This window comes from Eretmochelys imbricata, chromosome 1, assembly GCF_965152235.1.
Source record: "Eretmochelys imbricata isolate rEreImb1 chromosome 1, rEreImb1.hap1, whole genome shotgun sequence".
Taxonomy (NCBI): domain Eukaryota; kingdom Metazoa; phylum Chordata; order Testudines; family Cheloniidae; genus Eretmochelys; species Eretmochelys imbricata.
The window spans coordinates 265822652-265883599 of NC_135572.1; the positions used below are offsets into that span (position 1 = coordinate 265822652).

General features: G+C 51.5%; 3 protein-coding genes across 10 annotated transcripts; all 3 read right to left on the minus strand.

Moving 5' to 3' along the window:
• Window positions 1-1217: 1217 nt before the first annotated feature.
• Window positions 1218-8474, minus strand: SLC16A8 (solute carrier family 16 member 8). The gene is made up of 4 exons (XM_077829618.1): window positions 8246-8474; window positions 7442-7585; window positions 5176-6045; window positions 1218-1600 (listed from the first exon to the last, which is right to left on the minus strand). Exons 1-4 carry the CDS (start codon window positions 8472-8474, stop codon window positions 1218-1220), a joined length of 1626 nt encoding a protein of 541 aa, XP_077685744.1.
• A 7417-nt stretch (window positions 8475-15891) lies between these two features.
• Window positions 15892-29530, minus strand: BAIAP2L2 (BAR/IMD domain containing adaptor protein 2 like 2). Its single transcript, XM_077829652.1, has 13 exons — window positions 29123-29530; window positions 28767-28853; window positions 27281-27342; window positions 25624-25695; window positions 25043-25159; window positions 24437-24583; window positions 23359-23511; window positions 22856-22997; window positions 22253-22463; window positions 21345-21416; window positions 20746-20920; window positions 17957-17997; window positions 15892-16691 (listed from the first exon to the last, which is right to left on the minus strand). The coding sequence occupies exons 2-13, from the start codon at window positions 28771-28773 to the stop codon at window positions 16616-16618; spliced, it is 1275 nt and encodes a 424-aa protein (XP_077685778.1). The 5' UTR covers window positions 28774-28853; window positions 29123-29530; the 3' UTR covers window positions 15892-16615.
• A 3687-nt stretch (window positions 29531-33217) lies between these two features.
• On the minus strand, window positions 33218-59682 carry PLA2G6 (phospholipase A2 group VI). Of its 8 annotated transcripts, none has more exons than XM_077829705.1 (17): window positions 59633-59682; window positions 54719-54962; window positions 54205-54420; window positions 52078-52258; window positions 49738-49925; window positions 48646-48742; window positions 47209-47391; window positions 46735-46843; window positions 46188-46349; window positions 44052-44142; window positions 41774-41937; window positions 41048-41198; window positions 40714-40850; window positions 38895-39049; window positions 38009-38176; window positions 35144-35217; window positions 33218-34930 (listed from the first exon to the last, which is right to left on the minus strand). In XM_077829705.1, exons 2-17 carry the CDS (start codon window positions 54925-54927, stop codon window positions 34786-34788), a joined length of 2430 nt encoding a protein of 809 aa, XP_077685831.1. In that variant the 5' UTR covers window positions 54928-54962; window positions 59633-59682; the 3' UTR covers window positions 33218-34785. The 8 variants fall into 8 exon arrangements, 7 of the variants coding, with proteins under 7 accessions (XP_077685831.1, XP_077685840.1, XP_077685821.1 ...); XM_077829714.1 differs by lacking the exon at window positions 59633-59682 and adding an exon at window positions 59145-59453; XM_077829695.1 differs by lacking the exon at window positions 59633-59682 and adding an exon at window positions 58804-59101.
• Window positions 59683-60948: the final 1266 nt, after the last annotated feature.

Sequence of the window (60948 nt, forward strand, 5' to 3'; positions counted from 1 at the left end):
TTTGTGAGTTTTTTAGATACATTTTAATGTGAATACAGTGCTGGTTACAAGCTGAGTCTCCTACACAGACAGAGGGGGTAGCTACAGTGCTCTTTGTGTCATCGTCGTCCCTGAGTCTGTCTCAGCTGAGTCCTGGATGGAGGGGCCCAATCGTGGTTGCAAGCCCCCTGGCTCATTCAGGTCTTGTCTCTCTTTGAAAACTCCTTATTGCAACAAATCAATACTGCTTGTGTAGTAGCAGCTGGAGTGTGACCTTCTCTCTCTCTCCCCACCAAATTTGGTTTAGCTGGGCTATCGGCTGGTAATGTCTCTACCCCCTAGTTCATATTTGAGCCAGTGACCTGAAGCGAAATGCCTGTTTTGCAGCCCTTGAGATCCCTGCCATACAACCCTCTGGCTTCTGATCCCTTGGTGTTGTAATAGGTCCCTTGAGGTGCTGCCATGGGGTGTTTGAGGTGAAGTAATTCAGGAAACTGGAAGGAAGGGCTTTGGCTAGGAGTGTCATAGTAGACCCAATTCTAAAGCAGATTAAGTGTGGTTTAAGCATGGAAGGGAAGGTTGTTCTCTTAGAATCCAGAAATCCATCTCTTAATCCTGATTTACTATTTGCTCAAACACCCTCATTCATTGCATCCTCTGGTTGCTGCTTGTTCTTCTGCCTGAACATTGATTCCTTTATATAAGGAGTTTTCTTTTAGTTAAACACACTCCCCCAACCCTCTTGTAACCATTGCTGCCACATGGATCATCCCTTGGGACATGGTGTGTTTTTACCTGGCCCCGAAGAGAAACTCTTCCTGCTCCGTGTTGTTCCCTCACATGTCATCTACTCTCGCCTTGCAGATTCAGCCTATGGGGAAGAGTCATAAAGAGCCCCTAATGCTTAGGGTGATAGTGCAGAGGAAAAAGTAAAGTTCTCTGGCTACCTCTGCTGCTGTTTAAAAATATTTCCCGTAGACAGTTTGTAGGGGAGGCTGGTTTTCAGGGTCTCTGGGCCTGTGTCGAATACATCAGTGTATTTGCAGTATACCGTGACACGGACATTATATATATATAAAAATTCTGTCTCTTGTTCCTTGCAGCTCCCCCACCCCAGCACAGCTTCTTCCCCAGCACAATCTCCCCCTCCAACCCATCTTCCGTCCCCCATTTACTTGTCTCCAAACCAGGCCAGTCATACACTTTAGCATTATCTCTTAGTCCTGGTTTTTCTCTTGCTAAAAACTCTCTCTCTCCACTGTCGGGCCAGAGTTGCATTCACCTGGGACTGGTACTGCCCCCTCACCCGCAGGCTGCTCAACCCCATCTGCACTACGGTCCTCTGCTACATGGTTCACCGCATCGCTGTCCATGACGACAGCAGTGTTGGTGCTGTGGGACAGATGGTGGTTGTCACCAGCATGGTCCTCCACATCTGACTCTGCCTCTTCAGTATCACTGCCACCCCCTACCGAAGGGGTCTTCTCTGGCTGGGGTGTCTTCTTCCCCTGATTCAGGCAGCAGTAGGTGGCCATGCCCAGGAAGAGGGAGGAGAGTACAACCTCTGAGCCAGCCAAGTAGAAGATGATTGCGTAGTTCTTGAATGCATCCACCAAGTGTCCTGATAGTCAAATGAGAAATAATTAGGGTTAGACTGTCAGCAAGTCTTTTCCAATGATATGGAAGTCGCTGAGATCAGCACCTCAATGAGCTGTGCTGGCTGAGAAAAACAGAAGGGATGTGATCCAAGAGGTTAATCTGTGACACTGCTTGTAGCTACAAATTTGCCTTTGTAATCATGACACCGTGCTGATGTGGTCTGACACTACTCCATTCCATCTTCCCAACATCACAGTGTGACGACTCAGAAGAGGCAATGGAATCACATGCAATGCTGCAGCATAATGCTTGAAACCCTTTGGGGGCCCTTTGAATTGTCCCACAAATTAGGGCTTATGGAATAACTCTGTGAAAGTCAGGATTGTCCTGTGTGTGTGGTGGGACCCTATATGTGACTCCAGGCCGGGTAAACAGTAGGGAATAGTAGGGGGCAAATCTTAACACACAGCAAGCCCTGTCATCCCCTCGAACCTGCAGACCAAGCAGCAGCTAAGTAGGGTTATGCCAAGCAAAGTGACACTGTTACTTTCTTCCCATTCAGTTTCTGCTCCCTTAAGTCAGATCAACTGCGTTTACCAACAGACTCAAGCTTCCCCCACCATCAGGCCCCTACAGCTGCCAGGCACTATGGGCTAGCTTCTGTTCGGCTTGGCATAGGCTGAACACATAAGCTTAGCCACAGTTCCATTGTGCCAAGGTTATGGTGACAGCTATTCCCTTGTTATCCTATTTTACAAACAAACTGCTCTCAATGTATAAAGATGGTCCCAGCTTCATTGCTGCAGCACCCTAAGTCCCTCTCTCATCCCACTATTGTCCTTGTCCCTCTCCACCATTCTGTATTGACTTACCCAAATAACCATAACCCTCTTTGAATCACAACTGGATGCCTTCCCAGAAGATGTTTGACTAAAGCATACGTTATTGCTCTCAGTGCAGGGGTAACTGGGTGAGGATAGCAGGCCAGTGTTATACAGGTCAGATTAGACCTGTCCCTTCTGGCGTTAAACTCTGTGCATAAATGGAGAGAAGATAAAGCATCTCTCCCTCTCCAGACTGTTCAGATCCCCTCATGGTCTCCTCCTTCCCTTTTCTTTCTATTGCCATTTCTTCCGTGTTCCTTCCTTGAAAGGAGATGCTCTGGTGCTGCACGCAATATTCAATAAAGGCCTGTTTCTCCACCCTTTGCATTTTTGGCTGTTGTCACCAAGCTCTGGACACTGACAGGCCCACCAGCAATGCTGAGCTAATGTCCCCTTCCCCTGCCACCACAGCTGCTTCATTAAGCCCCATGAATCATTACCTCTGTCTCACAATGTATTTCAGAAATCTCCCTGAAGTGGGCCAGTGTCAGCCTGTTTGGGCCTGCTACCCACCCTGGGAACTAAGCGTGTTCCTGTTTGGATCAGAGAAGAAAAGCCTCTCTGAAAACAGAAGAAAAACTGTTGTTGTTAGTGAGGGTTCTCACAGTGACCCAAATTAAGCCATAGGTCTGGTCCTCTCCTCCCCACAATCATAGATATCATAGAAGCGTAGGACTGGAAGGAACCACAAGAGGTCTTCTAGTCCAGTCCCTTGCTCTGAGGCAGGACTAAGTATTATCTAGACCATCCCTGACAGGTGTTTGTCCAATCTGCTCTTAAAAACCTCCCGTGACAGAGATTCCACAACCTCCCTAGGTAATTTGATTCAGTGCTTAACCACCCTGACAGAAAGTTTTTCCTAATGTCTAACCTAAATCTCTCCTTGCTTTTGCCTTCAGAGGCTCTAGTGCAGTGGTTCTGAAACGACCCCTTTGGCATCTTACTTAGTGTCCCGGACCCCTATCGTTTCTGGTATGACTGGAACACCCCTGCCAGTGTGAACTCTCATACATGGTGTGTGAGAGGCCACACTGTGCGGAGGATGCCATCTGGAGAACAAAATGGTATCCTCCATGCAGCAAAAATGCTGGAATGCTGTTCCGGCATTTTTCTGACCCTGGCTCAAGGGATGGACCCCCCCCTCATGTAACCCACAGAGGCTGGAGACCCCACTTTGGGAGCCTCTGTGCTAGTGGAGGGTTTGATTTAACATGGCAATGGGATGGTTGGCACAGCAGGGGGAAGAGCTCAATCACGCTGTGTTTCATGCACTGTCATGTCATGGCTAGAAATTGGGTTCAAATTTTGGCTTAAGGAAAGGAGCAGAGGGGTGTCAATCTGGGTCCTGGTAGGCATTTGCCTACAATACAGCAGAAAAACCTCAGTGAATAATGTATTCAGTAAATTTGTCCTTGTTTTCCTGTTTGCAAGTTATCCACTAATAGACTCTGACAAGGACTGGTCACGTTCATCGAACACTTTATGCAAGCTACTCCCTCCCAAGGGAACAAACTATTCACTATTAGTTACAAAGAGTGAGTGATGAACTCACCTTAGTCACAGGCATATTATTGCCATTCCATAGGTGCTGGAACTAGGGGTGCTGCCGCACCCCCTGGCTTGAAGTGGTTTCCACCATATACACGGTTTACCATTTAGCTTTCAGCACCCACACTGTACAAATTGTTCTAGCACCCCTGTGCCAGTCCCTTATTGATTGAAAGACTTAAAATCTTTTTTTAGAGAGAAGATTCAGAGATGGCCCTGTGCACAATTCTGGCAGGGATGCATTGCTACAAACATTCATGAGACTTGTGCTGTCCGCAAACAAAAATAGTCACGCTCATGAATATGCACAGCAACAAAGCAGAAGGGCTGTGAATACTAATGAGAAGTTGCTGGTTTTTAGACACATTAATGTTCACAAATGCTTTTTGCAGTATTTGCCAGGCTTTAGCAACAACATAACCTTCTCTTCTTACCCACGCAAAGCAATAGCAGGGGGTGCTGTTGGTCAGGATTAAGGAACACTGGGGGTAGATCCCACTGTAGGTAGCCCTAACTAAATGCTCCTAGTTTCTAATTTTTTATGAGCAAAATAATAGAATTCACAAAAAGAATCTCTCAGCACACCGGTTATATCAATTTTGTTGTGCATTGGGTTGGACTCAGATTCTTCATTTCAGATGGTCTTTTTTTATAGGGACAATTGAAATGAAAAACCAGGTAAGTATTTTACTGTTAAAGTATACTTTATGAAAAATTGATTAAAAAAAGAGAAGTGTATGTACTCGCATACACACATCATAAAGCAGGGGCACCTTTTTCCCCCGCTTGTGCAAACAGAGGCAATGAAATAGTCCTTCATTCATTCCTCTCTAAAGATAGGAGTTGAACTATTCAACTCCCTTCAGTAATCTGCTTAGATGTCCTCTCCCTCAAGGAATTAAAGAGGGTGCAGCCTCATGAACCCTTCAGATGCCAGGTACTGAAGCCACCCCACCCTGCTCTGATATCTAGGATGCCATTGGATGACTATGGATACCATTCCACCAATCAAAAATTAGGGCTAGAAATATGCTGTTAAAATGCCTGGATGCTTCCAAATTCTTGAGAGAACTTAACCATTAGTGTTACCCTGTTGGTCAAGAGTCCCAGTGTCAGGCCGGGAGGGCAGTTGGGTGACCGACAGCTCTCTCAAGCACAAACATACCTGCTGAGGGTGGCCCAATGAGCACAGCAAAGGCTTCAATGAGCAGGACCAGCCCAATGGCACTGGAGAACTTCTGGGATCCAACAATGGCCATGAGCACCTCAAACTGCAATGCACCCACCATGCCGTAGGAGATGCCAAAGAAGACACAGAAGATGACCAGCGCCGTGTACGTGTTAGCCCTGGCACTGCAGATGTCTGTCAGGCCATTGAAGAGCATAGCAAAGCTGAATAAGTAGGCGACATGGGGACGTATCCACTTCAGCCCGGCCAGCATCCCACAGGAAGGGCGGGCAAAGATGTCTATGAAGCCAATGATGGACAGCAGGAAGGCAGCTTCTGTGTCTGGCACTCCTATGTCTTTGGCATAGTTGACCAGCAATATGGGGGGCACAAAGAGACCCAAGACCATGATGAACTTAGCAATGGAGTAAATGACAAACCCCCGGTTGGAGAAGATAGAAAAATCCAATAGCTTCTTCCCTTTCCTGGGCTGCTGCTTCTTCTTGGTTTTCTTTGACTTTTTGACTCCATCAATGGTGCTTATGGCCTCCTCTGCCCTTTCCCCAATGGGCAGCATCTCCTTGGCTTCATATTTGTCCTGAACTCTCTCCATCTTCCGCTTCATCCCTGCCTCGAGGGGTCTCATGACTGCTCCACAGGTGCAGCAATTGAGCAGCAAACCCCCCATGATGAGGAATCCCCCTCGCCAGCCAAACTTCTCGAGCAAGACCTGCCCCAATGGAGAGAGGGCAGAGAGGAAGACAGGGCTCCCAGCTGCAGCAAGCCCATTGGCCAGAGGTCTACGTTTGTCAAAGTAGGTGCCAAGCATGATCAGGGAGGGCTGGAAGTTCAGAGCCATACCTAGACCTGTGTGCAGGGGTAGGGGAAGGAGGAGATGGAGAGAGTAATGGGTGAGAGACCACAGAGACAACAGGACCATAACAAATGCAAACCTCTCAGAGATTCTGCATGCACACACCTAGCCCAAAGACCCTGTCATGTAGTTTAATTCTCTTCCCAAGTCTTAGATTCTCCCACATGACTTACTGTATGAAACTCATAGGCAGAGGCAGGACCAGATCCCAAAGAGCTTATATTGCACTGGGACCCACCCACTGTCACCTGCCTTTGCTACCCCGTTCTAACTGGCAGGCCTTCCCTGAGGGCCTGTATCACCATCACCACCTTACTTGGGCTATTATCCGTTAAACTCTTGATCAGTCCCACTGTGACCCCACCTCAGGCTGTTCCATTGTCAGATTGCATCCAGAAGAGAAAATATTAATGGACCAGCGTTTGGGGTTTTTTTTCCTGTTACTATGGGTTCTTCTTCCTCCTGGTGCTTGTGTCTCTTCCCACGCGCCCCTCAGAACTCAGTGGTTTCCCCCCACTCCATACCCTAGTGACTCTGCCTCTGTATGAAGACAGCTGTGTGGAGTTCCTTCTCTAGCCCATCCAATCTTGCTAAATCAATTGATGAGCCAGACTTAAGGTGTTTCTCCTGCCAGCCCCTGAGTGCTGAGCCGATCGTCCTCACAGTGTTCTCAGCCTTTGCCAGCCAGAGAACAAGGGTCTTGGACACTGAGGTCCTTCGGCCAGGTCTGATTCCATCTATGCAGCTCCAGATGGAGGCAGGCAGGAGTCTCAGTCACAGCCCAGACCCCTCCTCTTGCCTCCTCCAGCCTCAAGAGCCAGTGCCATAAAGCTGCTGCCATGGCAGGCTGTCCTCCCAACAGCCACGTCAGCTCCCTGAGCACATCCACAGTAAGGAGAAAATCCTTTTCCCTCAGCAACCAAACTTTGTTTCTCCAGAGCAAAGGGGGGAAAAAAAACAATGTCATGAAGCTGTGTGTTTCTCGCTCAGTCTCCACTTCTCTCCCCTATGGCCATGTAATCCTTCCATTGACTTAGACCCCTTTATTTCTCCATCATCCCTGCCAGTGTTCCTCACAAGTCCTCACTCTGCCTTGTCTCCCTCAGGTAGCAGCTTGCCAGCCTGAACTGCATTTAAGCATGTGTCTTGCTCACACAGATCCAGTGGAAGCACAGACAGGGCCTCTCTATCATCCCCTGCCCATTTCTCCCTCCCCTCTCTGCCTTCACATATTTATACATCTCCAGTCACCATGGTAGTTAGACATCATCTATGTCCCTTCTGTCTCTATCCCTGCCTATGTCATTCTCCCACCCCCGGCCCCAAGCTGCTGGGATCCGACAGGTGCACTCCCCCAGCTGCAGCGCTCCCCCTCCATAGGGCTCTCACCTGTCAGCATGCCAGCCGTCAGGTACAGCTCAATAATGTTGGTCGTGAAGGAGGCTAGGATCATACCAGAAGATGCCAGGAGCCCACCGACAAGCATCACAGGCCGGCACCCAAACTGGTTCACCATGATGCTGCTCACAGGCCCTGAATGGAAGCAGAGAAGCCAGAGTGAGAACCAGAGAAAACAAGGAGTTAGGGCAGCTATGACCAAGTGACTTCTCCACACGCCTGCAACATGTGAATGCAGAATGCTCAGACCAAAGGAAATCTCCCTCCCTCACCGTCAGCTCTGCTCTGGAGGTAGAGCGTCAGCTCTAGGGTCCACACAGAGTAGCCCTGGCTCCACACTGCCACAAGGGTGACCTGGCTTTGATTCCTTCTTTCCATGGCGCAAGAAGAGACTTGGTGTAACATGGAGACAGCTATACTCTGCTTCAGTGAGGGCAGCAAAAGGGAAGAGAGGGACCTCCTCCGGCTGACCAAGGAATGGAGCTGATGAGCAGGCAAAGAGAACTTCAGGGTGCCAATGGAGACATAGGGGATGTCTGAGGCATGGGGGACGAGGGGGCATAGATCAGGACATTGCATGCTTATCCCCCTTTTGGGAGGGGTGTTGGGGACAGAGGTCTCTCACCCTGCCCCAACTCCCATTTGGTTTTAGTGCAGAGGCGGGTTGGGAAGCATAAAGAGAAGGTTAAAGACCCAAAGGAGACGTCCGCTCTGTGCCGTGTCCGTGTCTGAGTGGGGGAGGGCTAAAGTGGGGGTTTGTTGGAAGGGGGACGGGGCTCACACTAGCGTTTTCACCTGTGCCATACAGCATGGCCAGCATGATGGACGAGATCCAAGCTGTGTCGCTGTAGCCCACATGGAAGTCGTGCATCAGCTCCTTGAAGTAGACGCTCACTGCCTTAGGGAAGGCGTAGGAGAAGCCGGTGATCACAAAGCAGCCCAGCAGCACTATCCAGCCCCAGCCACCATCTGGGGGCTTCACCGAAGCTGGCAGCTGGCCCTCCTCTGGGTCAGACCTCCCCATTTTCTAATTTGGGGGAGGGGACCCAATGCCAAGCGGGGGAGAGCGTGCTTTAGACACGGATCTCTAAGAGCTGCAGGATGAGAAGAGCATGCAGGACACACGGTTACAATGGCAGCTCCAGCCTTCCGCCCGGCAGTCCACCACTGCCTGTTGAAGTGCTTACATTCACTTGTGCCAGTATTTGTTCCCACCTTCTCTGACCTCTGCCCCCTCATCACATGGAGCTGCAGCATGGTCTAATGGCTAGGGCACTGGAGTGGGAGTCAGGAGACCTGGTGCTATTCTGAACTCTTTGCCACTGACCTGCTGTGTGGCCTTGGGCATGTCCCCTCACCTCGCCTCCTTGTGCCTGGTTCTCCTCCCATGCTTTGGCTGCCTTGTCTAGTTAGGCTGGAAGCTCTTCAGGGGCTGTTTCTCAAGCAGTGTTTGCACAGCGCCTAGCACAACAGGACTCTGGTTTGGGTTGGGGCCTAAACATGCTATAAACCACCACTTGTGCTCCCTGCAAGCACACTACAGACAGCCCCCCCACACACACACCCTCTTTCTGAGCTGCCGAGGAGACAGATTTTTGAAAGGGGAGGCAAGCTAGAGCTGTAGGGTATTTACATGCCAGAGGGATTAGGGCTCTGTACCTATATAACTTACTTTGCCAGAACAAAGGCAGGGTGAGTTGGGGGTGGGGGGTTGTCTTGTGAGTTTCTCTCAGAAGCCTTAAGCTGGACAAGAATTTTGCTCCCACTGGCCAGTCTGGGTTTGTTTTTCTCACTTCCACAGTCCGTGCCAGGGCGCCCGTTGGGCCCTTCCCAATGCTGAGCATGGTGGACCCTGGGAGCACACAACAGCAATACAGGGAGGCCACAGCCTCTCTCCTTGTCACCCAATAGCTTTCCCATGTCTCTGCAGGAACACACCCTATGCTTTGGCTATAACTGCTAACACACAGCACTTTCTCACTGCTGGTCAGAGCGTGGATTGCACATGGTATGACAGGTTCCAGAGAATCCAGGTGGATTTCCCCAGGCTTAGCTCACAGCTTGCCATGACACTTTCCTCTCCTGGCAACGCAGGTTTCCCCTCTCCTTCCGAAACGCCTCTCCCCACCCCATTGCCACTAGCTGCAGTACTTTGAGCGGACAGGTCACTCTTTGATGATGTCTCCATTCCCTGCCTCAGCCAGTCCTGGGAAGTCCCAGCCTTCACTCTGATCTGGGACTGCCATGAGCCAAGGAGGCTCTCGTAGACAAGGCACAGGATGGGGAAGCAGGAGATCTAAGCTCTATCCCCAGCTCTGCTGCAGACTCTGCGTGTGTGACCTCGAGATAGTCATCTCCCCTCTCTGTACCACCTGCATAACAGAGAGTCTATTTCAGCCCCCTCACCACAGAGGTGCTCATGTTTATAAAGTGCTTTGAGATCCTCAGATGGCAGGGCAGAGTAGCATTATTCAGGGTAAACAACCTTCATGGGGCAAGAGTCAAATTTGGAGAGCAGCCCCTTCTTCCCCAGCACCAGCCAGCCTCAGTAGTTTTGTGAGATTGTTAACTCCTCGCAGGGGGTGAAGGGCTGGTGTTTCACAACCAAACTGGTTATGGTGTAGGCTGTTGGCAGGTCAATATGGCACAACTAAAAATAAAAATAGGGCTGGGTGTTTCCAGGGGGTGTCTGCAAGGGGGTGAGCAAGGACTATGTAGCACTGCACCAGCTGAAATGGGGAGATTGCCTGTGGGCCTACAGTAAGGGACGCTGTTATACCCACAATGCACTGCAGGGCTGATTTGCATGAGAAGGCGCCATTGGCTTTGGGCCAGTTGTCACTAATCAGGTTTCTGAGCCAGGCTCAGCACATAGAGGTAGGCACAGGGCTGGTGACCCCAGATGCCCTCAGCAGAGTCTCCCTTCCCCGCACCAGGAGGAACCTTCTTCTGGAAAAACGTGGTCAGTTGTCCAACCACAACACACTGCTATGGGCAAGTGCCGTGGGCCAAGCTCCATTGAAGCGAAGCTGGAAAGGCTATTTCTGGCATTTCTCCCACAAGGCCTAGTCCAGTGCCGCCTAGTCAACAGTCGCTGGGAACCTGTCCCACAGGAAACCAATGGCCAGAGGGATCTTGCTGTGAGGGTGGATTTAAGCTGTCTTTCCTTTGGACGGTTCTAGCCAAATGCTCCTCACATGCAGAACCAGCATGTGCTGCGAGCTTCCGAAATCAGGCAGGCAAGGGGCCAGCAAGCTCTGCCCGGTGTTTCAGCCCATTTATAAAGGGCTCCAGCTCCCCCCACACACACACCGGCTCGAGCATTCTCTACCTGCAGCCAAGCAGCACCAAGAAACTCATTCCAGACATAAGACTTGGCGCTCGTACAGCACCTTAAGCGTTCAAAGTGCTGCATGTACATTACCCCATTAATATTCATACACACACACACACACACGTGTTACAGATGGGGAAACTCAGGCACAGAGATGATAAATTACTCGCCCAAGGCCACCCAGGGAGCCAGCAGCAGAGTCAGGATTAGAACTCAGGAGCTATGACTCCCCCCATGCTGTGTTTATTTATCTAGCCCCTACTGCCAAAAAGAATCTGAGCCTCACAACCAAGTCTCCCTGATTCAGTGCAAATGAGTGACAGCAGTAGGAACGGGCTGTGGGAAAGGCATTTCCACGCTAAGTATTCACCGGTCGGGGTGAGGATAAACCCAGATTCTGCTGTCAACCACCAACAGTTCTAACTTTTTACTGCTCCAAATGATCACGTCAAACAGTGGCACCCCAGCAGGTTGATTTAGCAACACTCCACTCTCCGCTCCGCCCAAAACCCCTCTCCAGCTTACTAGCAAGCAAGTTACTATTGTATTACAGAGCACGTGCTCTAAGGGAACAAAGATTCCCAGATCAGTCTTGGACCTGGACCACTGGCATCATCTGATGCATGCAGCTGTGCTGGAAGAGCGTCTGCTGCCAAACGCACGCACCCAGGCAGACACATGGACACCTGCCCCAGATTCTTGCTGTTCATTCCTCTGCTCATCCTTACGTTTGTCAAGCCGGTTGAAACCTCTGTGCTCAGCACCATGATCAGAGGTTTATTGGGAAGTGGAGAGGCATAAGCAACATGTGTCCTAGCTTGAAATGTTCAATAGCTTCTAGGCAAGGGCATTGATTTGACCCTCTGGCACACACCTCCTCATTTGCAAAACATGGTCTGATGTGCCATTTACTCCAGGCTCTGAAAAACAACATGGGGAGCGTAGGTTTCCCGCTCAGAAGTTCACAACAAATGCACTGGCTGTTCTGATCATTGCTACGGGGGTTGTATGCACTGATGTACACTGTGTCTGGTCCTTGCACACCACTGCTCACTACTATTTTCTCCAGTGCTGGGAAGGTTTGTTTGGATATTTAAAAAACTCAATTCGCAGTTTAAATACACACTAAAGTAGATGGATCATTGGCACACAGAGGCGCCTCCCCGAACGCTAATACCCAACGCATCACACCTGCATTCTCAGCGGTCTCCATAGCACCCGTCACCTTTGTAGCTCAGTGTGCTGATGCCTCTGTTATGGCAGGGCGAGATTTACCACCAGTGCTAGAAAACCCACGTGCAAGGGCAGCGCACTAATGGTGAGAGTCAGACCCTCAGCCTTTGTGTGCGGGGTGGGCTACACCCCGGGAGCTAGCACTGAGAATCGTCCTCCATGCGCAGCAGGATCCCACCACTAGGGAGCTGTCCCAGACCCAACCGCTGAACAAAGTGGGATTCACAACTCGAGCACGCTGGCACTGGGAGTCAATGGGATCCACTCACTAGTGCCAGCATTCTCCTCCAGTGTCCCAGCTCAGTGGGGTCCCTGCTCCGGGTGATGGGCCAGGGCTCACACTCCCAGCCTCCAAGGGCAGCGGATCCACGTCACAGAGGGTGCATGGAGAGCGCATCCAGAGAGAATTAGATAAGCTTTCCCTGGCACAGGCTGACCTATTAATAGGCTATGCCCTGAGACCAGCATTAGCCTGGGCGGCAACCAGGAGAACAGCCTGCACACACCACTAACCTACCAAATGAATCAACGGTCGTCAAAGTGCATCTGGATACAAACCTCGCAGGACGGCGGCTGCCTGTTCACCCTCCGAGTTCCGGGGGGCCGATCTGCGTGGCGCTTCTTGGCTCCAGGAGGAGCACGTTAGCTTAGATGGTGTCTTTCGGGGTTAGCTCCATGGCAGATGCCTGGCAGCAGCCTGCTTTGTTCTCCTGAACAGCAAAGTCCCCCCTTCAATCTGGATTGCAGAAAATCCTGCACTGCTTCCTGTCCTCTCCTGAACCACCTGCTGCTGGCGGGGTCATGCAGTGATCTCCAACTGCTGCAGAGACCCCCCCCCACTCCCGCCAAGTCCTGTCCGCTGGGAGTCCCTGGGTGCAGCACAGCTTGCAGCTTGAGCCCCAAGGTGTTTACACTGTGGATGTGGGTCAGCAGCTGCTTATGTTTTAAAGTCGGCAAAGCATCAGAGGTGCTGATCTAGCAGAAACCACCTCTCCATTTTTAAGAAGCTTTTCCAGCCAATGGGAAGGAGCAGCCTGCATGCCTGGGCCAGAATTCCCCGGTAATCCCATGGCTCAGCACAGAGAGACAGCTGGGAGCCTGGCCAAAGATTCCTTATGGCTTCCCCTCTGCACTCACTTTCCTTAGCAGGGAGACTCTTAACATTTGTCTCTTGGCTTATCAGGATGGAGCAGCCTAAGCAACAACATCAAGGAGCTTTACAAAGCTGGAGCGTGAATGCACAGTTCAATCAGTGGGACGTGCTGAAGAGACGGGACAGGGAAGGTGCAGTCCTGGAGCAGGGGGAGCAGAAGGATGGGGCAGGGGGTGCAGTGGTTAAGGAGGGGGATAGGGTGTGGTGAGGGAGCAGGGAATGCAGTGACAGGATGCAGGTGTTTACAGTGAATGGTGCAGAGGATGCAGGGACAGAGCAGGGCATGGGGTGGAGGTGCAGTGACAGGACAAGGGTGCAGTGCTGGAGTATGGAGGTGCTGCAGTGGAGACAGGGTGCAATGATGGAGCAAAGGAAGCAGAGCCGAGAGTGGGCCCTGCAGGGAATGCTCTGAAGTAGCAAGCAGGTGCTTGGATTCAGTGCTGATGAGGGCCATATATGCTAGATAGACAGGGAAGGAACATGGAGGCCTTCCTGAACAGCCTCCTTACCACTTGCCTGGGGTAAATTCTCCTTTTAAGGAGTGTGGAAAATCTCATGAGTTATTCCCGTCTCCTCGTGGCGTAAAGCTGGAGGGCTGGTAAGAGTTCACCATGGTTTGACCAGGGTTCCCTTCTGTTGCAGGCTCCACAAAAAAGCCAAGTGAATGGAGGGCAGGGCTGGCGGTCTAGCACACTCCAAACGGCACTCACCCAGAGCAGGCAGAGCCGTTGGCGTTAGGGTGGTGGGGCTACTCTGGGGCGATCAGTGCGCATAGAGCGCCAGGAGGAATGCTACCAGGAGGAACACAGTCACCAACCATAAAAAAAGCAAACCCGTGGGGGTGGGGTGCAGAATTCAGGCAGCCTCTGCAGCTGACTGGAGGGGGAGTGAGGGCGGGTTAAGTCACCATAATAAAACCAGAAGTCTGCTTTCCACCTGAGACCGGCAAGACTCATTCCAGGTGTGGCCAAAGGATTTAAGACATGCACACCCTGGTCCCCAGAAGTGAAAGGCTTGCTGTTTAATCCATTAAGCTTCTTAGCTTCCTTCCCCCTCCTCCATCTCTAAATTCCTGCAGGGGGGCAGGGGTAACAGAGCAGGGAGGGAAGGGAGCCGGAGGGGCTTTGGGGAGCTGCGGGGGGGTGGTGGTGGTGGTGGTGAATGTCTATTAATAAGGCTAATTGGCTAAAGCAGCTGCAGCAGGTCTCTCCCCACCCTCCCCCCAGGAGAGCTCGAAACAACAATGCTGGGTTTGTGTGCAGGCCTCGTGAAGCACCGAGTGCGGGGAAGAACCCCCCCCACGTCCCCCCCCACACACACACACTGCAGTGACCCAGCCGGAGACAGGGAGGCCAGGCGTATCTTCATTAAAGCCGGTTTAAAAGGTGACTCTCAAACTCAACACCAGAGCAAGGGGCTGGCGCCACCGATTCTCCCGGGGAACCACACTCTGTGCAGGGGTAACGGGGGGAAGCGAGGGGGGTGCCACATTCCAGTGCGGAGAGGTGGATGGGGAGAGGGTTAGTAGGACCCCTGTTCCTGCAGCTCTAGATATCCCCCGGTGCCAATGGTCTGTATGGGGAGAGCTCACGCCTCCTTGCCATTCTCTGGGCACCACTCACTCAACTCTCCAGACACATCACCCTCCTCAGTACTCTGACTGGCTTCTCTAGGAACACCCACCACCCTGCCTCCCAGAGACCCCCAGGCCTTCTCTCAGCAGGGCGGCGCCCTGCACTCAGCAAGGAAAAGGGAACACAGGACTTCGCTGCCCCCTAATGGCCGGAAATTACAGGTACTCAGTGTGAGGTTAGAAGATCACCCACCTCTTACTCTACTCTTGAGGGCCAACTTGCATGGAAGGAGCAGAATGTCCAGGGTGAGTGGGCAAGGAGGATGTACAAGTTAAAACCACAGCTCTAATACAGCTGCAGGCCTGCCTGTCTGTCTGTCTCTCTCTCTCTCTTACACACACACACTCTACAGCTTTCCTCCGGGCAGTGGCTTTCACAAGAACTCTGGCTCAAAACACACCACAGTGTTCGGTGCTGCTGTGAAGCTGAATTCAAATGAAGGAAAGGAGACATTAGTGAGGCTGCAGCACAGGAGAAGCGAGATTGTAAACGAGATGGAGAGTTGGTGAGGCCAAGAGAAGCAGACAGGTGGCTCCCGATAGCAAGAGCATTGGAGACCCTTTCCTCCGTTTTACCCAGCACCAAGGGGCCACAGCAAGGCTGAGGAGCAAACCCCCGGTCCCTTAGGCAGGTGGAGGCAGAAGACTCAGAGATTTGTCGAGGTGGTTTAACCACTCGAGCCACACGTATTAGCAAGGCTTAGGCACCATAGGGTATGTCTACACAGCCTGCAGCAGCGAGATTCAGAGCCTAGGTCAACAGCCTGGGGCTCTCGCCATGGCGCTAAAAACAGCCAGGTTGCTCTTGCGCCTCGGGCTCTGAAGCCAACCCACCTGCCTGGGCGTCCACACCAAGCCCGAAGGTCTACAGAGCTATTTTTAGAGCCCCACAAGCCCAAGGCTGTAGATGCAGGTTCTGAGACTGCCACAAGCTGCCGCTTACTGTGTGGACCTACCCAAGGCTAAGCTTTCCCAAATCTTAGTTTTCCTGGTGGACACCTGCCCCTGGCATCCCCCCGGGGAGGCAGACAGGAAGGACGGTCAGAGGAACCAGGACACACAGGGAGGTTGTGTTTTCCATTTTATTTAAAAAATATATTATTGTTATTATGTACAGAATCAAACAAGGCTGCGCAGCTGGGTTTCCCCTCCCATCTTAATCCAACCCTGGGGCTACCAAGCAAGAGGGTGGAGGAGAGGGCACTGCGAACGGGCAGGCAGCCTCCCCACAAAGCTCTTGGAAACGCAGTGGCCAGTTGCCCAAGGCCCTGGGACGAGGGGCCGAGAGGAGAAGACCCCTGCCATGCAGTTATCCGCTGATCCATCGAGCAGGGACCTAACCCCAAACGTAGGTCAGGAATCTGCTCAGTGGCCAAATAACCGTCAGTGCTTTACAACAAAGAGAGTAGGGGCTGGGTAGGGTTCTCCTTTTCCCCTGCCAATAGCACCCCTTGCAGCGCAGGTGCACAGACCAATGAGAGACGTGCCCTCCTCCAGTTCCCAGTGCTTAGGTATAAGCAACCCCCTGCCCATGCTACCAGCACCGGTATCCCAGGGACGCCTTCCACTCAGCATGACCAGCATCACACACATCACTCCAAAGAAAACCAGGGAATCTATTTACTGCTGGAGAGCGCCAGACACAGGGGGCAAGACAGAGACGCTCCACCACTGGGGCCGTGCCCTGAGAAACTGCACTAGGTTAGTGCCAACCCGAGGTCACGGTGGCCCAGGAATGGGAAAGGACTGTGTGTTTCTAGCACTTCTGCTTCTGTCAACCCCCCAGAATCTGCTGCTCTCCGCCACCTCCTTTCACTGGATGATGGGTGCAGACCGGTCGTTGGTGACGGTGGGGCGCAGCTTTACTGTGGCAAATGGATTGGTGCCGCTGTAAGGAGAAAGGCAAGAGGAGAAATAAAGGCTCAGGAAAGCCTGTTTCAGTACCGCCCGGCCATGGGGCCCTGGCAGAGGCCCCGTCACAGAGAATGTTATGGGGACCCGCTACAGGGACAGTGGAAAGCTTCCCTGCTGAGAGTGAGAAACAGTCTCATTCGGATGGGGGCCCACTAGGTGCAAGTTACCAATGCCATTAATTATAATACATCCCCGTACTCTCTCCTGGTAACCTTCCTCCTCATGCCCCCTGACAGGTCCATTCCCCTTCCTTCCCTGCATGGGACTGCCCCCCCAACCTCCTACTGACAGGACCATTCCCTCCCTCTCCTCTTCACCCCCTCCTGGTAGAGCCACTCCCCTCCCTCTCCCTGGACAGGAACCCCTCCTCCACCCTGGCATGGCCATTCCCCCCTAGCCTTGGCACAGTTCACAAGATGAGCAATTAGACAGTGAAGGAGGAGGAGTTGGGAGAGGGAGCAATGGTTCAAATAAGAGAGAATAGGAAGGTGACTTGGGCATGTGGCTCCTCCTCTCCCCCTGCCCTTTGGCTGGGGCAAGCAAGAGGTCCCCCTGCTCTTTCAATCCGCCTTGACCATTGGACAGCATTTCCAAGAGTCGCCTCCTGCCCTGCCAGTCGCCCATCCCATCCCCCACTAGAGAGCTCACCCCACTTTGTATTCTCAGAAAGGTTCAGAGGACGGAGAGGAGATGGCGAAAGCCTGTCAGATCCACCTTGTCATCTCCCTGGGGCTGGTGCAGCTTGCTAATGGGACGGGGCACTAACATTTGTTAGTGCCCGTCCAGAATAGTTTTAGTGTCCCTCATGATGGGGCTTCCATACCACTTCCCTTGGGAGACTAAGTGATGATCCAGCAGCTTTCACTGGCCTGACTTTCCTGTCCTAATTTGCTCTTAGTTACTCCCTCCCTTTGGACCCTTCCAAATGGGCAGTTCTGAGGGACCCAATTCATCATCTCCTCAACCTGAGAGCTCTTATTCCAGTTCCTCCAGGAGAGGACAGAGAGGAGCCTGGGGGGCCTTTCTAGAGCCTGAGTGTTTTTTCCTTCCTCTCATTCATTGTTCTATGATTTTAACAGCGATAGGAGTTAGTCAACAGGGCAGTAATTGTCATGATCATCCTTCCTTCCTTTTTTGGAAGACTGGTACCACACTTGCTTTTCCCCAGGCACCTCCCCAGTTCTCCAGGACTTTCCAAACAATAAGATAAAACCACCAGGGATCCCAGACTTCACTTACCGGGGGAAGAGCTCTGGGGGCTGCTCCTGCACAGCTGACTTCTGCAACAAAACGAGATAAAGGGTCAAAATCTGAGAGCAAGCACATTGTGCAGGTTAGAGAGAGGCACAAAGGCTGGAGGAGGGAAAGACACACACACACACACAAACACACAGTGGGATTTTCAAAAGCACCTAAACAATTACAAAGCCCAAGTCCCACTAACGGGATGATAGACTCCATATCCCAGTCTCCAATTCCCATTTATTGGACTTGGGCTCCTAAATAGCTTAGGTGCTTTTGAAAAATCCCACTAAAGCAGAATTGCAGAGAACAAATATCCCCCTTTCTGTGCAGGGGGAAGAGGGGATTTTGTCCCTCCACACACAGGCTCCCAGGCCCCCCTCTCTTTCTCAGGGAGGAGGGTGCATTTCTGATCATGGGAGTTCAGGATCCGCAGAGCACAGCAAAGAGCAAACAAATGAAACTGGCACTAGAATTCACAGGCCAGCATGGCCAGAGATGCCTCCTCTGATCACAGGAGGGCCTGGGATACCATCTCCTGCCCCCTGCATGCTTCCTACAGCCTCATATATAGGGCCCTACCAAATTCACGGCCATGAAAAACAGGTCACAGACTGTGAAATCTGGTCTCCCCACCTGTGAAATCTGGTCTTTTATGTGCTTTTACCCAATAGTATACAGATTTCACAGGGGAGACCAGCGTATCTCAAACTGGGGGTCCTGACCCAAAAGGGAGTTGCAGGGGGGTCATGATATTGCCACCCTTATGTCTGCACTGGCTTCGGAGCTGGTCAGCCAGAGAGCAGTGGCTGTTGGCCAGGCACCCAGCTCTGAAGGCAGCACCCTGCCAACAGCAGCACAGAAGTACAGGTGGCAATGCCATAGCATGTCACCCTCCACCACCAGCAGGGCAGAAGGAAGGATGGCAAGGTATGGTATTGACACCCTTCCTTCTGCCCTGCTGCTGGCGGCGGCGCTGCCTTCAGAGCTGGGCTCCCGGCCGGCAGCCGCCGCTCTCCAGCTGCCGGGCTCTGAAGGCAACGCCGCCGCCAGCAAGAGTAGCAGCATCGCAACCCCCCCTACAATGACCTTGCGACCCCCCCACAATGCCTCTTTGGATCAGGACCCTTGCAATTATAACACCCTGAAATTTCAGATTTAAATACCTGAACTCATGACATTTGCTATTTTTAAACCCTGTGACTGTGATATTGACCAAAATGGGCCGTGAATTTGGTAGGGCCCTACTCATAGAATATACAGATACAGCAAGATCCCAACATTCACAGCCCTAAACGGCCTCTGGGCTGCCCTGGAGGGACCAACCCGGAGAGGAGAGTTCAGTTGCCACAGCCCATTTCAACCCGATACCTGCCGAGCCCCCGAAGGGAGTGATAACAACTGGCGATAGTGGGACTTGTGATGCAAATATCTGCCCCACTAGGTGCTGGATTAAGACCCCAACTCATTTCACACAGCTTGCTCCACAGTCATCAGCTGGGATTGACTTTCATTGACTGCTGACCTGCGGCTGGCTCAGAGCCAGAGGAGAAAAGCTCCCACTCCTCGATCACCTGAGCTGTCCAGTTTCCCAGCCTGCGTCTGGATTGGAACCAGTGACTTTTAGGGGGTACATTACATGTCTGCATTCCAATCCCGCAAGCTGGGCAGACTGGGGCTTCACCAGAACCACAGACCCAGAGGTGAAAAGCTACATATTCCATTTCTCAATCCCTTGAACCATCCAGGTCCCTCCAGCCTGGGATTGGAACCAATCACCTAGAGAGGACAGGCTCCAAATCCCATCCCCCAATCCCCTGAGCCATCCAAACACACTTCTGCCCTTCACCCTGCCTTCCTGCCCCATTCTGGGTCCAAATTGGGTGAAAGCCTCTGTATTCTATCCCCCACCTTGCTGAGACCCAAATGCAGGACCTCTGCTCCCAGGCTTTTATTCACCCTTCCCCATCCTCAGCTGCCTTTAGAAGAGGCACACAAAAGAGCTATCCCTAGCCTTATCAGGGCAAGGAGGACGGCATCTCTGTCAGCTGGTCTCCAGCCCAGCTCCATCACTCATGGTCCTACTTTTAGCAGAAAGAGCTGCCACCCCGGAGCCACCAGAAACCAGGCTGGGATGTCGTGGAGAAGAGGAGTGAACTGAAGGGCCCCTGCTGCGTAATAAAGGGAAGAAGTGAGAGGAGCCCAGAGCTCTTCCACGGGATGGAGCACAGAGTTTGCTAGGGACGGATGGACAGGAGATGTGCTGAAGACGACTTCATCTTGCAGGGAGGTGCAAAGGGATGGACAGGAGTAGCTGCAAAGCAGCCCATGCCCAGCAGAGTAGCTGAGATCAGCTAGGATGGATTCATGGATGACCAGCAGCAGCACTAAAGAGGCCCAGAAGCATGGGAGAGATGGATGACATCTGTGATTCAGTGAGGTCAGGATGACCCTTCCCTTCCCGCTAAGCGTGGTTGGAGCGGGTGTGTATCATGGCATCCCAGAAATGTAGGGCTGGAAGGGACCTCAAGAGGTCACCAAGTCCAGCTCCCTGTACTGAGGCACTGAGTAAACCTAGACCATCCTTGACAGGTGTTTGTCCACCCTGTTCTTAAAACCCTCCCGTGATGGGGGTTTCCACAGCCTCCCTTGGTAACCGGTTAACTATCCTCATAATTAGAAAGGATGTGAAAGCGAAGGTCAGTGTTGGTTGAGGGACACACCCTAACCCACAGATCCCTTCTCACTGCCTTAGCTCAGGTTAGAATAGCGCCGCGCCCACTCACCTTGGAATCCGAAGGAGCAGCAGCGCTAACCAAGCTGCTCCGGCAGCTGCCAGCACCACGTGAGGCTGGAGAAGGGCTTGGTGACTGGGGCAGGGCAGCGTTGTGTCGGTAATTTCCTGGGACACTGGGGCAATCCAGGCCATCCACGCTGTGACTGCTCCGCAGCGGGAAGGACCTGAACAAGAGCGGAAAGGAGAGATCCGAAGAAGAAAAGGAAGAAGAAAAGGCCAGAATCCAGCTCTGGGGAAGAGTGCTCTGGGGTCTCTCCATACAGCAAATGTGGTCTGGGTCCTCCCCCTTCCCAGGATCTCTCCAGAGGGAATATTTCGGTTTCCACACGGAATATGTACCCCTAGGATTTACCTAACTAGAGATTTAAAGGCCTCTGGAAATATTGTGCCCTTATTGAGAGAGCCGTAATGAGAGCAACATGTCACAGTTTAATTGAGAAAAGCCATGTCCAAGAGTGCCAATGGCCCTCAGACAAGTTCTTGAGCGTGCTCAAGAGCCGTAGCCTTGATGGGCAGCACCACACAGGACATTGCATCACACACTTGCGTGAAAGACGTACAAACATGCACTTCAGCAGCTCCCATTACCTGCTGGGCAGTTCCTCCGGGTCTCTTACTACCTCCAGGGGCTTTACGAAAGCTTTGGGGAACCAGCCGCTCCTAAGGCCCCGGAGACAGAGGGGACAATGAGCCTTTGCAGCAACACGTTTCTTAGCATTCCCTTTCCCTTACGTCGTGGAGTCTGGCCAGGGCACAGGGGCAAACATGCCCATTGCATGGAGGGCCATGATGAGATCTTAAAATGGCCACCAGTCACCGAGCCTTTGCCTTGTGTCTGAGCTGAAAGAACAGCACTTCCAGCAGCACGTGGACCCCCTCTAGCACCAGGTCAAGGCCTTCGTTCAGGGACGACTTAGAGGAAAGAGCACCATTTACTAAGCCACCAGCACCTGGGTTTTCCTGGAAGAGCTCCCCCTGCACCGTTGGGAGGGGGCTCATATTGGGCACTTTTTTGGACAGAGACAAGGCCAACTCCAGAAAGCGAGGACAGTTTTGGAGACTCCCCTGGGACTCTCTTCTGGAAACTCCCCTTCTCCAAAGGTAGACACAGCTGGGACTAATGAACCTCAAATAGAAAGGCAGCATCTGGGTAAGAACTATATGGCGAGCAAGCACCCCACAAATTCCAACCCACACCCTGCCCCAGGTTGCCAGTAACCCATGCCCCATATCGGATGCCAGGCCAGGGATGGCACCTGTTGTGCCATGCGGTAACTGTTCCATGTGGTGCCAAGCACTTTGCCGGAGCAGTAGCTGCTGCCCATGTAAGTGAGAAACCCCTCGGCTAGACCACGACCGGCATTGCCTTTGTTAAGCAGAAAGGTTTGAGGGCAGGGCATTAACCCTTGGAGCCCAGCTCTTCACAGCTGGCTTGCTGCCTTCGCCAAGATCCCCCCTCCAGCCCAGCGCCACGGAGACAGGCCGAGCGCACTTACGTGGATGATCCCTCTAGCTTGCCGTACAGCCAGCCGTTCTGCGCCTCTGGGATCAGCACCATGATGATGTCCCCGAGGTTGAACCCCAGCAAGGTGCGGTTGGTGCCAGCAGAGTGGGGCACAATTGTCTGGACTCTAAACACGTCGCTGCCTCCTCCTGCCCGCTCACCGAAGGAGCTGGAGCGCGAGCGCTGGCTGGCGGAGAGTGAGCCTGCCAAGAGCCACCAAGGCGTGAGAGGATTCAAAGGGCTTCTTTCAACCCCAGACTCCCCCTGCAAGACCCCAGCCTGGCTAGGAGGGACCCACCACTGAAGGAGTGAGAAACCTCCATTGTCCATTAGGACCTGGGCTTCCCTATCCCACTCACACAGCTTCCCTAAAGGGGCCCTGCCTCTGCCCGTTTGGCTCCCTGTTCATTCACTTGTGGCCTTCACCCCCACCCTCCATATACCCTGCCCTCTCGTCCTTGCATAGAACAGGTGCCCAAGTGCACCCTGGGACAAATGCATTATGGACAGATTTGTCCCTCCCAAATCCAGCCTGTACCTGCTCAAATAAGGTACAACCAGCCTCACACCACTACCCCCATCTACCCAGTCTTACCAGCAGATGAAGTCTTCTGCAGACCTCTCCTGGTTGGCTCTGGCTGAGGAGAGGGTCTAAGAAGTTCTGCAGGCTCCTGGGGGAAGGGGCTTGAACTACGTCCAGTCATGGCTGAGCCAAAATCTCCCAGAGGCCTCTGAGGCTGTTGGAAGGAAATGAAGGTGAGCGTGAGCACCACATAGAGGAGATCTCTCTTCGAGAGAAGCCTGGTCCCTAAAGGATTGTATCCTTCCCCACCCCCAACACTCCTACACACACAAGCTTTCCCCACCCACCCCCCACACCTCGTCTTGTATAGCTAATGCTACCAAGGGAGGAAAATCAGGTGAGGCCTGGAGGTATAGATTAATGGGGACACAGGGGATTGCCTCCCACCCCTCAAAAAATAACAGACCCTGGGAAAAAGCTGGGCTGACCCTCTGTTCTGGGATCTCTGCCCTGGGAGGGGCCATCCCAGGCACCCCCCCATTACTGGACAGATCATTTGTTGGCATTTTTCTCACCATGTCGAGGCAGCTGGGAGTCAGGCGGCCTGACGTGTACCCCTGGCCATGGGAGGCACTGAGCAGGCTCGGGGAGTGTCTGCTGCTTGGATTGCGGCTGGCCTCCAACTGCTCCTTCCATTTTGGCACCTTGCTCTGGATGATGCCCCAGGCCTGGGGAAAGATTGAGAGGAGAGATCAGGGGGAGAATGGGAGCAGATCAGCTGTGAGGGGGAAAGGGGAAATTAAAGAGTGAGGACCCAAAACAAGCTACAACCTGTACCTAAGTGCATTGCCATCAGCAGGTTGAGGCAGGTGAGACACCCTCGCCACTCTACGAGCCCCTCAATCCTGATTGGCAGAGGGCCGACTGTTCTGTAATTCCCATCAGGCCTGACATACTCACTACCCCTAACACACTGCTGTCACGGCATTTATCTGTGACAAGTGTTGTGTGAAGTATCAGCTCAAAGCTGGTGACACACCGGTCATCAATATCATCATGTGATGGACGGTGCTTAAAGAGCTATGTACATGCGCCAGAAATGCACTATGCTTTGGGGGCAGACCTCATGAACAAGTTTGTCCTAGACAAAGGAATGTTGATTTGCCTGCTTGCCTCCGTCTATGATGTCAATTGAGCATGATGATGCCAGAGACAATTTGCCTCGGAGATAAACACCAGTTATCAGGAGGATGGGGCAATAGCATGACATCGGCACACTGCAGGATACCGCAGTCTGAACCCTGGCGGGTCATCCTAACTCTTAAGGAAAAGACAATGAACTTTGAGGGGTATAAAGAGAAGCAGAAGGGCCCCTTGTGAACCATCACTTAGTGGACAAAGAGGCAGCTCTCTCTGTATCTTCGAACGGTGGATCCCCCACCATGTGGGTCGGTGATGCAGAAAAGCTGCTTTAGGTTAGAAACTTTTCTTAGACAAGAATTGTAAGCTACACATCCCCACATAGAATCATAGAAATGTAGGACTGGAAGGGACCTCAAGAGGTCTTCTAGTCCAGTCCCCTTCACTCAGGGCAGGACAAAGGGGCTATGGCTATGTCCCTCCCCCCAACCTCAGGTCAAGCCCCCTCCTTACCCTGCTGTACACCTGGAGGAAGGTGCTGGAGAGCAGCTGGTGCTTTTCAGCCAGGAAGCGGTAGCGGCGCTTCTCCTCCAGTGCGGCAGCCCGCTGGCTCTCAGAGACAAATGCCTGCATCTCTGACTGCAAGCGCCTCACATTCTCCTGGGTGCACAAGCGGAGGAGGGATTGATGTCAGTGCAGCACCCTGAGTCTGCACAGAGCAGTATTTGGGGGCATACACCCGGGGTTCCCCTCACATGACTGGGTCATCAGCCTTTACAGCCCCTTTGTTATGCTGAAGCAGCATACAACATTTATAGGGATCTGGCCCCTAATCTTATTTTAGTCTTTCCACGCAGTTTGCCTCAGAAACATTCTGCAGGAGGGAGTTCCACAGATTAACGGTACCCTGTGTGAAAAAGTATGTCTCCTATCTGTGTGTCAGCTTGCTGCCTTTTGCATCTAAGGGAGCAGCCCCTTCCATTCTAAGGAAGGGAGAGACAAGCTAGAAGCTATCTAGGACTCTGGAGGCATCATCAGCATCTGCTTGTGATGACCACTCTCCTCATTCCAGACTCGCCTGCGTCTCAGGGCCATCCTTACCTCCCCTTCATTTCCCACCTTCATTTCCCAGGTGTTTTTGTCTCGAGTCCTCTCCATCCTCCACAGCTCCGACATGCACTCCTCCAGGTTGGCAGCCCTGTGCTGATACTCCAGTTCGTACTGCTGATGGCTGTCCTGCCGAGAGCACAGAAGGAGACCAGAAACTATGAGGAACATTTTCTAAAGCGGGGAGGGGACTTAGGAGTCTAAATCTCATTGAAAGTCAATGGGTGTAAATTCCTTTTGAAAATGGGACTTAGGAGCCCAGTGAATCCTAGCAACTCCAAGGGAGAGCTGGCCAAGTCAGGCCATGAGGACATGGCAGCTAGGCAAAAGGAAAGTCTCTCTTTCTCCAGTTGGCGCGAGACACTCCCCAACCTCTGCCCCAGGGAAAGCCTGGAATATCCTTGAAAACGCCTCAGGGATGAAACAATGATCTAAACCAGCGAGAGGGTGAAAGCCTGAGCTGCGCTAAGGGACTCAAAGGAGGGAGGGGCACAGTGAGGGTGTGGGGAGAGAGCTCCAGCACCCTGCTTAGGGGTGAGGGAGGGGGAAGCCTGCAAACAGCTCAGAAGGGACAGGGAAGGACTGCGGCTCACCTTGATAAACTGCATGTCCAGCTTGGTGTTTTTCTCTATATGCTGCAGCAGGTCTTTGTGGAACGTCTGAGCCTAGACGTGACAGAGAAGTTGTTACAAACTGCCCCTAGCAACTGGTGTTACTGGGCACTGCTGACAGCTGGGGGGTGGGAGGACCCAAAACGGGAGAGTTAGGGAGTGCCCAGGAGAAACCCCACTCCTCTGCCTCCTGATGGACATGCTTAGCCAGGCATCTGCAGACAGAGAGTCAATACCACTTTTCCTCCTACGTTTTGTCTTGTCTATCCAGACAGAAAGCTCTCAAGGGCGAAGGCTGTCTCTCCATGTAGGTTGGGACCTCTAGACACTGCTGTCATATCAATAACAACCACACAGCTGGGAAAGGGTTAACATCCTTGTTTTACACAAGTCCTCCCCTTTCTACCCCCACCCCCAACAACACTACCAGGGAGGGAGATGGAAATATTGGCACATCAGAACTGGATGCTGCTTAGATTACATCCCCCTCCTAGGGTTGAGAGGTGTCCGGTTTTTGACTAGAACACTGGTCGAAAAGGGACCCTGGCGACTCTGGTCAGCACTGCTGACCGGGCTGTTAAAAGTCCAGTCAGCAGCGCAGGGGGGCTAAGGCAGGCTCCCTACCTGCTGTGGCTCCACACAGCTCCCGGAAGCAGCAGCATGGCCCACCTCCGGCTCCTGTGCACCGGCTCTGCAGCTCCCATTGGCCGGGAACTAAAGCTGTGGGGGCAGCACCTGCGGACGGGGCAGCACGCAGAGCTGCCTGGCTGCGCCTCTATGTAGGAGCCGGAGGGGGGACATGCCGCTGCTTCTGGGAGCTGCTTGAGGTAAGCGCCACCTGGAGCCTGCACCCCTGATCCCCTCCCACGCCTCAACCCCCTATCCCAGCCCTAATCCTCCTTCTGCCCTCAGTCCCATCCCGGAGCACCCTCCTGCACTCCAAACCCCTCATCCACAACCCCACCCCAGAGCCCACACCCCCAGCCGCAGCCTGCACCTCCTCCCACATCGCAACCCCTGCCCCAGCCCGGATCCCACTCCCACCTTCTGAACCCCTCAATCCCAGCCCAGAGCACCCTCCTGCACCCCAAACCCCTCATACCCAGCCCCACCTCAGAGTCTTCAACCTCAGCCAGAATCCTCACCCATCCTCATGCCCCAACCCCCTGCCCCAGCCCTGATCCCCCTCTCACCCTTCAAACACCTCAGTCCCAGTCTGGAGCCCCCTCCTACACCCCAAATCCCGCATCCCCAGGCCCATACCAGAGCTCGCACCCTCAGCCGGAACCCTCACACTCCACCCCCAGCACCCAACCCCCTGCCCCAGCCTGGTGAAAATGAGTGAATGAGTGAGGGTGGGAAGACTGAGCGACAGAGGGAGGGGGGGATGGAGTGAAAAGGGGCAGGGCCTCAAAGGAGGGGCGGGGAAAGTGTTCGGTTTTGTGCGAGTAGAAAGTTGGCAACCCTACCCCCTCCCCCAGTTCTGTTCACCACAAACTGGGAGCAACCCACCCGAAACTCGGTATGGAAACAACAGGTGGCATCTGGCCACCGCAGCTCCATAAAACACAGCTCCATTAGGCCCAGCATACGGCTACCGGCTGCTCCCAGTAGAGATGGGGCATGTCAAGATACTCACCACTACTTCCAGGTCAGAGTTCATATGCCTGTGGGTGTCAGACATCTGTATCAAAATTTGGCCTTCAAGAAAAGAGATCAAAGTATCATAATCAGACCTTCCTCCTTGTGTGCATCATTCTCCCCCAGAGTTAGAACAAAGGGGCCATTAGCACTAATCGCCACTGTTAGATGTCTGGGCGCAGCGTTATCTTGGTGCAAAAGTCCAACTACTATCGCTATGCATAAGCTGTCTGCTGGGGCTGGGTCCAAGGTGTGAGGAGAGGGTTTCAGCCAATTCGCTTCATTCTATAACAGCTGCTCAATCCCTTTCTATGATTTCACTGATTACCCTCAGAATCTGCATGTTATAAACCACACCCGAGGGCTAGTAGCTTAGTGTGCGATGGGAAACCGTGGTACCAGCTCCCGGTCTCCCAGTCTTTTGCATAGTGGAGTTAGCAAGGGGTTGGAAGGCTGGGATCTGTGCCCCAGGGCAAGCCATTGTGTACTTCACAGCAAGCCACATCGACAGTCTGCCCCAAGGACCCTGGATTCTGCATGACACTGCGGCAGCAGGCTGAAAATTTGGTGACAGCTTCATCTGCATTAAATATCCTGTTTGTAAAGAATGCAGAATTAAATATGCTAGCACACTTCGTGGTGCCCGCCCCACGTGGCTTATTTTGATAGTACAGTCCATTTAGTTTACACTGTCCCCATGTTTTCCGTTTGAGATGTGCCACAAATTTTTGTATGAATAAGTTGCGATGGATGGGGGTAGTTAGAGTGACGGGTTGTTGAGTAGGAAGCAACTGGGGATCTGAGGAAGTCATGGGAGGCAGTTGGGGACTGGGAGATAACCACGTTTAGCTGGATCTTTTTGCTAACGTGATCAGCAGTGAAATAGTTAAATTGCCATCTTTAGGTTTCAGAGCTAACCCACACAGGTGAACGGGGGCTGCCTCCTGTCTCGCCGAGTTCTCGATTCAGGCTGGCTGCAGACTCACGAAGGCAGCACAGCGTCGTTACGGTTGGTTCATGTATTCAGAGTTTCCCTCAGCGCCGGGAGGATGCGGAACATGGTTTGTGTGACATGATAGCTGGGACGCTTGGATCAGAATGCTGCAGCCAGGGCTGTGCGATCCCCAGGGCTCCATGCGCTGCCTACCATGGAGAGCAGGAGGCCTGGGCTTCCGTCTCTGAAGTGGGTGGGACACGGGGAGGCTGGGCCTAGTGCTCTGTGGGGGTCAGTGCTCTTCAAGGCCATGCACAAAGCCTGGCTTTCAGGCCTCGGGATCAGTGGGGGCTGGGAGTGCTGCACGCACCGGGCCTAGCGCACTGGGGGTTGTCATGCAGGAGACTCAGGCTCCTTTCTCAGTGCGGTCCTTCGTTCCTCATGCCGCTCGGTGCAATGGGAGCACTGGGGCGGGGATGGGATGGGCTGGAGAGGAGGGCAACATTTCAAATTGACCTACCTCCCAGAGATGGTCATTGGAGAAACTTACCCAGCATTTGCGAGGTGGAGCTCTGCAGGGCTTGCTCCCCAATCTTCTGTATTGCCTTAAAATAGACTTCAGCCGCCTTAGAGAGTGCTGCAGAAATACAAGGAGAGAGGGCAGCTGGATTAAAGCTTCCCTAAATGACCTTGCTCCATCCTTGTCCTCTGCCCCCTTTTTCCTCAACTCTTCCCTTCTTTGCCACCTCCCGTCCTCATCACCTATTCTCCTGCCTACCCACAAGCTCAGAACAGCCCCAGGAGCACAGACTGACGCCCCCCACCTGCCAACTGAAGGCGATGCCCATGGACACAATCCCAGCTGTCCCCCCACTAGGCACAGGTGGGAGACGAGACAGCACTCACCGTGGAAAGTGCGTAAGTAGTTGTTGCCCAGGTAGACCAGGTTCTCCAGGGCAGGGTTAAACTGCTCCAAGATGTTCTGTCATCCATCCGAGTTAGGGAGAGGGGTGAAAGAACACAACAGGTTAATGCGATCCTCCTGCATGCCCATGGGATGAAAGAGGCCTGTGCCCTCCTTATGTGATTCATCCCACAGAGCTGCGGCCTACCCATCCCACCAATCTCTGGTTTCAGGCTCAGGCACCCTCCTCATTGGGGAGGTCCAGTGCTTGCATCTTCTCTTCTAGCTGAGAGCAGACATCGGGGTGGAGTGATCAGGAGCTCTCCCTTCCCTCTGAACTTTCCCAAATGCTACTACCGTCACCCAGAATCTAGTGGGTTTCTTTCCTACCTCAGGGATGGGCATCACTTCCTGGCAACCATGTCATGAGCATCAGGGCCCCATAGGTTGATAAGAGTCAAGTAATGGGGCAGTCCTAACCCAGCCTCATAGGTCCATTTACTGTATTAATAAGGTGGGCAATGTGCACAGCACCCCTTATTGCATGCCACGCAGGGGCAGAAGTCTGGAAATTCAGATGTGGGATTTAAGCACTGCACAAAATTGAGGAGACGAGCCCAGCACAGAAAGGAAGCACCCTCACTTGTACATTCTAACCCAGCTGGGCATGGTTGTGTGTAGGGTTCTTTTAGAAAGAGCTCCGATCCTGGCAGCATCTTTACCAAAAAGGTGCATTGTATAATTTGATCTGTACATCGGAGACCAGTGAGATCAGTCTGGTCACTAGGGCAAGGAGCTGCACAGCCACTAATCTACCCTCAACCTGAGGTCAGAGAAACTAGTGTCTGGGCATGTTTGATTCTCCAGAGAGTTAACACTTGTCTACGTTCACTGGCACTCTCTACTGTTGAAAGGATTTTTTTTCTCTTCCCTCAAAATTCACTGTAAGACGCCAATTATAAGCAGGGCCCATGCTGTGTGCGCACAGGTGGATGTACACCTGTAACAACATGCATTCACGGAGGGACACAGTAATTGGCCTGGACATATATCAGTACTCACTAATCCTTGGTGTCTCTTCAGACACACACAGATTTTCACACCAGTCATGCAAAGCACACACAGGGGAGCTCTCTGGCCAATTTCTATCACATAAAGAAAAGGAGTACTTGTGGCACCTTAGAGACTAGTCTCTAAGGTGCCACAAGTACTCCTTTTCTTTTTGCGAATACAGATTAACACGGCTGTTACTCTGAAACCTTTCTATCACATGCCGCCCCTGGACACCTTCAATACAGCTCCCCCCCCCCCCCACACACACACAGAGAACACAGGTGTTAGAGATAGGTCTTTCCTATTAAGTAACACATAATTTACCCCTCCATTGCCAAGGCAGAATTACTCGCCACTGTGTATTCTCCAGGGCTTTGATCAGTCTAGTTTTATAGGTCCCAAGCAATGGGGCTTCCACCATTTCCCTGGGAGAATATTCCACAGTCCAGTAGATCCTCACTGTCTAGAAAGGATTCCTAAGATCAGCCAAAATGTTTCTCAGTTTCAACCTGTTTCTTTCCTGCTCTACCCTCTTGGCTCACTTCAAACAATCTCCCTCCCTCCCTCCTGGGACAGCCCCCCAGCTGAGCCGCTCTAGCTCTCCCATAGCAGAGATTCACTGGGAAAGGTGCTCTGCCTTAATACACCAGAATGCCCAGAGGTTAGCCCCAGCACCGCTGGGTTCCGCGCTGAATTACACCACATACCCTGTCGGCCATTAGTCTGTTCTCACACCAGACCAGGATTCATAGAGCCTTGGAACTACACCAGTTTACACCAGCTGAGGATCTGGCCCACAGATTTTCAAAGCAAATTAAATCAATTAATGTTAATTTAATCTTCTCCATAGAACATTGTGTTTCTCTTGTGCTTTTAAATCCTTTATGAAGGATCCCCCAACCCCCATGCATCTCTCGCCAATTGGGAACAGCCCTTTCACTCCACAGCCTGCAGGAAGGTAACAGCTCACCTTATAGATGGAGATTGTGGATCTGTAGGACTGCTCCATCTCACCAGCCTTTTGCAGGGAGGCGAGGGGCTCCCAGAGATCGAGAAGTTGGTGGGCAGAGGACGTGTTGTCCTCAAAACTCTCCTGAGAATCCAGTTGCAAGGATCTAGATGGGTTGAGACTGTCTCTGCCTGGCACAGCAGGACACCAGGAAGAAACATGTCCAATGTGAAGGGATGAGAATGCCACAAGGACGTTTAATAATTCACCAGTCAGGATGTTAGAACTTGATCCTTGAATGTAACCAGACACCGAGGAGAGAGGAACCCTGTGACAGCCATGAGGGTCATGTGACCTTCTCCTTTAATTATTTATTGCAGGTTTCAATATACAGCTTGCCCCCCATACCATCACATACTGGTCCAGCCGTCTTCACTATGCCTCACCACTGTGACACAGATGCCAATTGGTGCCAATGGGGAAAGGGTTCCCTGTTCTTTACGAGCACCTCCTGTCTCAGACCTCACAAACTCACTACACCTAATACACCGCTTTCATGGTCTTTATCCATAAAGGGTAGAATGTGAGATCTCTACTGAATGCTTGTAACTTATCAATACTCATAATCATTGTGAGATGTGTGTATGAGTGATGTTTAAGGAATAATGTAGTTATATAGAAAAACACACCCTTATGGCCTTGGATTGAAAGTGAATCACCAGGAAATAATGTGTCTCAGTGATGGCCCATTCAAGTGGGAGGAAGTTGTCACCCTGTATTGCTCAGTTGTCCACCTTTGCACCAACCCAGAAAAGTCAATGGAAAACCAGCGAAGTATAAACATTGGAAAAAACTTGGCACTGGCAGTGGAAAGGATGGCAGGACGGCAAGGGGATCGTCCTGTCTGTGAATAAAGATAAGAGACTTATTCAGATCACAGGGTGGAGAAACACTCTGCACCCATTCACTGAGGAGGTAACTCCATGAGTGGGGGTGCTTTATGGAAGACTGGATCTTAGCTCCTTGGGGGCAGCAAATGCTGTAAATGCCTGAACTTTGGGCTGAGCATCTATTTGACTAGATGGGGAAGGTAACTGTGAATAAGTGTAGGCCCTACTTCACATTTCATGATTTTGTTTTGTATGGTGCCATTTGTTTCCATCACAAACTTGTTTCTGTTGAATCTCTATTTGTTCTTAAATAAATTGTCCTCTTGTTTTACTATAATTCCTCCCTTGGGAATGGAGATTTCTGGGGGTATCCAGTGATAAGGGACTGGACACCACAGGAGGACACTTTGAAGGCTCAGAGGCTGGGGAGCTTTCATAGTCAACCTGCAGGGCAAAGGCAGGGCCCGTACAGCCCAGGGGAGAGCGCCTGAGTGGCTGACAGGCTGGTTGTGTTAGAAGCTAATACCCAGCTGGCACAGGCAAGACTCCCTGCACTGGAGGCTGCTGGCAACAGCCCTGTGTGCTCCAAGAAGAGTCATAACCACATCCCTTCCCAACTCTTACAGAAACAAAATTTGCTCAACCTGCACCACCAAGCCTGACTAGTGGCCTTCGTTTAACTCCCTCATGCTTGCAACCTGGTCTGACTGGCATCCCTACTCCAAGACACTACACCTCTGCCCACAACATATCAAACAGACCCCAGGCCCAGCACAGCTCTCTGAGGTGGGGGAAGCACCTCTCTTTACAGGTGCCAACAATCATCTTTTGGATGAAAAGCAGGAGAATTAACACCCTAATGCCTCAAGATCATTAGATTCCAATGCACTTTGGTGTATCCTCTATTCTCCTGACCCAGTTCCAACTGGGTCATTACAGACTGCTTGCCCGAAACACCTGGACAGCTGTGGGATGTTGCTGTGCATTCTTAAACAGCCATTACATTCCACCCGAGAAGAGGCTGCACTTCACTGGTGATTGATCCCTTCATACAGATAGAGGGCAGGATTCTGCTCATATACACATTGGTGTAAATCAAGAGTGATTTTGCTGCAATCAGTGGAATTACACTGGTGTAAAATGACAGGTTTCAGAGTAGCAGCTGGGTTAGTCTGTATTTGCAAAAAGAAAAGGAGGACTTGTGGCACCTTAGAGACTAACACATTTATTTGAGCATAAGCTTTCGTGAGCTACAGCTCACTTCATTGGCTGCACTGGTGTAAATAGGATTAGAATCAGACCCAAAGCCCTTTGGGATCTTGCAGGATAGAAGACATTACAGAAATACAAAGCTTATGATGATAAAATGGACTTCAAACCTCCATTTATTTCACACCTTGTAAGTTTCACACTGAACCCTCTCTTTGCAACACCACCACAACTGGTTAGTTTGTTTTGCAAGGCAAAAACAATGTGAGATTTAGAAGAGAGAGAGAGAGAGAGAACGTGGGAGATGACCCGATGAACTCCAAACTGGTTCCTACAGGCAAATAAATTCACTTATATCAAAAACTAAACAAAACGCAGAAACAGTGAGTGCCTTTTAAGAGCGCACTGGAATTCCCAACACAGGAGGAAAAGCTGGGGAGGGGGAGAATGAAATAGCAGAAATCCACCTAGTCCCAGGGGTCAGATTCCTCAGCGGGAAATGATCACAGAGAATACAGTATTTAAATCATCGTTATCTTTTTATTCAGTGTTATCAGCCAATAAATGGCCCCCAATAAATTTGGTTTAATCTTTGTTCCATGGCTGAAGCAAGAATTTTGCTCCCCATCATGTGACCCCTGGAAGGGAAGGGAGGGGGAGGAGTTTCCACATCTCAGCCCATGCGTGAGGACTATCAGCACAGGCCAGGCAGCAGGAAACATTCATTGAAAACCCGGAAGCCTCATCCCCTTCCCCCCAGCTCTGCTCACACCACCCTAGTGGCCAGAAGCTGTTGGGAACTGGGAGGGACACTGGAAGGAGAGATGGGAGGGGGTGGAAAGAGCACTAAAGCAATAGAAAGGGAAAGGGCAGCAGTCACAGGCTGTAACAGATCAAGGGAAGATCTTCCCCCATCCCTCACCCCAAGACTGATAACGGATCACAAAAGAACAATCACAATACTTTGGGTCCAAAACTACTGCAGAGACTTCACCCTATTCCTAGCCCCTTCTCCATCCAGACCACACGGGGTAGCGACTCCAGTTCCCTCCACAACACACATACATTTGCAAGAGTGGATAAAGTAACCCTCAAAAGTTTGTCTTTGCCTCACTTTCATTGTGCTATCCAGGGTGGGAAGGGCCAGCACCAGAGATATTCTAGGGGAAGGGAGATCTGTTCTCAGGGTTACCTTCCAGAAGGTCTGCTCAGGAGGTAGGAAGCAGTGTGAGGTCTGCCCTTGCTCTGTCAGATAGATTCAGGGCAGGGTGATTTAGGGAATATGCCCATACCTGGGGGGTACCAGAGACTGCACTCTGAGGACAGGGGACTCAGGCCTCCATACCAGTTGTAAATTCCCAGCTGCCACCGCATGTGTGCATGGGGCCGGGGTACTGCTTCATATTTAATATCGCTGATCCCTGAATTCTTCCCACCAATGTCTTGGTCTGACGGCGAGGACAACCCCTAGTCTGGCTCTTCTACAAAGGCTGTTACTCCTTGCCCGCTTCCTAAGTCACTACTGTCAGGATTGGGCACTGGTGCCTTCAAGTCTTCCAGAAAGTCATCGGGTGAGGAGCTCCTGCACCAGCTGCTTGAACTGCTCCTGCTGTTGGCAGATGTAGAGCTGAGTATCCCAGAGTGCGTTCACTAGGACCGCGTCATTCACCTCATCCAGCATCACGTCCGAGTGCAGCAGTGGGCTGAACCTGTGGATATCGAGATGTCACCAGGTGGGACTGGGGAAGACAGGGGGGCAGCAACACAAGAAGGGACAGGCAGGGATGGGGACACAAGCATCAAATGCAGCACCACATGATGCCTGGGGAGGGGGACACATGCCACACTCAGGTTCTGAGACAACCATACAGATAGCCCAGCACAGAGAGAGTGGAAGGGCACCAGCCAAGAAAAGCTCATACCGGAAATAGAGGGTGTCTGTCATCTCACACCAAGCCCTGGCACGGTCCACGGCTGGGCCATCCGCATCAGTGCACTGCAGGGGGAAACATGCCAACTCTTAGGTCACTGAAACCAACCTAAATGCTTGTAAAGTCAGGCTCCCTTGGCACTGAGTCCCAGTGTACAGGCCTCCGAGGGAGAGAAAACTACATTTTGGAAACTTACCCACCAAATGATGTAGGGGAGCCTTTCTACAGGCCCTGCCGCAGCTCCCCATGGGGCTAAGCACACTCTTCTAATCCTTTTGGTGTCCCAGGCCTCCACAGTTTTGTGTGCAGACAAAAGTTCAAAAACGGGCCTTGGTGGTGATTCTAGTTGGAGGCTCTGGGTTCTGAGCAGCGAAATCTCTCGGATTCTGTTTGTACCCTGGCTTCTGCTCCAGGAGCAGGATGCCAGCAGGGGTTGCATTCACTACGAGCCCTATGAGTTATACTGGGGCACCTTTCAGATGAGACCTGAAATGCAGAGCTCATGGCAAATACAAACTCCACAGAGGTTTTCTGGTCTGTAGGTATAAGACTGAGAAGGGGTCAAAGTTAAGGTTATTTGGGGAACCTTAACTCCAAATTTTCCTTTCAAGCATTCAGCTTTTGTGAACAAAAATATTCCACGCTTTCTTGTTGTTTAAGGGGTGCTTGTTTGTGTGAGAGACATATCCAATCTTCTCTCTACTACAATGGTTTTTATTTAGAAATTTCCTCAATTTGTTTAATGTTGACAAATGATCATGAGGGCAATACAGAAGGTTTTTCTAAAAGCAAAATACCCCGCTTTTCAGGGCTTAGTTTTTAAACCAGGCCTCCAATTCTGCAACTGGAATTTTGCACCCATAAGTAAATGGTACCCATTTTTGCATGCAAAAAATTGTGGAGCCCCACTTTGAAAATTAGGTCCTCTGTGTCCGATCACTTGGAGAGGCTCACCTGGTCAACCACAAACTTTCTACACACAAGATCACCTCTGCCAATAGACCGTCCATATAAAATTTCAGGCAGAAAGCAGCTTGTTTGACAAGATTATGGTGGCTGGTGTCAAAAAATCAGGTTTACAAAGAAGGGTTTTATACTCTCAGCTATGGTGTCATTAACCCAGCTCCACAACCCGTCACACAAACGCTCTGCAGGATTAACTGACAGACTGTGTTTGATACTTACACCACTCTGCCCCCTGCTGGTTATCCTACCTTCTCATTTGCTCCCAGAGGTAATCCACCTAACCCCTTTGCAAATCTACATGTATTTGAAGGATAAAAGTGCCAAATCGGAAGAATTCTTTCAGCTGGGCCACTTCAAACGATCTCACCCCCTAACATTCCGGCTTTCCTGGGACCCCCTCAATAACAGCTGGCAGAGGACCACCCATACTGTAACTCTCATCAGGCCTGACATACTCGTTGCCCCAGTACACTGTCATAATATGTATGTAAAAGGTGTCATGGAAGGTATATGTAAACTGGTGACAAACAGGTCCCGATAGTCACCACATGATGTATGTACAGGATGTACATACATCATGTTGTTACAGATGTGTGCTGGAAATACGGTCTTGAAATGTGTTTGGGGGGCAGTGTATAAACTCAGCCTGCCTTAGACAAAGGAATATGCATTTACCCACATGACAAGCATGGTTAGAGGCAAAGGACAATGCAAGTATGTTTATATATAAGGTAAACAAAGCCATCAAGCTAAACAAGTAAGGAGAAGATCATTTAACAATCACGCCGGGGGACAGAAACCCCAGGAAGCCTTCCTGGTTCTCAAGGCAGAGACAATGGACTTTGGGTAATATAAGGGGAGCAGAGAGACCTTTTTAGTGATCAATCAGTGAGGGGACCTACGTTACAGCACCCTTCAAGGCTGTAAAAGTTGGAGGGCCAATACTTGATAACTTGATGTAAGTAATGTGTAATTCCTGGTAACTTGACGTAAGAAAGAAAATGGCGTAGGCAAAGACTGCAGCTTGTGTGGGTTTTCTTTTTTTTGTTTGGAACCACCCATCTCTCTTTCTTGTGCTTTGTATTATTTAAATCTCTTCTTGGTTAATAAATTTCTTCTTGTTTTATTAAGAAGTCATCTCAGTCCTGTGTGGATTAAAGAGAAATGTGAGTCTACAGCTAATCTAACAGGCTGATGTGTGCTTTGTGCCCATGGAAGGAGTGAATTTAGTAACTTCTGTGAGTGTCCAGTGAGAGGGGCGGACACTGCAGGGAGACGGCTCTGGGGAACTCGGGTTCACTGACTGTTACCTGCAAGGAAAGGTTTTGACTAGTAGAGTTTAGAAGAGTTTGCTGGCCAGGCAGTCAGGCTGGTGTGTCAGGGAGCTGACACACATAGAGCTTAGCAGCACCAAAGCTCTCGCCCTTGATAAGGCAGAGGGGTAACATGGTGGCTCACAGTTCTAGGTGTCACAAGCACGGCGTAACAATTCCCATGTCACTACTCAACCCGCTTTCTAAAGTGTGGGAGAGGTTTTTGCTGCAGTAATTTGGACTCACCAAAGTTTAGAGAACAAGGGATTTAAGGAGGTTCCAAGAGGGAGAATGATGGCAGCTGGGATGGAAAGTGATTGTAGACACCTTGCTAGGGAGTAAGACCCTTGTTATTGAGTGCTGTATGATGGGGAGTGGTCCATGGAGCTCTCTGAATAGATGTTACAGGTGATCCCCACATCCTCGCTGGAATTTAAAGGGTAACAGCCTGGTAAGTCCCAACTGAGCATCTTTTCTTTTTAAAAATAGTACGATTTAGCATCAGAAACCACCTCAGGTGTCCCCCCCCGCGCCACTCCAGAGCTTCATCCCATCCACCCCACTCCCCATTACTCACACAATCCACCACCATCTTGCCCAGCTCTTTGGCCCCAAAGACAGTCTTGGCCAGCTCCCAGGGGTTGGAGGGGCGGAAGACATCCACGGAGCTCACGGGGACCTGTGGAGGCCTCCCCGTCCCAAGGGAGACCACCACTCCCAATTTCCGCACCTTCTGGCTCTGCCCCTTTGAAGGATGGAGAAACAAATTTTTGTTGGCGTGAATCCACAGTATTACCCCCCCCCAAAAAATACACAAACAGGAGGGGGGGGGGATTCATAAATTGCTGTCCCCATTTCATTGCCCAGATCTTTGAGCTGATAATACTGGGGACCTGTATGGCTCAAGAGATTGAGGATTACATAAGATTTCCCCACAGCCCCCACACCTCCTGCACAATAACTCAGACACACGCCTCTCCCACCCTGAACCAGAACCCTCTCCAAGTCTTCACTGCCAATCCAACGCCATGTCAGAAGTGATGGACAGTCATCAACCTCTGTTAAACATCCCATGTGGAAATAACTGGGGGGAATCCCAGCCTTTTGCCTAGAGCACAGCCACCAGCATCACGCAAAAAGCCATCACCACATTAGCACTAACTGGCCCTATCTGTTGCCTCCTCAGAGAGGCTAAGAACTGAAAAAGCCATGGACAGAGAATGAGCTGATCCTCCTACAACAGCCAGGTTGGAGCACTGTGCTGGGGAGATCTGGGGACCTTGTAGTGCCGTTGTCTAGGATGCACTACCTGCTCGGTGGCTAAACACAGGACCCTGGTCTCAGAGAGCCACCAGTTACAGCCCCCTTCCCAGGGAGGAGTCATTTACAAACCAAACCCCCTTGTAAAGTCATGCTGGAGAAATCCCCCAGGTAGCGATTAAAGCCCTAGGATTTATCCTCACCTTCTGGCTTAGGGACTTGTTGTACTCATGGATCTCCGTCATGGCATCCAGGGTGGGGTTATTGGCCAGCAGCCCACCATCCAAAAAACGCCCGATTGGTCGGAAGTACGTTGGGGCCGCACCACTACAGCGGGCAGCTCGCCACACAAGCTGGTCTGTGGGAACATGAGACAGAGCGTACGACTGACTGACTTCTTGTGTCACCACGGACAGACACACACACGCTGCTGAATGGTGAAGCAAGACAGAGTAGATTTTGGGAGGAGGGGGAAGGGGAGAGATCTGTAACTTCAGAGGCCCTCTCCGCCAGTTAGCGCTGCCCTCTTTCTTCGTAACACTGTGGGCTTTGCCTGGATTCACGGGAGAATAACTGCTTATGTAAATGACGACCCAGCAATATTCTCCCACCCATCTCCCCTCCCACCACCACTCAAGACTCCTTTAAAGATAATGGGCCAAATTCATCTCTGCTGGGACTCCACTGAAGCCAGCAGAGTTATGTTGGGGATGAATTTGCCCATTGTATGTAATAGATTCATTCACTAGCCCAGGAGGGATGGAGATGTCCCTTTGGAACCCATCCCTATAGACAGAGGCGATGTATAACTTTTGATAGTGGGGTGGGCCACAATTTAAAGTTTCTGTTGGGTGAGGGGAGGCATGTGACCTCCCCATGCATCACCTCTGGATCTAGAAGCTGTTTCTAAATGGAAGGCAGGGCAAGCCCCACTGCTGTGTATGGGGAGCAGCTTCCCCTGGGCAGAGCCCGTTATAGGAGTGGGAGAGCGGCCTCTGCCCTGGGAACAGGCCCGGAGCGTTCGCACAGGGCAGTCTGCAAAGCAGGCAGGGGGAAGCGCTGGGACTCCAGCAGCAAGGAAAGAGAAGCAGCCCTATGTAGTGGGGGGGCAGGGCGGAGGGAGAGGCTCAGCCCACAGCCCCACACCCTGCTGCTTCCTCCCTCCCTGCACTGCACGGACACGTGGTGAGTGTCACCACCAGGGGGAGCCTCTGCCTCCTCCCTGCTGGGTGTCCCCACAATAGGCAGCCCAGGCCTTGCCCAGCCCCAATGCCCTGTGGGGCAGAGTCTGCAGCAGCCCCTCTGGATGTTGCTAAATGGAAGGCAGAAATCTGTGGAGACACATTCCCCGTGTGCCCCCGTCTCTGCACATAGATTCAGGAAGGTGCATCCTCCTGACCCCTTTCCAAAAATTTGGCGGCCCTTCTGCACCACTCTTCTCCCACAGAACCAGGGAGAGTGGCTCCTGAATTTGCGGCTCTGCAGAGTGGCAGAACATATGCCCAGGTGGTTAGGCCATTAGGCCAGTGTGCTACAGCTTATTGCTGCAGAAAGCATGAACAGTCAAGGCAGGACAGGTGAGAAGGGAGACTAAGGCTATGTCTACACTACAGTGGTAAGTCCACCTATGCTACGCAACTCCTGCTAGGTGAATAACATAGCCGGAGTCGACGTACCTTAGGTTGAGTTACCACAAGTTCTACACCGTGGGGGGGTCGACAGGAGAAACTCTCACGTCAACTTTTCTCGTCAGGGATAGTACAGGAGTCGACTGGAGAGCGATCTGCTGTTGATTTGGTGGGTCTTCACTAAACCTGCTAAATCGACCACCAATGGATCGATCTCAGAGCGTAGATCCCGGTTGTAGTGTAGACATAGCCTGCGAAACGTCCACTAGGACGGAGCAAGCTCCAAGGACCGTTAAAGTAGAGACTAACCCACTGCCGGGACATACCTCTCCCCACCTCGCCCCCTTTTCTCCCCCTCTCCCCGCAGTGGACTCTGGTGCGTGAAAGCATTTACCTTCTGGATTGGTCAGTGGTCTGAAGGGGTCCGTTGTCTTCACATCAGGCTTGTTTTTCATCGCTGGTGCCTTGTAATTCCGAAAGAGGTGGAGCTCGGCAGGTTGCCGGTCACACAGGGTCCCTGTTACTATGACCCTGTGGGAAATGAAATGAGAAACAAAGATTGGTGTTGAAACAAATCTGGGTAGTCATTGTCAGCCTCTGAATCAACCTCCTCCTCCTGATCTGGTTCGTGGCCTGGCTGAACGCCTCACCCCGGAGCCTGCCGAAAGGAGGGGAGTGAACAATCTCAACAGAGATTATTAGTAAGCGCAGCCCCAGCTGTGACCCACTTCGGTTTCTGGACATCTGTCATTTTGGTGTGCTCTCCAAATTCCCTCTTCAGGAACTCATCCAGGGGCTCCGACTCGTACGGCCGCGACCCTCGGAACACCTCATCCTTCATGCGAAAGTACAGGCAGCGCAGGTAGTCCACCGGCTTCCCTGAGACACAAAACGGAACTAGCTGTAACAGGCAGTGGGAGGCAGACAGAAAAGCAGAACCAGCCAGACCCGGGGGAATCAGAGCTCGAATTCCACAGGGTCAGGGGGGATGTGGCAGCATCACACTCAGCCCCTGCAGTGTCTACCCAGAGCAGGAGCTCTGTCTATCAGAAAGCCTCTGAGGGAGGAGGGCAAGTTCAGAGCTCACTCCTCAGGATTCTCCAGACAATAACAAAGAGCTAAGGAACCCGGGCATAGACCCTTGGTGGGGAGAAGACCAGGAACACCTGGTTGCCAAAAACACTGCTGTTCGCTGTGTGACTTCTCAAATTCCAAACAGCAGGTCAGATCATTTCCAAGGAGGAACAAACACCGACCAGAGTTCTGGCATTTGTTCCTTAAAAAATCCCATTTCCCTTTCAGCTGGTAGCAACTCCCAGAGCCACAGGATCACAGAGCTGCAGCCCCCGCCTCTCCTGCCTGCCCTGTTCTCCACATGCCGAGAAACCGTTCTGACCCAGGCTTAGCAACGGCTGTGCCTGTGGGTCGTTCCTGCCACCCCAGTCGTCCCTTACCGTGTACAACAGCCAGTGCCAGGATCCCTCCTGTGCTGGTCCCTGCGATCCAGTCAAAGAGTTCCCTGATTGGTCGGCCAGCAGCCTTCTCAATAGCGATGAGAAGCTGGATGAGCACCAGGCCCCGGATGCCCCCTCCATCCAGACACAGGAGGCGATCGTACCTTGAGAGGGACCAGAAGAACAGGAAGATGCGGGCTAAGTTATATATTAGAACATAGGGTATGCTCAGTGCAGCAGACAGGAATGACGTTCCTCTATAAACTGGCCTCCTCTCAAGCATCCTGAACCCCCTCCCTGATGCCCCAACCTCTCTCCCAGCACCTCCCTGCAGCCCCTCAAGTGTCCCAGCTCTCCTCCCAATTGCTAAACCCTCCTGCAACCCCAAAAGCACCCAACTGATTTCTCAGCTGCCAAACCATCCTCAAACATCCTCCTTTCCCTTTCAGGTGCCAAAGCAGCCATCCACCACCATGATCAGCTCCCAGACCTCACCTATCGCCTGTTTTCAGATACCATCCCCTGGGAAATCAGGGAGAGTTGCCCAGGCTAAACAAGGCCTTTCTATGAGGTCTGAGATCAGCAGCCTCACACAGACAAAAGAAAGAAAAGAAACTCTCTGTGGAGAGCTGCCTTCCCGTCTCCAGATGTAACACTGTCTTATATCCCAAAAGCAAGCATCACTGCCCTGTCAACGTTGTGAACTATTTCATGAGCGATCGTTTTAGCAGAAACGCCCAGCTAATGTGTCCTCCCCACAATCTCAAACTCATCTCCCAGGCACTAAAATCTCTATCTATCCCAGCCACCAAAACCTCTACCTTCCCCCTGCAACATCCCCCACAATGCAGTTACATGTTGCCATGACAAACAAAAGATGACAGCACGTTGGTAGCAAAAGGACTGATCTCCAGATGGTGTAAACTGGTGTCACCCCACCCACTTCAATGATCAGCAGCTATGTGTTGTTAGGGACAACAGTGCATTCTGGTGGGGCACAGGATGTCATCCCTTTCAATGGAGCTGTGCCGATTTACACCAGCTGGGGATCTGGCCCTTTACATTTAAATGCATTGTAAAATAGAGGGAATTTAATATTCAAATAAATTACACTGGGGGCCCACTGTCTTAATCCCGTTCCTATTTAATTCAACAATCCCTCCGCTCTCACACACTTACCAGAAGCTACCACAATTCTCAATCTGCTGCCCCAGAGTGCCATGGAAACCCAGGGGCCTTGCTACAGAATTTAGGGCCAGAGTCCTCGGGGCTTGGCGATATGAAATCCATGCACATCTCAGAAGAACTGGGAGGAGGAGAAGGCCTTCGGCCCCTCAAGACAGACAGGGATCTGCTCCTCTCCTCTGGCCTCTGAGAGGACTGGGCATACAGTGTAATTTCTCCCAATGCCCAGAGTTATGGCTCCCAAGTTGGGCAGGACTCTGGTATAACCCATCCCTTGGTGGGAGCTATTTCCCTTGAAGACTGGGATTCATTGATGACATTCTTTCTGCCGTGTGTGTTTTAGTACAGGTTTTGGAACAAACGGGTATAGCTCCCAAGCCTGCCATTGTCCTTCCACAGCTGTGACTGTCACCAGCCATTCAGATTCCTTCTCTCCGACACGACTTGTTTTAATACAATATTCCTTTCAAAACAACAAAGCATACACAGAACTGACCACCCCTTTGATTTGCTGAGGACAGTTTCCTTATTCCCCTCCCCCACCCAGGACCCTGCTGCTTGCCCTTCAATCACACACCTCCCCCCGCAGCAAGAGTGTTCCATCAACACTCCCCCTGCATTTCATGCAATCTCTGTGCATCCCCTCCCTACCCCACACAAGACAGATGCATCACATGCACAAGATGCTGCCAAAATGGTGCAGAAATTGGCACAGAGCTTTGCAGCCATCAAGTCAGTGTGCTGGGCTGGGCCAAAGCCTGCACTAGCTGCTCAACAGCATTAAATGGGTGATGGTGAGTGCAGAGGTGGCAGATTTTAATCACCCAGGTTGGGTTCCATTGGGGGTGTAGGCCAATGCGTGACTCTGGGCACTAGCAGGGGGAGAGGGGTCACACATGGGCATGCCATGCATGGGACTTTAGTCAATGATAATGAGAGCAGAGAACCTCACATGCACATGAGCCCCTGCATGGCACTCTGGTTTGTTCCAGGAATGAGGGTGCCATGCATAATGGGGGGAGGACAAATTCACTCCCTCCCATCCCCGTATTCGAGCCATGCAGTTGTCCCATGAGTTCCACTCCTAGCTTACGTTCTCGTTGCATCACTGGTAGAGTCCACAACATCTGGCGTCTTCAGCAAGTGGCCAAGTGCTGTGGAAATATGGATGATGCTGTCGTAACCTAGAGAGGCACAAACAGACAGCAGGAGAGAGTCGTAGAGGGAGGAGAGGAATATGCATAAACAGTGCCTTTGCTTCACCTAGGGTGAGAAGATTTCCTCCGGGGTCCCCTGCATCCCTGGAGCTCCCCCACTGACCTCTAATCTTCTACCCTATCCCTCTAGTTCCCTTTCCCACCCTTCTGCCCTCATCTCAAAGAGCTCGGCGGCAGAAAAGACCTTTCATGCCTGTCCCTTCCCTGCCAGCGAAGACCTGCTCCCTGCAGTACAATCTCCAGTGCTTCAACGTCCCAAGCAACGACGCTTCCACCACTTCCCTTGGGAAACTCTTTCGCACTTACACAGACCTCACCATCAGGAAATACTTCACAACAGCCAACCAAAGTTTTATGGTTTTATCCAAGCGACATCTCCTTGCTATTTAGACCCTTCTAGCACTCCTGAGGGACAGATATTTGTCATATTGCCTCAAGTCACTATTTAGCAAAGTTATAGTTAGTGGGCTCTCTATCACAATAAGCCAAGTCCTTTATCATCGCTCTGCCATCTCTCTTCTGTCCCCCGGTAGCTGGTTACTGGTACGGACACATTCCACCCCTCCAGCAAAGGCCTTGCACCATATTATATCAACACTAAGAACGTCAAGTTCCCACCCCTATCAAACAAGTTCTTTGCCCCTCCTCCCTTGAGCAGACAAGCCACTGCATGCAGTGCCACCAATTCACCCCTTCCTTAGACTCCAAGCCAAATAGGATCAGAAATCAAATCCCGGAGAGCAGGCAGGCAGAGAGCTTTCAAACAAAGATGCAGAGGAGCAGATGGACCAGAGTAAGACAGAGAGGAGGCAGGTCCCAGCAGCCACAGGAAATGAGAAAGAAACCTAAATCTAATCCTGGGAGATAACCAGACATGGAGGTCTGGGAGCCTCCTTACTACCCATCTGCAGCTGTATCCCAGGCCACAACCTGGGATGGGGGGGGCAGGGGCAACCTGGCCCAGATGAGGTGCCAGCCTGTGAAACCAAAAGAAAAAAAGGGGAGGAGAAAAAATACATTATTGCCAGCGACCAGAAGGAAGCAGTGGATCTTTGGAGGAATCTCAGCACTGGATGAGATTTCTCAGCACACACTCAGGTCCCTGATAAAAACAGCCCTGTTCTGTCAATATATCAGAAGCCTAATCCTGGAAGGACACACCTAGACCTCCACCACTCTTGAGAGAAGAGGGGAATTCAGCCCTGGATTTCCCTCCTTGTATTACTCCAGCAGTGGAACCCCGGGAGGTACAGACACACCTGCTGGGGTGAGATGAATCCATTTTCTCTGGAGAAACCACACAGGAATGGTACTAAGCTTGGAGTGAGAATCCTGGATGGCCATTTCTTCAGAGCAGCAGAACTACAGGTAAGTACTTCCTCTTTTTCTGTCCTTCTACCACATCCATTGCTCCATCTTATCAACGAGACCCTATCATTGCCTAGAGAGATGCCCCTCTGCTGGGGTGAGAAGGGAATTCATTTTCCACATTCATCTATCCCTAGGCCTCAGCCTTTCCCTCCACTAGCTTTCAGATTTCAGGATCTGGGCCCCAGACACTCCCATGTCTCATTCCTCCCCACCTCTCCCCCACACCCAGGATGCCCCATCACCAACCGAGAATGGAAAACTCAAGACAAATTTCAGCTGAGCTCTTTTCTGCCTTTCCAGATGGATGGGGGAGGGTGTCACAGGGTATGGGGATGGACATAGGTCCCAGATCTATTCCAGGGGTGTGTGGCCAGTCACCCCAAAATTCTCCTCCTCGGGCTGGTGCACTGCAGGGGTGTACCCAAGAATCCAAACAGATCTACAGAGAGTTTTACTGGGGAAAATAAGAGAAGGGTAGACCTGATCCTGGGAAGAATGGAAGCAGGCTGACAGCTACTAAAGACAATGAGAGCTGGGAGAGGGGACAGAACCCCAAAAGTGCAGGACAATCCAGAGAGAAGCTCTCAGAGAAGACTGCAAAGAGAGAGGAGAGTGAGAGACAGGGCCAGGGAAGGCTTTACCTAAACTGTGGCCGTTGTTCCGTGGGAGCGGTGGTCTTTCCGGGGAGGTGGACAGCGGTAGTGATGCTGTGGATGCCATGTGGGGGGATTCGGGGGTAGGTGGGTGGCAGCGTTCCGTCCCTACCATTTGCAGCAGGCCTAAGAGCACCTTCCGGTTAGGACCTTGCAAGGTGGGGGAGTCGCACATATTAAAAAGAAAAATCAATACACAAATCACAGGGTCATTCCATACACCCTAGAAAGCCAGTCCCGTGTGTGTACAATAACTGAGGGATGGGAAGTGAGGTAGCGATCATACTTTGTGCATCCTTCTACAACCAGATTTTAGGGCTTGTGTTTTGTTGGGATCCCTGACCCTGCATTTCACAGCTGCTTTATGGGGTAGACACTGTGTACACGGTGTGCTCGGGGATGGGACTGCACCTTGGTGGTTCAGTTGCCCTGCCTCTCCCCATCGTGCCCCTGCAGCATCTGACAGCGTGGCTTGGAGAGGGGCAATGTCTGGCTTTCCACTTCTACCTCCTGCTCCCTTCTTCCCCGAGCTCACCTTTGCTGGTCCTGGCAGCCACCAGCCCTGGTGTCTCTCCAAACTCATTGGAGATCTCAACATCTGCTCCAAACACAATGAGGGCCTTGATCGTCTCCAGGTGGTCTTGCTGTAAGAAGGAAGAAATCTCGTCATAGGCAACGCTTCCTTCATCCGCTTGCCGCTGCCTTTGCTGGGCCCTGTCGCTCTCGTCCTTGGGTGCTCCCGCTAATTAAGAGCATCCTGATGAATTCATCTCCTTCCCACCACTTGAGGGCCAGGGCCTGTGATGTTCCTGGTGTGGGCACCAGCACAGCTGGGCCAATTAAACCCAGCTAGAAGCATAGAAGAGAGCAGTTGTGCATACTAACCCCTTTCTCATAAAAAGGAATGGTGGGGCGGCTCCATGGTGTTCTTTTCATGCCCTGGCCTGGCAGAAAAGGTCTCCGTCAGATCCCCTGGGAAGTGAAAACCTGTGGCCTGGGAGAAACTCACCTTCATGGCCAGGTGCAGCGGGGTGTTGCCATCCTTCCCCTTGGCATTAGCAAGAGCCCCGTGCGTCAGCAGCACCATTGCGCTGTCAAAACGCCCCCGCTTGACCATGATGTGCAAAGCCATGTCTGCTGTCTTGCTGACAGAATTCACGTCACAGCCATACTCAATCAGCATCCGGGTCATCTGTACCCCAAAGGCATAGGAAGAAAGGGAGAGAAAGCAACAAGGAAGCGTGATAGCTTCAGAACAACAGCATGGGTGGGCAAACTATCCTGTTCTTCCTTAGGTAGAAGATGTCAGGCAGTGAGTGCTTGAGAAGCTGATGATAGCAATGGGGGAAGAAACAAAGACTAGTGTAGACAAGGCTTATCAGTTAAGTGTCAGCTACAAAGCCCTGGGCATCTGTATTGTGACAAGGAGGATCTTGTGAGGTTTCTCTAAATACTTGATACCAAAACAGCTCTTCACTTTAACAACCTTACCTATGCTTCTGAATGTCTCGCTTGTGTCTTACAACAAAACACAGGAATGGGGCCAAGCAGAGCCAGAGCTAAATGAAAAATGTGATCCCATTTGGATTAAAATCCTTGGCACATTTGAGGGAAGATTTTGTGTAGATTTTGCCAAAATCCCCCTGTTTATTTCCACTGTCCCACCTTATGAGCCTGGCAGTTTCAAGCCTGTTCAGTTCTTGACTGGGAGACATCCAAGGAGAACCTAAATGCTGGAGGAAGGAGTGCTGGCAGTGCAACAAGAGGCAGTCTCCTCTCTAAACTAGGCCTGAATCAGTGCCCTAGTATGGCACCAGGGGGGCGTTATGCCAGCTCCCCTGGCATTTTTCACAAGAATTCTGGGAATTGGCAGGCCAATTTCCACTCTGGGTGATTATAACTTGTCTAGCTAAAATTCCCCTGCAGTGAGAAGTTATTCTTCTGTTTCCCATCTTAGAAACTGCTATGTAATGTTGATGGCACAGAATAGCTGCCATGTTCCACCCTAGAGGTGGCTTTAGCACTATTACTCCATCAGAAAGAGAGCGAAGGGGAACAAGCTGGCAGTCCAATAACCAAGGGTACCCAGTACCAAGATCTGCCCATTTCACTGTGAGGGTCCACAGCTCTCTCCCCCTACTGTTGATGGCACTGATTCTCTCAACCAGTACCATGGGAAGTGGCCTGGGGAAAGAGGCTGCTCTACCTGAGAATCTGAGTCGTGGGTGACCAGCGACTGTCTTTTAGGTGGCTTGCTAGGTTACTGTGCTCTAAACAGAATCACACATGCAGCAACCTGCAGGAAGGTGAACGTTTCCAGCTGGAGGAATTAACAGGGGGAGGAGGGGAGCAGAATTTCATATGAGAAGAAGTAGTCCAGTGTGACTGAGTGGCATGCTGGCATGCCTGTCAGTTTGCCCCTCTGCCTGGCATCAGCTCTGCTTACCTCAGCATTTTTGGCCCAGTGGAGCACAGCTGCTCCGTAGTGGGGGTCCTTGAACTGAACTTGATTGACATCCACTTCAAGAAGGGCCCGCACACACCTTCAGGAGGAAATGAGATGGAGGCATGGAAAGGGAACGGTCATGGATGGGGACAAAGACCCCAGCCTGCCAACAATGTGCAGGGGTCATCACATCCTTGAGAGCCCACACTGAGGAACTGTGGGTTAACAGCCCTCTGTCTCTCCACCCCACCTGGGATGCTCTGTGACCTGGGCAGGCCCCTGAACAGCAAAGCATCCAGTGCTCCCTGTTCTTAGACTGAGGAGGAGCTAAGAGTCAATGGGCCACACTAGCAGAGAGGATCCTATTCGGATCCAGGAAGTGGGTGGGCAGAAGTCCACGCACTGCTAAAGGACCTCCTCCCAGCCTAAGGGGAGGATCCACAGGACCTGGAAGCCAAATGATTCCGGGGGACAACTAATGCGATAACAGGGACAGGAGTGAGGTCAAAGGATCAAACGAAGGGAACCTGATGGAGACACCGAGCAGAGAACCCTGGACAGCGCCCACTGCTCTTCAAAGGTATCAACAGCAGAGAGGATAGAGGCACTGGGAAAAGATACCTGGAATCTAGGCCGTTGGGTCATGCCCTGCTAGCAAGACAAATTGAACCTGGGAGGTAACAGAACATTAGTGCTAGCGGGTGACATTCTGGGGCTGGCGCATCCTCAAAGGCAAACCCACAATGATAGTGGGCACACAGGATCTGAGCCAGCATGTGGCGTCTTAAGAGTGCCCATTCTCAGGGAGGCAAGTGAGCACTAGGAAGGGGCATGCTAGCCAGGCATCAACCATGGAGTTCCATTCCAAGCAAGGCGAACGGGTACTAGGCAGAGTCTCAGCCAGTGAGCACTATCCTGCTGTTATTCCTATCCCGACAAGATAGGCAAGCACTGGGAAGCGGCAGGCAAGTCTATGCCAGTCAGTAATACCCAGATATAGTTCTCAGCAGGGAGGAGCACGCACCCAGGGAGGAGCACATGGGCTCCAAGCCTGTAGGCGGGACCCTTCCAACAAGACAGGTGAACACTTACCCCTTATGGGAGTACTTCACAGCAGTGTGAATGGGGTAGCCCAGTGTCCCCATGATGTTGCACTTCGCATGGCATTTCAGTAGAGTCAGAACCACATCCTCTTTGCCCAGCTGGCAGGCTAGGTGCAGAGGCGTCTGCCCCTGATTGCTCAGGTGGTTCAAGCCAACAGATGGCTTTTTGCCCAGGAGCTGAAAAAAAATTAAACAGCAAAATCTCTCTCTCTCTCTCTCTCTCCAGGCTCTGAGGACTGCTGCTGGGGACAGCATTTGACTCATCATAAATGGTATAGCTTGTCCCCCTCTTCATCCCCTACCCTAGAACCACCCCACAAGTCTATCCTGGTGGTTATTTAAACTCTCCTTGTTTGTCCAACTGGCAAGTCTATTACTCCACCTTGTGCTCTCCCCTTTAGCTCAAGCTTAGGTTAGAACGTGAATCCAGATCCTGCTTAAAGTATCAACAAAATAGAAATGTTTTCAAGACTTTGGTTTTGGAAATTTCAAACAAATCGGTGTTGTTGGTCTGTTTGTTAACCTGACACTCCCTCCCACACACCCCTACCCCCATTGCAGGAAACCCAAACCCACTGGAGAGGCAGGAAGTGAATCTGGACAGTTTAATTTCCCTGTTCTTTGCTGATGCAAAGGGTAAACAGCATCCTGGGGGAGGTCAATCCCGTTTAAAATCTCAGGGCAAACCCATTAAGCTGCTGTTATTACAGTAACATGGAGAGGCTGCCCCGTTAAATCAGGATTGTTTTTAGGGTCCCTTAAAAGTCCAACACCCTAGATGTGGCGAGGCCTCCTCCTCATCCCACCTTCCTTGTCACAAGTCAAGAAAGCCCCCATGGTCTGTCCCAAAACTCTCCTGGACTCCTCCAAAGTCCAAGACTAACTTCTAGAAAACTACCCAATTCAAATGCCAAGAAGTAGGAGAAATGGTGAAGTGCTGCAAGGTTATCTGGCTATAGCCATAGAAATACCAGCACTGAAGCACCTTCTCTCACCCCACACAGATCACCAATGACCTGCCATAGGAAAAAAAAAAAAAAAAAAAGCCAGGAGGAAGAAAACTCAAGTGGTGCTGGCATGGACTGCAATCAGATACAGCCAGACTTGGCCCTGAGGAATTTCTACAAACCTACGTCAGGGCTGTGAAGGCAGCAGAGCTCCTCCCTCTCCTCTGCGACAGAGGCAGCAAAGTCAAGCCCAGCAGAAAATTTCTGGACTGCAAATTACACTGAGAACTCAGTCTGCCCCCACTCGACTCCAGAACCTCTTCTCACAAAACCCATCTCAAAGTAACCACAGACTAGAAACACACATTCCTCCATCCAAGGGTTTGGCCACCTGTAACTCTGAGCCCTGCCCTTCCTGGATGGTATAAGAATAGGGAACAGCCAGCAAAAAAAGTCTCCAATGCCACCTGTCAGTGTCCTGTCTCCTTTTCCATCAAGATTCAGGCTCTGGCACAGTGCAGAGAGCACTTGTTTATGGACAGCAATCAGTCATCTCACAGAGCAACAACAGAAGCACATCTGTAGCCCTCAGGTCTATACTCAGACCAAATCCAGATGGTAGTTATGGGCACCACCAAAACCTCAGGATCACAATCCTTAATCTTAGCCTGTGTAAACGCACTGTTCTCACTAACCCATCAGACTAGCAGGAAGGAACCACACTGACTCAGTCCATAAGGGTCTGCATTGTCAAGCCAGTCTGGCCAACATACCATAGTAATTAAAAAAGGACCCAGAGGAATGATGGTTTGGTCAGATTCTGTCCACACACAGCTCCGACTGTCATGTCACCTGAATCAAGGGGAGGCAGGTTTAAGGACAGACTCTGCAGACTTTGAAAAATGATAGGAATGGTTCAAGCTAGGCTTTAACCCTCAGCCACCATGAAAGGCCATGTGAAACTTGATTTGGCCTTCCGTTGCTATAGGCACCATGGAAGCAAGAAAGGGAACTCTTGGCCTAAGGCCAGAAGTAGATGCAAATAGTCTTTTCTGGTGCACTCATTTTGCACCTCGTCCTGTTTTACTCCTGTCCCAGAGCACTCTGGGCTTTAGAGTTCAGTCCTGGAGAACTCTGCAGCCATGCAGTCATCAAAGTCCCTGAAGAGGGAGGAAGCCGGGGGGGCTGAGATCAAGCCAAAGATTTGCACCCTCCTGTCCTCCTGCAGCAGCAGATTTATCTGGCTTTTTCTCCCCCAAATGTGGAAAGCCTTGTTTCTATCTCCTCCAGACGTACAGCACTGGGTTCCTTTCTTTCACCCCCGCCCTGTGGTAGGAAGAGTACGCAGCAGCCAGCTGTAAAGCCCCCTGCTTCGCCCTCACCTTTATGATCTCAGGGTTACTTCCTCGGACAGCATAGTGAAAGACTGTCTCCCCATTTTTGTCAGTGACATCCAGCCGGGCATGGCACTCCACCAGCTCACACAGACACTCCATGTTTCCCTTCCGGCAGGCAAGCTGCAGTGGGGTACAGCCATCCTCGCACTCTGTGCTGTTCACACAGCTGCAACACAAGAGAGTAAATAGGTGGGCCCCTGCCCTGAGAGAGGACATTCAGTACAACATCCTACCAGAGGTTTGCGTCAGATTCCCTAAATTACTGTGTTAGAACTAATTGTTTCATGTACTTGGTGAAAGCAAGGGGCTGACAGCCCATGGCAGAGCATGGGGAAGTGGCGTGCAAGCTTCCTCCACTCACAGCCCTGCCAAAGCACTCATTCCTGCCATCTAGCACCTCCTGCTATTCCAGGACTGGAACCACCACATAGCACGGTTAACACTCCTCCTCCTGATGTGCAGCATCCTCTGCTAGATTGTACCCAATGACCAAGAGGAGAAAGCTCCTGCATTAACCCCTCAGGCCCTGAGCTATCCAGTTCCTAATTCCCCTTGCCCACACTGAACATTTCGCCAGATCAATGCTGAAAGGGAATGGGGCATCTAGCCCAGAGATGGGCAAACTACGGCCCACGGGACCATCCTGCCCGGCCCCTGAGCTCCCGGATGGGGAGGCTAGTCCTGGCCCCTCCCCTGCTGTCCCCCCTCCCCCGCAGCCTCAGCTCGCAGCCAGCGCAGCAGCATGGCTGGCTCCCGCCAGGCTGCCAGCTCCTGCTGCTCTGAGCAGCATGGTAAGGGGTCAGGGAGCAGGAGGGTTGGATAAGGGGCTGGGAGTCCCGGGGAGCAGTCGGGGACAGGGGGCAGTTGGATGGGGCAGAAGATCGGGGGGGAGGGCGGTCAGGGGATGGGGAACAGAGGGGGTTGGATAGGCATGGGAGTCCTGGGGGGCCTGTCAGGGGGCAGGGGTGTGGATAGGGGTTGGGGCAGTCAGGGGACAGGGGGGATTGGACAGTGGGTGGGATCCTAGGGGTCCAGGGGGTCCCGGGAGGGGGCGGTCAGGGGACAAGGAGTGGCGGGGGTGTGGATGGGTTGGGGGTCCTGAGGGGGGCAGTCGGGGGCAGGAAGTGGGAGGGGGCAGTTAGGGGAGGGGGGCCAGGCTGTTTGGGGAGGCACAGCCTTCCCTATCTGGCCCTCCGTACAGTTTGGCCCGAGGGCCACACTGGGGTTGCGAAAACGTTTGCCCACCCATGATCTAGGCCAAAGTGATTTCCAGCCTAGGAAGGCTTTATGATCCAGGAAGACAATTCCTCTCCTTTCTTGTTGCTTATGTAACATGACACAGCGTACCACAACCCCCTCTAGTGGCTGGTCCACATAGATTATATAACAGCCTTACTACTGCTACCGGCTAGTGGATTTATTCCTTCAGCTCAAATGCTGGAGGTTGGTGTTGACGGTAATGAGCTCAAAGCCCACTAGCAACTCCCATGGTGAGTGTTAGATTTATACCCTTCAATAATGGGTAAGCAGCAGATTTAAAACAAACAAAAGGAAGTATTTCTTCACACAACGCACAGTCAACCTGTGGAACTCTTTGCCAGAGGATGTTGTGAAGGCCAAGACTATAACAGGGTTCAAAAAAGATATAGACAAGTTCATGGAAGATAGGTTCATCAATAGCTATTAGCCAGGATGGGCAGGGATGGTGTCCCTAGCCTCTGTTTGCCAGAAGCTGGGAATGGGCGACAGGGGATGGATCACTTGATAAACCTGTTGTATTCATTCCCTCTGGGGCATCTGTCATTGGCCACTGTTGGAAGACAGGACACAGGTCTAGATGGACCTCTGGTCTGACCCAGTATGGCTGTTCTTATGTAAGCAGTTATCACACCCATCATTTGGCCAAGCTAGGCATTTAGGCCACTATCTGCCAATGCGAGGTCCATGGAAGTTGCAGGACCCAAGCTCTTCCAAGAAGCAGCCCACTTTTATTTATTTAGGGGCTGGAATATGGATTTAGGTGCTTGACCTTGAAAGCATGGGCCTGAACTGCATTCCTGCCCTGAGCTAACTCCAAGTGATACTCCTTCAGGAGAACTCCTCAGCCCTTGCCTTAGGATGCGATTGTGTCGGAAACTCCCCAGAAGCTCTGTCTCCACTGCCACATGCGCCAGGGACCAGTGGGGGTGGTTACGGAAACAGTCACTTAGTTGCTGGAGGACCTCTAGCTGCAGGGGTTGTGGCGAGCTCTCGTAGAAGGGGCGCAGCCGCCTGGCATACTGCTCAAAGCGCTCAACAGCTTCCGTCTCATTGTCTAACCGGAAGAGCCTGAAGAGTAAAGGGAATGAGAATTCAGCCCAGCTCCCCTCAATATAGGCCAAAAGCCAATCCTCCTAGCACTAGGGAGACATATTGATTCTCCACACCCTAATGCTAGGCATTTCTCCTCCCGCCTGCATTCACTCTTAAGGACTCCTCACCCGGTTGGGCATCCTGTCCCCAGTGACAGCACCTGTAGCCAGAAAGATGTTTCCATTGCCCATGCTACCACTCTCCCTGTTCTCAGAAAATCTCCACTCTGGCTCCAAAACGTGTCCAGAAGAGGAAAGGGTCATCTGTCACTCACCGAAAGGCGACCAGCTTACTCTGGGGGTTCACCAGCAGGCAGTCCCAGTAGTGAGCGTTTTTGTTCTTATACAGGATCACCCTGTTTTCCTCTCTCAGAAGTGTGTGAGCCACATACTCTGCCAGGGGCACCTCCTTCACCCGGTAAGGGTTTGAAAACAGGTTGCTGACATTGTTGATGGTGTTTACAAGTCGGCCAAAAAACTGCATCTTTTGGGGAAATCAACTGTCTGCTTCCCCTCACCCTGGAAGAAATCAGAGTTCAAGTTCAGCCTAGGTCAGTACCTTCCCCAACTGCCCGTACCCAGCAAAGCCCCAAGACTTCCATTCAGTGACCTTAATCCCAGCTCCCCACTCCCTACCCACAAAGCATTGTCTCAGTAGGAGTCCATTGACTCTTCATGTATTCCATTAGACAAGATATGCCATCCCTATCCTCCCTCAGAAATGTGTGCAATGCGGAGTGAGGGTTGAAGAGTTGGTACCCACATATCAGCTGAACAGATTTCTAGCAGGCACTGCCTGGCGCTGAAATTTCAGCCTCAGTCAGGGTCAGGGTCCCACTGTGTTGGGTGCTGTACTACGAGATGGGCCCTGTCCCAAAGAGCTTACCATCTGCACAGACAAGACAGACAAGGAGTGGGAGAAAGGCCAGGCCTATTACCTCCATTTTACAGATGGGGAACTGAGCTGCAGACAAGTTAAAGTGACTTACCCAAGGTCACACAGGGTTTCTGTGGCAGAGCCAGGAATCAAATCCAGATCTCCTGAGTCCCATTTCAGTGCTTTAAACATAATACAACCATAAGACGAGTCAGGAAGCCCTTAGCTAAGTCCTCAGCCAGCCCTTGCAAACTATGGCCATGATTTTGCCTTATTCACCTTACCTCACCAACATCACTTCTGTCGCCTCCCTCAACCTCCACACTAAAACCCCAATCCTGCAAAGATAAGGGCTTAACTTTATTACCAGTGGGACTACCCACGGCAGTAAATTGTTTGCTATCAGGGCCTAAAGATGCAACTTTTAACTTGGACCACATGGAGTGGTATGAAACAGATGTTTGGAGTATAAAATTAGTGTGTAGAAGTAGATGGCTGTGGGCATGGCCTAGACTTGAAGTTGATGGTTGACGTGTGTCCTGTTGTATGATTGTTAATGGAGAGAATTATTTGGCTTTTTTAAGTGCAAGCTGTTTGTACAGTGTTCATCATTTTGGGAAGTTACTGTCTAACCTCTTTAGTAGACTTAATTTAGGCGACGAAATGAGGAAGCCTGTCCGCTGATGTGTTGTAACAGCTGCTTGTGGAGGGAGTTAAAAGTTGCATTGGCCTCCTCCAACTTCCTCCTCTGCACAAAACATGCATCATATTGCAGGTGAGGCAGAGGAGAAAAGGTGAAATCAAGGCTGTAGGTCGCATGAGATAGCTGAGGACTTAACTAGGGATTTGCTGGCTTTTTTACGGTTATATTTGTGGAAGTCGCTTGAACCACCTTAACTGGTTTTTAAGAAAGTTGCCAGGTTTTTAAAGTCTACATCAAAGCTGATACTCAGACAGCTGTCCGCCTTGATACATCCCCTTCCAGAGCCCTGATGCCCCCGCACCGTCCTGAGTCAGTTGCCCCGGTGGCCCCTACAGCTGCAGTCCACCATAACCATGTTACCCATTCTCTCCATGCATGGCCCAGCTACTCTCCCTGCTATACATGGCCTTGCTCCTCCACCCACAGCCCTGATTATAAAACAGCCCTGGGCCCCACCAAGCTCCCTAATCTTTCACCACATGCCGCTTTGAAATATTGGCATGTACTGACATGGGCACATAGTGTCTGTTAAATCCTTAATTTAAATCTCTGAAGTAGGGAGGAGAGAGAGTCAGTATGGACCTACTGAGACAATACGTTACGTGGGCAAAAGTTTCTTCTGTAAGTAAACTTAGGCCAGGTCTACATTACCGATAGATATCGGTATAATGACATCACTCAGGGATCTGAAAAATCTTCAGCCCTGAGTGACACTATGCCAACTTAACCCCCACACGTAGACACAACTATATCAGCGGGAGAGCTTGTCCCACCAACATAGCTACTGCCTCTCAGAGAGATGGATTAACTCTACCAACGAGATAAGCTCTCCCATCAGTGTAAGAGCGTCTTCACTAAAGCACTGCAGCTGCACCGCCGTAAATGAAGACAAGCCCTTACTTTTTTTCCTTTCCAGATCCTGCTTCCTCACACATCCACTTGAAGATAACTGAGGCGTGCTCCTTACTGAAGAGAGACTGAAACACTCCTCTCCTGTGCACAGCCTTCAATCTGATCACAAATCGGTATCAAGAATACAGCACTTAGAAGAGGTATGAGTCAGGCTCTAGGTAGCAGCCTTCCAGCTCAACAGTAGCTGCTAGACTCCAGCAGAAGGGGTATTAAGTCCTTTTGGTACAGAAGGAATTCAGCAAGGACATAGTCTGAGAACTTTTCAGAGTAACAGCCGTGTTAGTCTGTATTCGCAAAAAGAAAAGGAGTACTTGTGGCACCTTAGAGACTAACCAATTTATTTGAGCATAAGCTTTCGTGAGCTACAGCTCACTGAATCTGGTCTGCTTAGCTCACTTCTAGATTGAAAGGAATGGCCGGCCACCCACCCACCCTCAATCTTGAGGATTTCCTAAAAGACTTTGCCCTGACAATGACTTAACAATGGCCCCTCTTCACATCCACTGTATCCAGCCAAGCTAAACCCAGAAGGTCACAGGATTTTGGAAGAATATTGGCATAGAAACTACCTGATTTAAAACAAAATGAGACCACCACGCTTGTGTTTGGGAGGCTGGCTTAGGACTACTTCATCCTTCTGAAAATTTGTATAAGGATGCCATCAAAGCCTGCAGTTCTGAAACTTTCTTCACAGATGTTATAGCCATAAAATGACAGATGCAAGAAAAAGTAAGTTTCCGTGAGGCTCACAAGGACCTTAGGAGGATGAAAATTCATGGGATTGAACTCTAAGTTTGATTTGAAGATGCAGATTCATCAACTCTTTAATATACTGTTCCCTAAAGGATGACAAGGGACTGAGGCTTGTTGCACCAGCATATGGAAAGCAGAGACAACAGCCAAGTGAGTTTTGTTTACATCCCAGGAGAACCTTAAATCAATCCAGGGCAAAACCAATTCTAAAATAACTGGCAAAGGGACAAGAATGGAGTTTCACAGGCCCCTTCTCAGACAAAAAGCATCCAGGATCTGAGGAGGCCTCATCTCTCTTGCATTATACAGACTGTGGCTATCCACCATGTAATTTGTCAGGGAAGGGATCCCTTACATCTTCCTCCATCTACCAAAACAGAGAGAACTGAATGGTCAGAAAAAATCCAAACCTAAAAGCAAGAAAAGAGATCAACTAGTTTCTACTATGTATATAATTTAGTCTAAGAACACCCTAACCCCAATACAAATGCCAGCTCAGGGAGAAAATTGGGTTCCACAACCTCGCAGCCTGGCAGAAAGAACAGCTGAAAGGAGTGATGGAGGATTTTATGGCCTTGGTTGGAGAATATCCAGAGCAGGTGGAATTGACAGAGTGCTTACAATGGGGGTAGCACATCTACACTAGGGCTCCTAATGTTGCTAATACAGGCGGAGCTGAACTGGTGTTAGCAATGAAGGGACATATTTAAAAACTTCCTTAGTGTAGACAGGGACCCAGATCTCTGCTGTAACCGTTAGACAATGGTCCTCCCTTTCCAGCAAGAGGGGGAAGTTAGCCAGGTGAGTTCAGATACTGAACAGCTTCTGTGCACATAATTTTTGGGGACACCTAACAGCCTAAAAACAGGATCTACAGACCAAATCATAGAAGATCAGGGTTGGAAGGGCCCTCAGGAGGCCATCTAGTCCAACCCCCTGCTCAAAGCAGGACCAATCCCCAATTTTTGCCCCAGATCCCTAAATGGCCCCCTCAAGGATTGAACTCACAGCCCTGGGTTTAGCAGGCCAATGTTAAATAGCAGTACAAGGAAAATTTGAAACAGAGTATCTAACACAGCATTTCACCTCATTCCCAAAAGAAATCTGAAACAAACCCCAGCCACTTCCAAGTTGGAGAAAAACCAGAGACAGATGAGAAGCGGGGAAAATTTCTGCTAGTCAGATTTCTTTTTTGGATTCACTTCTAGAAAAGAGGAAAAATGCTGACTGTAGAGAAGGAAACAGAGTGTAAGCACAAGATAAACAACCTGCACAAGGTAGTCTCTTTTATCCCCACCCATCCTATGAAAAAAGATATAGGAAATTAACTATATGCAAAAAGAGGAACAGAAAACCAGTTCCCACACATACACCCCAAAGAGGAAAGCAAACATGAAGCTGTGGCTCTTTTGTTCCTTTCCTAACAGCGCACTTCCCTCTAGTCTGTCGTTCACACCAGGAAGGGCATGTGGGGTTTTCGCTGTGCCCCACAGACACCCACTGGCCTCGCTGCAGTCTGACCCCTTGTGTCGAGGCCCCGCCCTGCACCGGCGCCATCCTTCCAGCGGAGGCTGGAAATCCCCCCTTTCCAGGGCCACTCGGGGCCACGCCTGCCCCGGCCAGAGCGGGGGGGAGCGCTTCATTCCCATCCCCCAGGCAGGGAAGGGGGCAGCACCCCGTGGGGCCCACAGGGAGCCACGGAGGAAGGGCTGTGGCGTCGTGCCACGGGCTGGGGTGGCCGGGGAGCCGCCCGCCGCCTGGCAGCGCCAACTCCGGAGAAGCAGCGCCAGGGCGCAGGGCCGGGGGGAGGGGGTGCAATGGGGGCGGGGGGGGGAGGGCGCTGAGCCCAGCTCCCCGCACGGCAGCACTGACTGGCACCCCCGCCCCCCGCAGGCTTTGGAGGGCGGGCGGGCGGGCGCGCCCCCGCCGGCGGAACCGACGGACCTCGAGCCCGGACCTCTCGCGTGCCACAGCTCAGAGTGGCGCCGCCGCTGCCCCGCGGCTGCACCTCGGCCCCCCACAATCCTTAGCGGGAAGCCCAGGCTCCGCCCCCAGACTCGCTTCGCCGCCGAGTCACTCACCCAGCGTTCGCTGCTACCCGCCCGTCAGCCGTCACCACAAAGCACTGCAACGCCACGTGATCCCCTCTTCGCCAACCACAGCGCTCGCTCCTCCACTCTCTCGCCCCGCCCCGCCCTCTGGCCAATCACAGGGGCCATCCGATCTTTGGGCGGCGGAGGTGGCAGGAGCTGGGGCCTGGGTGATTTTCGTTCCGCCGGCGGCCATGTTTGGGCGGGGCGGAAGTAAGGGGAAAGAATGATGGTAGCGTGACGGGCATCTTTGTCAGGGGCAGAGGACGTCCTCACACCTACACACCCCCATTAAAGAGACAGGTTTCAGAGTAACAGCCGTGTTAGTCTGTATTCGCAAAAAGAAAAGGAGGACTTGTGGCACCTTAGAAACTAACCAGTTTATTTGAGCATAAGCTTTCGTGAGCTACAGCTCACTTCATCGGATGCATACTGTGGAAACTGCAGAAGACTTTATATACACACAGAGACCATGAAATAATACCTCCTCCCACCCCACTCTCCTGCTGGTAATAGCTTATCTAAAGTGATCATCAAGTTGGGCCATTTTTAGCACAAATCCAGGTTTTCTCACCCTCCGCCCCCCCCCCCCAAACTCACTCTCCTGCTGGTAATAGCCCATCCAAAGTGACCACTCTCTTTAAAATGTGTATGATAATCAAGGTGGGCCATTTCCAGCACAAATCCAGGTTTTCTCACCCCCCTCCAAAAACCACACACACAAACTCACTCTCCCGCTGGTAATAGCTTACCCAAAGTGACCACTCTCCTCACAATGTGTATGAAAATCAAGGACGGCTGTTACTCTGAAACCTGTGTATATAATATCTTCTGCAGTTTCTACAATATGCATCTGATGAAGTGAGCTGTAGCTCACGAAAGCTTATGCTCAAATAAATTGCTTAGTCTCTAAGGTGCCACAAGTACTCCTTTTCTTTTTATTAAAGAGACAGTGGCCTAAAAACCTTCCCCCATTTTGATAGAGCCTTCATGACTCTCCCGTTCAGTGGCAGGGGGAGGGCTCTAGATTCTGTGATGGGGAGACCAACCTCCTGCCACCCCTGATTTCTCTGATGGGACAAGAGTCATTGCATGGCAATGGGGGCTGCACAGCACCCCCAGCCCTGCACCCTGATGTGCAAAACGTCCGGGGGAGAATTAATTGTCCTT

What these genes read in the sequence shown, in the direction of transcription:
- PLA2G6 (XM_077829705.1), bottom strand. Translation starts at nt 54,927, where the DNA reads ATGCAGTTTTTTGGCCGACTTGTAAACACCATCAACAATGTCAGCAAC. An exon ending in ACTGGGCCAAAAATGCTGAG is followed by an intron (nt 47,392 to 48,645) that starts GTAAGCAGAGCT and finishes TTTGGGGTACAG; the next exon opens with ATGACCCGGATGCTGATTGA. An exon ending in GGCTGCCAGGACCAGCAAAG is followed by an intron (nt 46,350 to 46,734) that starts GTGAGCTCGGGG and finishes CCACCTTGCAAG; the next exon opens with GTCCTAACCGGAAGGTGCTC.
- BAIAP2L2 (XM_077829652.1), bottom strand. An exon ending in AAGCTAGAGGGATCATCCAC is followed by an intron (nt 21,417 to 22,252) that starts GTAAGTGCGCTC and finishes CCGGGGCCTTAG; the next exon opens with GAGCGGCTGGTTCCCCAAAG. An exon ending in CCCCCAGAGCTCTTCCCCCG is followed by an intron (nt 16,692 to 17,956) that starts GTAAGTGAAGTC and finishes TTCTCCTTACAG; the next exon opens with CGGCACCAATCCATTTGCCA.
- SLC16A8 (XM_077829618.1), bottom strand. Translation starts at nt 8,474, where the DNA reads ATGGGGAGGTCTGACCCAGAGGAGGGCCAGCTGCCAGCTTCGGTGAAG. An exon ending in GACGGCTGGCATGCTGACAG is followed by an intron (nt 6,046 to 7,441) that starts GTGAGAGCCCTA and finishes CCCTGCACACAG; the next exon opens with GTCTAGGTATGGCTCTGAAC. An exon ending in CATTGGGCCACCCTCAGCAG is followed by an intron (nt 1,601 to 5,175) that starts GTATGTTTGTGC and finishes TTTGACTATCAG; the next exon opens with GACACTTGGTGGATGCATTC.